Below are 60948 nucleotides of genomic sequence, written 5' to 3'. Positions count from 1 at the left end.
TTGTCATAATGTTAGATTGTAGGCTGGAAATTTGTAGGAGCTTGGGTTGGAGGCCTAGAAGAGGATCCTAGAGGGAAGCGCATGAGCAGAATTTTATTAAGTAACAAAGCTGTCCGGAAACTAATGTTTAAAACAGGGTAGGAGTCATGTTTTCATGAGGGGCTCGGGTTTGGAAATATTTTAGGATGATAGGAAAACGTCGGTTCAAGAGGGAATTAATTTGGTTAAGATTTGGTCGAGTTTTAAAATTTGATTTAATAAGGTGCAGAATAATTTTGAAGCCAAAGGGGTTGCTGCCCGGAAATCTTCCTTTCGAAAAATGATCGCTTAGGAAATAAATTCCGATGATGATTTCCCTACTTAGTTCTAAGTGTCATGGAGTCGTGGTTTCAAGCGGAACCCTTTTTGGTTAAGAAACGAGCAAGTTATTAATTTTAAGGGCAAACCGCTCGATTTTGTCGTAAGTGCAATTTATGGGTTAAGTTCTCCATCCTTTGGTTTAGTTCCTAAATCACCATCCCGATCATCCATGTGTGAGTCTTATGCATGATTATTTATTAACGTTTACATGTACGTCATATTTACATATGCATGCATTCAAGAAAGAAAGTATGAAAGAAAATATTTTTATGAACGAAGTGATATGGTTGTGACTATAGAAATGACGTGTATGTGTGGAGTTGGGAGACGTTCTGACCTACCTTACCAAATATAAAAATGACGTGTATGTGTGGGGTTAAGAGAAATCTTGACCTACCTTACCAAATACAGGGCAAGATCGAGTTGGGTGTTATCCTGACTTCCTTGCGGCATAGTGCACTGCAGCCATGATCATGATCGAAACCACAGGGTCACAAATCAAGGATCTAAGTTCACAGTTACAGATTCAGTTTCAGTTTATGCAGTTTAATTGATTATACATGACTTAGCCATGCATATGTTTCATTTCACGTTCTCTCTTTAATTTTGAAGTTTAATCACTTATTTAAAGTAAGGGCACAAAACAAAGGTATTTTTAGTATCAGTTATTTTTAATCTGCGTGTGCTTGTATTTATGTAGTACTCGTTATTCCCCCCAACATATTCTTGCTGGGTCTTGTAAACTCACCCCACTTCTTCCTACTTTCAGGTGAGTTGCTTTTCCTTGAGATCGAGGGGCAAGACTATCGAGTGGACTGCGATGCGGGCACGGCACATCCCTCCGACCTATGATCGCCTTCCGCATAGTTATTGCAAATTTCTATGTTATGGATAATTTATTTTGCTCAGTTGTCAAATGCATATGTAATGTTTCGATAGCTTTGTTTTCGAGCATGCAAATATTAGATTTTTAATCTTGTAAATATTTGATATGTCGAACCTCTCTTTTGGGTCTCGTTCTTGTCTCGGCCTAGTTTCTGGTGTCGTCAGTCGTCTATTTCTTTCATTTTATTTTGGTTGTTGTCTGAGACAAGTTGGTTGTATTATAAACAGAGCGATCGTACCGAAATTTTTAATAAAATTTTTCTTAAATCCGCGTTTTATTTAATTAATAGTTATAGTTGAGTCAGGGTCGTTTCACAGACATTCGACAGAACTTTGATTCACAATTCACAAAGACATCAACTTGGAAATCAATGTGATTTTCTCTTATGTATTAGCCATAAGATCCCATGTTTTCTTCTTTTCTTTGCGTAATGTTTCTAGAAATTGGAGATGTCACTAGGGATGGAGAAGGCGGGAATCCCCATCCTCCCTCAGCCCATTCTCGTTGTCATTCCTAGTTTCAATTAATCTCTTGCAATTCTCATGTATATGTGTTTTTAGGTTGTTTTAATGATTAAGTTTTAGGTCATTTTTTTAAGTAGGGATGCAAACGAATTGAATCGAGCCGAATAATGGTAGAATTTTAAGGCTCGAATTCAGTTCGATAAGAGTATATTCGAGTTCGAACTCGATTCGAAACTCGATAATTTCAAATATTTTGGCTCGAATTCGGCTCGAAATGAACTTCGAGTTCGAGTTCGGTTCAAAACATTCGAAAACCTATTCGTGAACTATTGCTCGGGTATTGTGTTTCGAAATGTTCGAAAAGATTCGAAATATATATATTTATTATATAATTATATTATATTACTTAAATATTAAGACTCGCGAACTATCGAACATAATAATCTTGGCTCGAGCTCAACTTGAAAAAAAGTTTGAACATTTCGAATTGGCTCGAGTTCGATAAACTCGAATACAAATCAAATATTTATCGAGCGGGCTCGTAAAGCTCAAGAACCGACTCGGTTCGCTTGCACCCGGCCCTAATTTTAAGGATAAGCATTGGAGATTCAAAACACTATTATGAATCAAAATGAAACTTTAGTCGTTGCCCTCTTGTATCCGTGAACGTCAAATCTTGCTTAATGAATCAAGGCTTTAAGAGAAAATGAGGACCGACTCATAAAAGGAATAGAGAAATTGTGCTCGAAGAATGCAGGCGTTGTGTATGGCTCTGTATGAGGAATTAAGGAAAAAATCACACTTAAGACAATTTCTTGTTGAATTACATACTTAATTAAAATTAAATATTTTTTTTATTTTCAATCTCTAGAATGGTAACTGAATCACTGATTGTTAACAATTGTGAGAATGTAAAGATGCACACGCTTTTTAACAAGTTAAAGTCCACATTGATGAGTAATTTTTTTCAGATTTCTGCTGAATTTGGGGAGCTACAAAAACAAATGGCCTACGCAGAGCTAAATTTCTCGAAGCAGAAAATATAAGAAGAAAAAATGCTTTAAAATATTTGGTATTGAATTAAATTGTCAATTTATTTTCTGTTAAGATTATCTTAACACGTAGTTTTTGTTATGGAGTGATTTAAAAATTAAAAGGAAACACCCGAAGCTTTTGCCGGGTAAGACCAAGGTTGGTAGAGGAAGCAGTAAACAAAATTACATTCCCAACGGCAAATGCCTTGCAAGTTAAGAACAATGCTTCCCTTACATTTTCTCTTAAGAAATATAATAAATTTCTCCTAAAACCAATTTATTGTATATGCAAACATATTTAGCGCCCAAATCGTCTCTGTTTCCGAAATAATGGTTACTGCACTTGTATTAATTTTTAGATCTACTTTCTTATTGTTTTCGAAAGATTTCACAAGTTCTTAAAGATAATTGTCTCGTTGGATGTGATTTCCCTCCAACTTCAGTGTGGTTTTCTCTTATGTGTGAGCCACAACAATGGCGGAACCAGGATCTGAAATTCATTCGGGCTAGAATTTTTAGCGAAAAAAAAATAATGCATAAGAATTAAAACGATGAATATAATACTTAAAATAGAAATTTGAGCGGAACAAATAATTAAACGTTTTTATGAAATCAAAAATTTCAATTCTAAAAAAAATCCTTTCATTGCAATGCGATCACTTTTAAAATAAAGCAATACCACAAAGCAGAAAAATTAAAAAAAAACCGACAAGAAGAAATCTACCTTATAGTTATAGAAGTAGAAATATTATTTAAAAGACGGAGATTGATGGAGATAAAAATTAAATACTTAAATTGAATCTAATCTAATCAAGAAGTCAAGGACAAAAAAAACTCAATTTTAAAACATATGAGCTACTTAATTTTTTTAAAATGGATTATATATGGGCTATTTTTTTTTAATTTGACTATCCTGATTAATATAGAATTAGTTTAAAAATAATTAAAAAAATATTTCTAAAAATATATATAACACATAAAAAATAAAAATGGACTACTTGGTTGCACGTAATGTGCCTCCGCCCTTGGCCATAAGATCTCACACTTTCTTCCCGTCTTTGTGGAATGTTCCTAAAAATTAGGGATTAGTCACCCGGTATTAATTTTTAGATCTACTATTTTAAGGTTTGTGAAAGATTCCACAAGTTCTTGAAGATCATTGAGACTGATCCGTTCTATATTGTCATCAGTTTATTTTTCAAAAAAACTTAGATAAAATTGATCATTTTCTTGTCATAGGTTAAAGATTTTTGCACCACTTTGACTTTTCTTTTTTGTAACAAGGGTTAAGTACCAAAAGATAGTGGTAGCCTTCTTTCCGTAATCCTTTGTCTATAACCGAGTTTTTGTTCTTGGCCTTGGATCCTTGTTTGAATATCATTTAAAGTTTCAAGAATTTCTTATTGATTTTTAAGAATATCTTTAGTTGTTGGTGTACATAATATAGCCGATTGTCATAATTTTGTATTGTCTTTTGTATTTTTCTAAAATCTCCTCGTATCTTAGATGAATCTGAAACAATGTATAAGAATTTGTGATTTTAAATCATAATATACCTTAGTATCTTGATTATCTTTCAATTTCTTTTGGTATCTTGCCTTTGTTTTAAACATTCCAAAATATTAAAATAAATCTTGTTAATAAAAAATCTCGAACATATATTCGGATTCATAATTTAAGGAGAAATCTCTTACTCCTCAAAGTAGCATACAAGTTAATAATAAGTTAATATGTCTAAAAAAGGCTACCGGTCATATTTTCTTCATACTAATATACTGACGCACGTGTTACGTGGTTATATAATATTTTATATATTTATTTGATATATATTCAAATAAAAATAATATCATTGTTGTAAAAATTATTTATCACTTTAATTTGAAATATCAAAATTAAAAAAACAAAAACAATAGTATAATATTTATATAAAGGTAATTTTGGCAAAATAAAATATGTTGTCTACGAAGAGATTATTTATATAGAAAGAAATAAGGGCAATTTTGAAAAAAATAAAAGATGATGTCTAAAAGGCAAATTCTTTATATATAGAAAAATATATATAATTTTTAAATATCAAGAGTATTTAGTAAAATTTTGAATGGTTTAAAGGTCTGAATTGCTCAAAATCTTTAAACATTATATTTGTGATGGAACTGGGCTTTTATCCACATAAACAAATATGGATTGACTTATGTGCATGTGTTCCATTCACATTTTCCACGAGTGACTTCCTTGAACGACATGAGAAAAAAATCAACAGATTACTTTCCCAAGCATAACACTAGAATTTGCAATGTGCAAAACAACAAATTATCGTTTGCACAAGAAAAGGTGAAATCACATTCTACAGGGTGCACGAGTGCTAAACTATGGAGAACCTCAAGTGCATTATATGCCAAGAACTTTCCGCGGATCCAGCTGACCGCTGCAATAACTTGACAATACAGTTGACAGCTCTTGTCGACCCTTCCATTCTTCGAAAGGTTTCAAAACTATAGGAGCTTCTATGGCCGCAGAATTCACACACAACATTGTGTTATAATCCTCGTCACCAAAATCAGGGAGAGCCTTTGCTTTTTTGTCCCAAGGGTTCCATACAACTGTACATAATTAACATCTTTTACAATGGTGTCGACACAAAATCTTCAAAGTATATATGACAATTGAAGTACAAATAAAATTAATCACAGATGGACGGAACCTGCATCTGGCATGCCATCTTTGCGAAGGACAAGGGTTCTTTTCTTCTCGTGATCTATTACGGCTATCTTAGTTGGTGTGCTCAAATACACCCTGTCAATCTATAAAATAACACAAAACATGCAAACAGATAAGCGGAAAAATTTCCTTTTTGTAAGTTTGAAATTCAAGTTCAAAAATGGTTTGCATTAAAAAAAATTTACGAACAGCGAGTTACCTCGCCATCAAAGGTAATTGCATCTGCCTGCTCAGTGAATCTCTCTTTCTGTAATAAATTGTCGAAGTAGTCGAGCGTCTCCAAGCCCTCGATGCGCACTTCACTGCAAATCAAACAGCATCATGCAACCTATCTGAAAGGATAGTTAAGTATTTATGCAAATTAAGTTTTAATGAGGAAATTGACGACAATAACATTGCTCACCGACATGATAAAAATGAATGTGCGCGACTGAGACACGGACCCACCAGACCACAAATTAACAAGATAAATAAAATAGCAAGAAGACAGCTACCTAAGGCACGAGGCAAACCTGATATCAGATACCGACAGGTAATTGCACAACACAAACGAAAAGGAGAAGGGCTTGTTATCAGTATTACGAACGCGAGGTATCAAGGAGAGCTTCCCGGTAGTTAGAGAGATGCGCAAACGCAACTCAAATCTGTAAAAAGAAACAGAACTAGATTGAAATCTTTTAATGTTGTAGTATAACACAGAAAACTGTAATGATCTGGGCCTCCTTGATATGTTACACTACCAACTACAGGTTAGAAACAGCCTATCCACTTATGTGTCTTACTTGTCATCAATTCTAATTTCTATAGATTCTATAATTCATTTATGCCAAGCAGCAACCCATGCATGATCCAAATCTAATATTCAAATTCTCAACCATCTCATAATTTAAATCGACTTTACAAACACTCAAAGAACTCAAACTTTTAAACTCCATAAACAGAACAAATATATAATGGAGTTAGTCGTAATATTTTCAATCTTACATGCATTAGGTGGGATTATTTACAAATAGACGCGTCACGTCATTTGCATCTTTACCTGTGCGGCCAGATCTTCAGATCATCTTCTGTGGATTCCAGCATAAGATCCACCGTTGAGTGATTGCTGGCTGGGGGCAAAGGTGAAGGAGAACTATCCAATGACCATAATCGAGTGCTTGTAAATCCATGTTGCTCCAGTGAAGTAGAGTTGGTAAACTAAAAAGTCCACACACAACATAAGAATACAAAACAACACAAGATGATCCCGTCAATTTTTACAAGGTTGTTGAGGTTCACCTGTGGAAAGTTGATGTGTATGCCACTCCTGGTTGCTTTAGAAGACCTCCGCGCAGCCTGCAAAGCAGAATAAAATCAGATGTGTCATAGAAATTAGACATTTTCGGTTTTTAATTCATGATCACAAAAAAATATATCTTGCTCACTAAGATCACATAAAGATGATAGATTTACCTTACTGCTCATGAAGATCATCTCTTCCCTTCGTTCATTCTTCCAAGATACAACCTGGGCCCCATGCAAAAGCACCTGCAGCAATAGATTATTTAGATTCCTTCCTAATTCTCATCTAGAATTCTGTACAGTGATCAAATAAGAAGTAAGGTGAGCCGTGTGACCAGGACAATTCCACGGTGAAATGTTCCAAAACAGCGAGCAAACTGCAGGGAAACCGTAAAACAGCCACAAAATTGAAAGATTGCAAACCTCGGCAGTCGAACCAGAGGGCTCCGACAAAATAACCCTCGGCGATCCATCACTCTCCTGAACAATATTCACCGGCATCTTACTTTTTTCTCAATTTCTCTCTCAAATTGCTCACAATTGGGCGTGATTTTACTTTCCTCCACTCCAGCTACACGAACAAACGAAAATCAAACCAGAAATGCCAAACACATAAATCAACTCGTTGACAGGGTACACCAATCACCAAAAACAAAATGCCGTAAACGCAATGTAAGCAAATAATATATGCAAATTGTACGACAAATACTACATCGTTCATTAAAGGAAGAAAAAAAAAACAAATGACAAACGAAATCAATCATACTTTTGGCGTTAAGGAAAAAAAAAGATTATTCTATAACATCCGCTTCGATAGTCATTAACATGCCACGATCGATCGTCAAAATCATGCCAGGTTGCGATTTATACAGTATCACAGCATGCATTCCAAATATTCAAATTAAAAAAAAAAAAGAGAAAAAAAGGAAATTCTTACAACAATGGAATCGGAGTCGATTTCATCCCAAGCAGAGCGAATCGAAACGCTTCTTCCCTTTTGAAGTCATTGGATTCTGATGGGAAAAAGAATGGTGTCGTTTTCTGTTAGAGATTGGGCCTACGGGTGTCGCAATTCTTGAATTTATTTTGGATTTGGGCCTCTACTTGTCGTCCTTCAATGGGGGCCGCACACGTAAGCGAATTAAATATAAACGGCAACACGTCATCGTGTATATATATATATATATTATATTATTTATGTTTGTGAAGAAAAAATTGAGAAATATTTTTAAACATTATTTTAATAAAATTGAAGCAAATATATATATATATATATAATTGACCAATATATACAAAATATTTAAAATTGTCGTCCTAATTTTGAACAAATATATACAATGAATTTAAATCGTAGATTTACAATCAAATATATTAGTATTTCGCTGCACGCGTTGCGTGTTCATACATTTCGTTTTTTTTTAAAAAGACAATAAATAATAAATTGTAAAATTAAAAAATAATTAAACAATAGATAATAAATTGTAAAATTAAAAAATAATAAAAATACAACGTTTTCCTAAACAAATATTCACAAAAAATATATATATCTTATAAAGTAAGTGTCATATTTGTAAATAAAATAATATCAAATGGCAAAAAGTGAGCTTTTAATGGCTATAAAAGAGAAAACTGTATAAAATGACTATTTTGCTCAATAATTTTGGTTTTATTGAAAATTAAGTTGAGATAATGATAATTTCAAATCAAACTTCACCAATTAATTGAAAGTTTGTTAATCAAAGGATCTCATCTTTAATAATATAGTAAGATAACTCAAACAATTACTTAAAATGTATTTTTTTTTTCTTTTCCGTATTTTGAGGATATATATATATATATATATGTTAACATATTAATATGAAAAAAGGAATTATTCACAGCGTTGTACGCTTTGCATGCAATTATTCTTTTTTTTTAATTAATATTAATAATAATTAGGAATCCAAATCGTTCCATTTTCTGTCCATTTGTCGGATGTCTACTTGGTGAGAAAATATGGGCGACTAGAAGTATCCTCGGAATAAAATAAACAAATAGCACCGAATTCGATTTTAACCATATTAAACTAAACTAGGTTATTCAATGGAATTGAGTCAATTGACGCACATTAAGTGTTGTGTCCCCAAAGACCACCAAAGCGAAGCAATACTACCACTGAATCTCCTGAGAGTCAAAAGCAAGACGAACAAAGCGACGTAAAGGTCTGTTTACGTTGATACTCGCATTTTCGGCTCTAAGCATCGATAAGTTAGATCCTACTTATACAGGCATTATCTTGACATACATTTAACGGTTTTCATTCATCAATAAATATGAGGTCCATTATTTTTTAGTAAACCCCGCATGTATTGTTAAATTATGATTCTTACATCTATCATAAGAATAATGTCTATAAAGATAGGTTAAAATGAACCCCCAAACATCTACCCTCTGCATTTGCATTCACACTAATAAAAGTATCAAAACTTTCTCCAACAATTATTCCCTTGTCGAAAATCATCCTAATAGATGGAATATTGAAGGCTTGAGAACCTAGAATTTTGTGGTTTGGAAGAGTCCAACATCACCCATATCAAAACCTTGATATAATTTTAGCATAAGTAAATCTCAATTATAGGACCATGGCTCCTTGGTCAATGGATCTACTAGGAATGTTAATTCAGGGGGTCATGTGCATTCGGGTTGGGTTGACGAAAAAATTATCCAAATTTTTTTTAACTCACCCGAGCCTAACTCGGACCAACCCGACTTTATTATTATTTTGTTATTATTTTAAAAAAATAATTAAATAAAAACTCTAAACATACCATAATAATAATATTTACTTTAATTACATGATAACAAAATCTAAGTTTATACATAATTTAAATTTTAAAATATAGTTATAAACGATTTAAAATATACTTGCTACCAAAAAAAATCAAAAATCAAAAATAAAAATTGTACAAAATCAAAATTAAATCATGAAAATATATTTCATAAATATACAATAATTTTTTTTTCAAATATACAACATATGAAAATGTAAAAAAAAATTTCTTATTTTATATAAAAAAAACAAATAAATAAAGAATTTGGATCATCTATCCAAACCCGGTTAATTTTTTCGAATTAACTTTCATGTCAACCCGAATCCAAAAACCCCAAAACCGAACCTAATATTTTTCGGATTGAATCATATCAAGTTGACGGGTTAGTTTCTGACACCCCTAGATCAATAAGCTTGATCTTTGAGAGGAAAAAAGAAAGTATTTGATGAAATCACTTTAACATCCAAAATGTAAGATGGTTGTTTGAGTGATTCACCAAATTTTTTCTGTTTTATCTTAGAAGTCAATAGTCTACCGACTAAACCGATCGGAGTTAGTTTATGACCCTTGGCCACGATTACGTAGCTACTGGTACAAGTTTGTCTTCATCTACTGTGATTGCTATGGATTTACAATTATCAGTAAGTGAATCCATGGCCGAAACCACCGTGGTGTGAGCCATCCCCGATATGGTAAAACAAGTGAGTAAAGTAAAAGATGAAAGAGACGAGAGACGCGACAGACTATTTTTTAGAAAGGAGTACACGAAAAGAAAATGATAACAGACAAAGCTCTTACAAAAGAAACTAGAGAGAAGAAATATCCAAAAAGGCCGCTTTGGGAAGCATCACTTGGTCTAAGGAATTAATACAACAGATTTCAGAAAACAATTGAAGCCTTGACCACTACCGACCCAAGAAACCCCCTTTCATTAGCACAAGTTAACTTTGCTGGCAATGCTATTTCATATTGCCATCTTCATTTCTATCTTCTGGTGAGGCTCATAATTTAGAAGCTCAAAATCAGCCGCCCCAAATGAATCGATGTCTGTTCTCTGTGTGTTTATATTCAGAATCTGTAGGGCGACGAAGCAAATATCAATTTGAGAATGCTGGAGAAGAGTATTGGAAAATGAAAACCAAGTAATGACGATAAACTGTAACATAGAAGTGCATAAAGCTTGCAGCAAAGCCAGATGATGCCCTTTTCATGCCGGACTCGATATTTAAGATGAGGGGTAAATCTTAAACTTCAAGAAAAGTTACAAATGAAATTCAGAGAGCTCAACTATTCTAAATTCCCCTTAGGGGGGCCATCGAAGATGGAAGTTGAATCCATGAAGGGCGTAAGTTCATAACACTGTCATTTAACGAAATCCATGTAAACCAAAATCACATGAAGTAACCTGTACTTACTGGAAAAGGCCTCGGAAGTTTCTTAAGTTGCTCCTGCAGAGGGTGTACATGAGTTTTATAAACATGAGCATCCCCAATCACATGAATAAAATCGCCAGGAACAAGACCTGATAATGGTTCACAAATTGGAAGTAGAATTATCATTGAAGTGCCCATAAATAAAGTACTAACAACTGCTCATTTGGTTTCGATAGGCATAGTTCGTAAAGCATCATGTACCCCAGCAGGGGTGCCAGAAATTTGTCGTAGAGGGGCAACATTAAAACTGACTTAAGGTGGGAAAGATCATATTTTGCATATATTTAATATATAAAATAAGTTTGTAAGGATTTAAAATAGAGGCGAGATGGTGCTGCCAGCACTCATCTGGCTCCATCGCTCATGTACTATTTGCAATAGGAACTCAAAACTCCAAAATTTGATGAAATAGATAGGTACCACAAGCATGGGCGATCATGCAAGTCAATAGAGCATATGAAGCAATGTTAAATGGCACCCCAAGACCCATATCACCAGAGCGTTGATACATCTGGCAAGATAGTTCACCATTGGCCACATAAAACTGCATCAAATCATGGTGTTATATCCGTAATTTGTTGAGAACGTAAGGCGAACCAGGCACCAAGGGGCATGGTGAGGCACATTGCAAAAAAGTGTCGTATATCAAACAATTTCAATTCGAATTCAAACATAACCAACTGATCTAAATGAAGCCAAGCAAACTAAGAACTTATTAGTATATTAATCTGAAACTATAGCGTTATAAAATCCCAAATTAAGTGTTTAGGTCACCAACCTGCGCAAACATGTGGCAAGGAGGTAATGCCATCAACTTAAGGTCCGAAGGATTCCAAGCAGAAAGAACAATCCGCCTGTCATCTGGTTTATTATTTATCTTGTAAATAATATCTAACAACTGATCAAACCCTTGACCGGTATAATCTGCGTGCATGTTGGTGTATCTGTTGACACAGATCATCAGATAATGTTTGAGAAGCAAAAGATCAAGGCTTTCTTTAATATCAAGTGGAAGAATTATGTTAACCTGGCACCAAAATGTCTCCACTGAAACCCATATACAGGGCCCAAATCTCCTTGTTCCCTCTCTGCCAATCCCAAACTGAAAAATGACAAACACAATATCTCATCAAATCTGGTCATTGAATCAACCAAGAATAGCCAACATCTAAACTTTGTCATTGCCTGTTTAGATATTCTCTGGATGCGTTGCCATCCCATATATGAATTCCCTTTTCTTGCAGAATCTGCATCAAGGCGGTTGATTAACATCAATGGTTCTATCCTTCAAGAAGTGCGACAAAATCTCATAAACACATAAACTGAGTGTACACAAAGTAATGATGGAATATCGGTCGAAATCCCAGGCTTAGAAACAAAACTGAAGGAATTTAAGTGCTAACATTTGTCAACTAATGTGATGCACATGAGAATCATTACAATTCACAGCTTAAAAGATGAAAAACATTGAAAAACTGACATTGAATTATCTTCTGATATGATGATCATTAGTCTTTTTCATTTGTTCATGAAAGGATTGTTCACCTGAGCCAAGAGATCAAACGCAAATGCAAGTTTGTGCAGAAAGTAACTCAAACACGAAACCTAAATATGGAATTATCAATCGGTTAGAACCGAACCGAAATTGGCAAAACCGAACCGACTGAAACTAAATTTCGAATAATCGAACCGACCGATTTTTAACATAGAAACTGACTAAACCGAACCGAATAAACATCGATTATTTCGGATTCCGACTGAAATAACCGATGTTTTTTTTAAAAAAAATTATCAAAGTAATTCTCAGATCCATCGTCTTCCTGCAGATTCTAATATGGTTTAACTTTCTCAAAATTAAGAAAGCACTCCACATCAGTAATCTTACTGATAGAAGATACCGTTGGTTCGAAGACTAGAAAAATTTACTCTTTTCAAGAATAAAAAGAAGATTTACCTCTCACTTTTCTAGTTCATTGGTTTGAAGATAAAGAAATTGAGGGACATAAGGCTAGACTTGGTTCGAACTTCGAAGACGCACAGACAGCAGCCGAGGAAGAGAAATCCAATTCATGGAAAGAGACGATGTCAAGCTGAAGATGGGCGAGGGCAAAAGAAAATATCGGTTTCTTGTTGGGCTTTTGACATGTTTTTTAAAGCCCAACACCAACATAATTTGGAAAAATGGCAAAATCGGACCCAGTAATAATTTTTTAGATATATATTATTCGGTTTAACCGATTTTTTAAAATTCAAAACCGAAACCGAACCGAATAAACCGATATTTTTGAAAAAAAAAACCGATGTACCGACTAAACCGAACCGAATTTCCGATTTAATTCGGTTCGGTCGGTATGTTTTGCTCACCCCTAGCGGATATTGGGCTTCTTATATTTATTAAGGCCCAGTTCATCTAGACCTGTATCAGTTCACTTCAGTGATTACAAAATCGAAAGTTGGGAAAAAAATACCCAAGAGAAATATCTAAAGAATGGTGCCCCATCCACTTGGTATACTTAGATCATAAAGTAAGAAGGTTACAAATATGCAGTCATCCATGTCAAAGTCATAAAAAATTATAAAATGCATAGCTCTACTCATTTTCTTTAAAGGTTCAAAGCTAAATTCAGAAAATCCAACACCTTTTGCATGGCAATTTAAAGGATACAAGTATGTGCGTGAGTGAGTGAGAATGTACTCATGGTTCATGATACAGGGTTATTTCGCACCGTCATCTTAATAAAGCAAAAAAAATTTCCCTGTGTTGCAACCACGATTTATCTATAATATTAGTTGAACTAACTGAAAATAAACCCAGAGATAATCTCCATACCCTATTCAAAGTTATTCTCTAACACGAGCTAGTTAAAATTCAGCAAATAACAGAATGAACATTAATTCCCCTCCCTCACATATTTATTTATTGCCCTCTTTCTAGACTTCTCAGGGTTTATGACTCTTGGGCTGCTTGAATCTAGGCCCACCAATAACAGGTCCGTAACAAGCTCCATCGCGTATACGTTGCAAAAGTAGATAGATGCAAAATCAATATAAACAACAGATTGTCCATACAGGTAAAGCAAATTTTAAAATATTAAATAATAGCAAAATAAACATAACAGACATCACTTTGTATAAAAATTTGCTCCATGAATTTTTATTATCAAGCAAAGGAAAAAGTCGTACTTAGTATTTTATCAATCAAACCCAAGATCCACAGTCATAAGTTACACATCTCTAGTTGCAGTACATTTTGGAGTTGCAAGTTCACTTGCAAGGGTTACTTCGATCCTACCCCATGGGCATTACCCCATGGGGTAGGTGGAACTCTTTCATTGGTCTAAATCATGGGGGGCCCCACATCATTCACATCAATGATGTGGGGCCCCCATAATTTGACCAATCATGTGCTTCCACCTATCACATGGGGTAAAACCCATGGGGTAGGATGAAATTTTCCACTTGCAAGTATGTTTGGGATTCCATGTAAGCAAAACATTAAATAGTTACTTCAAATTAAGGAAATTAACTCAAACATATCATGAGTACCCTTCCAAAATTCCATGATATTTACTACTTCAGACCTTCCATATTTTCACAATGGTAATTTACAAGCAGGGTTTAGCCCTAAAACATATTTTTCACGGTCAATTATTGAATAGACAAAGAAACATAATTAGTAGACAATTACCTTGGCATTTGTGGAACCACTGATGAACCACAAAAGTTCTTCAACCACTCCTCGCCAAAAAACCCTCTGTAATATAAACAAAAAATTACACTATCAATGGCCCACAACAAACAATGCCAATTAAGTCAGATGACCTACACGCAAAAAATTTAAGCAGAGACATGGAAACTGTTGATTTTACCACAGATGCATATATTTCCATGTTGAGCTTGAGCATAAACAGAGAACCATGAAAGTCATGGGAGAGAAATTCATTGTTGAGTCTATCAAAACACAAGGATCATTACCTTTGTCGTCAGAAGAGGAAATGATTTCCGCAGATTAAAGCGCATCTGGGGAACAAACGGTAGAATAATCAAATGTGCAACACAAGGATTAATGAAGTTGAAGGGAGGCCCACAAAACATATTTTCTCTGTAATCCATAATATACCTGGCATCCAAACTTTGAAAAAGTACCAGTCCCTGTCCTATCATCTTTTCCGTTTCCATTTGCAATAATATCTTGCACCAATCTAAGATATAAAAACTCTTCATGCTTCTCAAATACCATCTTCGGCAAGAAAGTGAAATTTGAGACTTTTAAATGTTGGTCGTGTGATATGCTGCCATTGCAGCTTGTCTCGTTCATTGAATTGCCAGGTCCCGAGGTGGAGGTTCTCAAACGGACATATGTCACAAAACAGTACTGTATACCAAGCTCCTCGAAAGGTGACGAAGAGTACCATGGCTGGTAGACAGACATGTTAATAGGTGGAATAAAGGTGTCACATTCAATGGAAGTGCTAATTTCAGTAATGTGGATTGCCTCACATTCCGGAGCATTAAGTGCCTCCCTACACGCGCCAATAAGATGTTATTGTTCACTTCACATCGAGTACACTATTATACCTTCAAAGGAAACTACATATGAGAAAACAATATGCATACCTCAATATTTGGCCACCTCCTATGAAAAACACCTTCTCTATCAAAGAACAATATGGGGTTTTGGCTAACACTTCCAAAGATGATGATACACTGTCACATGTAATGACACTCTCGGTTGTGGCAACTCCAGAATTTGCGGAATGTGTCAGTACAATGTTAAGGCGACCAGGCAATGGCCGAAACTAAGAGGGAATGCTTTCCCAAGTTTTTCTTCCCATCACCACAGCATTCTTCCTTCCAGGATCTGATGTTTTCATAGTGATCTCCTTGAAAAATTTAAGGTCTCCAGGCAATCTCCATGGCAACTTACCATCTTTCCCGATACCCATATCACGAGTTGCAGCCACCACAACTTGGTAAGTCCTCCGGGTAGGTAGCTGAGTATCTGCCTTGCCATTAGACGAGCATATTACTGAATCGGTGCCCATTACTATATTTCTCCTGCAAAATCTGTGTCTAGCAAACGCGCTAGAAATTCCAAAAGAATGCGAGAATGATGAGACTGAAGCTACAGTGAAGAAATTGATACAAATCGAGCCTAAGCTAACCTGAAAATTTTAAAAGATACACAAATTGTCATTCAGTTGTACCAACCAGGAACACACATCAGATATTGCCAAGAAAATACTATAGTCGAGACAACATTACTTGGTGCGGAAAAAGTAAAATTGGAAAACCAAAAACTTTCCTTTCTGTTAGAAATGCCAATAAGAATTTGCCTCACGGACATTTTAAAGTTTATTAAACACCACGACAATAGCATTCACTGGACAAAATTCCGCATTTATATCAAGACCGCCTAGATATAGAGGGATATTTCGCCTGTGCCAACAAAGTTCATTCATTACGAAGGAGAACATTGTAAAATCATAAATAAAAGTTAACTGATTACAAAAAAAAGTGCAAAGCTCATACTTAACACGTCGGTGAAGGAACACTTTCCGGCCACAGGACTCCAAAAGTAATATACAAATTCGAGCGTTGAAGTAAAAATTAAAGTAAATATTTATACATTACAATCAAAAATAAATCAAATCACCCAATACAATCAGAGCAGTATATCAAACATGTTACGCGTATGCAATACATGGCTACTGGTGCAATAGAAACCCAAAGCAAATGGCATTTAAGCACTAATATCGCTTGCAAAAAAATCAAAATCTCAACCATCAAATGAAGATTTCCTGAGAAAAGTAACTAGAAGTCGGCTGGAATTTTTTCCAGCATTTCACTTCTTGTTTGATGAATTACTTGAAAGAAGTAGCCGACTCGCGTTTGATATAGGAGAAAAACCCGCCAACACACAGATTGAGCTTTTGCCGACGATTCCGCAAGATTTTTAGAGCTCTCCTTATGTAGATTACGCTCTTCAGTTTATTGGGAATGCAAAATGATCAGTTGCCCCTTTGTTTATCACGAGTTTTCAAGTTAAACCCGCCAAACGCGTATGGGAGAAGAAAAAATTTGAAAATTAAGGTTACGTTTGGACACTTACTTTAAAAATATTTTGTGTTCTATAAGTGAAAAAAATTTAAATTATACGTTTGGATAAAAGTTTTGTAAAATGTTTTTGAAAATTAATTTTAAAAAAATGTTCTTCAAGTATAGTTTTTAATGAACAATTGAAAGGTTTTTTTTAGAAGTTTAGCATGGAACCATGGAAAGCAAAGATGATCAACGTGACTTTTAAAATGTTAAATGTTTTTATAAATAATTGTCCAAACACATTTATTCTTAAAAAAATTTAAAAAAAAATTATAAAAAGTTTATAAAAGAAACTAAAACGTTTTCTAAGTACACATCCTTGTATTATATATCTCACATTTATCCTATCACCAAACTATGTCATAGGGTATTTAGATATCATTGGATTGATAATAATTGAAACATTAAAAAAGACTATTTGCATATAGATGTTTTAACGAATAACACACGTCAAAAAATATTTCTAAACTTATATTTATTATTTTAGAAGGATATTGTCTAACTTCTTAAATTTTTCAATTTCTTTTGATAATACTAGTGAATTCTAGAATTAGTGAGCTTGTTGAAATATCTAAATCATCACTAGAATTAGTGAGCTTATTGAAATATGTAAATCATCACTAGGTGTCAATTTTTTTCATATTAGTTGCACATGTCATATTCAGTGGACTAAAAACTTTACGGACACATATTCAACTAATTAAGAAAACAATTCATTATTTATGGACATATGATATCCTCAAGTTATGAAACAATGTAAAAAATCTTTCAGAGTAAATGGTATGAAATCTAAACGATTTCGACAAGACGTTTCAACTCATTAGAATTCAACATACAAATTGTTGTTATCGTCTTTTGAATATAAATATTCATTATGTATATTTGTTCATCAACATGTTCAATCTCGTGATATTTATTTTTTTGCAAATAAATGGATCACATGCATTGTGAATTTTATTTTTTTTTTGCGTACAATTACAATATGAAATCAGAGTACAATAATATAAAGAAATTGTCCGAACAACCGACAGGACTTGAGCATAGACTCGAGACTTGCTTATCTCAAGCAAAAAAATTGCAAATAAAATACTAAATCTACCTAAATAAATTAAAAATCTACCCGCAAGCGGCGGAAATCGAACCTGAGACCATATGGTTTCAGCTTTAGCCAACAAGCAAATGTCTTTTTTAAAATTTTAGTTATGTTAATGACCAATTTTATCTGATGTTTATCATCCTACTTCACATTTACTTTTAACATATTGTTGCAACGTTGCATGTAGTTTTAATGAGCATATTAAATCTAATGATGTTGTTTTATCACAATGTATTCATGTCATGAAACCAAATGAGAAATATCTCACCTTAGACCATATGGCCTCAGCTTTAGCCAGAAAGTAATGCCTTTTTTAAAGTTTTTAATGATGTTAATGACAAGTTATCTCATGTTTATTATCCTGCTTCACATTTACTTTTAACAGATTGTTGCATGCGCGTAACGTGTTTGATATACCGCTCTGATTGTATTGGGTGATTTGTTTTTTATTGTAATGTGTAAATTTTTACTTTAATTCTGACTTCAACGCTGGAATTTGTGTATTACTTTTGGGAGTGCTTTGGCCGGAAAGCGTTCATTCACAGACGTGTTAAGTACTGGTTTTGTACTTTTTTTGTAACCAGTTAACTTTTCTTTAAGATTTTGCAATGTTTTCCTTCGTAATGAATGAACTTTTTGGCACAGGCAAAATATCCCTCAATATATGGGCGGTTTTGATATAAATGCGAATTTTGTCCAGCGAAAAGAGCAGTCAGATCTAGCATTGGATTAAGCCGTCAGATCTAACATTGCAGTAAGCCACAAAATCTCGTAAAATTTGATGTAGAAAGCGAGGACGACAAAACACGCAAATCTCACCTCTCCCGAGTCAAGTTCTTCGCGTGATTTCTCTTTCGCGTCGTCAACAGAGGGATTCTGAGAGATGAAAAATGAGTTTCTTTAGGGTTTCAGCGGTTTACCTCATTTAGAGACAATAATGTCATTTCAATTAGGTAAACCGCCAAAACCCTAAACACGCTCAATTTTCATCTCTCTCAGAATCACGCTTGGCGGCGCGAGAGATCACGCGAAGAACTTAACTCAAGCAAGAGATGTGATATTTAAGTCTCCACTTTTGTTAATAGCATGTTGTGAGCACTTTTTCTTTTTTTTTTGTAGTAATTTTTTTATGTTTTCGTGAATATTTTAAGTTCTGCTAAGTAATGTGGCTTTTGCAGGTTCTATACCCTATCATTAGAGCCATGTTCGTTTCGTTCATCATTGCGTTATGTGCCCGATAGTTTTTTGATTTTCCACACTTGACAGGCTTCGAAATGGTGTAAGAATCAAGGTTTTTTTGCCTCTGGTGCTAGTTCTATTTTCTTCAAGGGTTAATTATCTTCCGATTTTTTTTGAGTTTCGAATTTTGGCTGGATGCTGCCTCAACTCTTTAGGTTCAAGTAGATAAAAAGTTGCATATTTTAGTGCGGAGTCTTGAATTTTTACGTTTTAATTTTGTGTTGCATGAGTTGCATATGTTTTGGTAGTGTTTCTCTATGGATCAGTTCTCTGAGGAATAATTATGACTAAAACTTGGATAAGGGATGATCTTGAATGCTTATGTTAACGGGAAAATTTGTATCGCTTAATCTTTGTCAAAGTTACAGAATTTCGTGTAACAGTTGAAAAGAAAAGAAGGAAACCAGAGAAATTGGAAGTAAGCAGTAAGAAATTATTAAGTACAAGTTGACCGGCACCAAATTTCTTCTGATTAACAGCACTAGAGTTTAAGGGAGAATTTGTTTTTGCTTTTTAGTCCGCTCCGTAAGCTCCTATATCTTTTGATTGGTGCTACTTATGTTTATTTATGGTTTCTTGTGGCTTAAATCAATGCTAGATCTGACGGCTCCTTTCAACCAAAAAAAAAAGAGTCGTTGGATCCACATTCAAGCAGTGCAAGTGCCCGAATGGGACACCAACGACAAATATGATTTGTTGATATGTGATATCAGATTAGCCGAGGAAACCGAAACTGAATTGCAACCTTTTATGCCGGTTTATTTTGTAGTAGTTGTGTAGGGTATAGAACCTACAAAGACACGTTAACAGAGGTTTTATTGTTATTATTGGCAGATTGCTTTTAAAAATACTGATGCATTATATTGTTTTTTATTTGATATGATGTTTTGTTTTATTAGTTTTGCTTATAAACACATATATTGATCATGCTACTATCATACCTTCAAAGGAAACTATAACTTGGAATAACCTTGGTTTTGTGTGTGTTTGGAGGAGTTTGTAGTTATGGAACTTTGGATGTCGTGAATACTTTCATCATCGCATGTTGGTTTAGGAGTCTTTTTTTTGCCTTTCATTTAATCTTTTAATTTTTCGATGCCACCCAAATTCACCATTAGGAAAAATAAGAAGATATTGCATAGGATCGTAACAAGTAAATACGGTGTGCATCACAAAATTTACATCTCCTAGTGAGCAGCAAAATGTTGGTGGTTCCAAGTAAATACGGTGTGCATCACAAAATTTACAGTTTGGAACATTAGGGAGTAAATCTGGACTACTCACTATGCATCTTAATGGGTCAACGTCAAGATTTTGTATCAACTGCATTTGGACTTAGAAAATGTGTTTGTTCTCTTCGTCGAATATTTTTAGCCAATCCACGATTTTCTAAGCTAATGTATTTCCTTTTATGAGATTTTGTTGCCTTGTTAACTTGTGAAATGCTTTCATTTCTACGTGGAGGCATTATCGCAAATTTAAAGTAGTGAACAAGGTATAACAATGTAACTAAAGTAAGCTGGAACTTAATCTTTTCTGAAACTAAGAAGTAAATCGCAATGCTGTACAAAACAAAGATTGTTAGTCACGTGGTGGTTAACTTTTAGCAGTGTGGTACAAGGTAGAATTTAATAAATCTAAATATTGTTACATGTAACCTCGGTTGAAGCTACTAACTAAAACACAATGTCACACAAAAATGGAAAACATTGTAATATATTTCTAATTTCTTTTCTCAAGCGGTAATTAAAGTTCAAGAGGAGAATACATCATTAAACAACAGATGCCTAATTATTTGTAATTGTAATCACGACAAAAACTACGAAGTACAATAAAATGTGATGGAGAAATATGTTTGTTGGTTGGGTACTTTTAAAGTTAACAGCAGAATATAGATCAGAATAGATATTTCCCAGTTCAGTTTTGTCTAAAATGTAGAGTAAAACACACTGAAATACGGAACAAAGACGGGTAGTTAAACACTTAATTAAATAGGGAGCTGATAAAAGATAAGACATATATACAAAGCATCTACCGGTAATAAAATTGAAACCAGAACTTGAACCTGTAGACTGGTCGAGTGGAAGAACACAACAATTCTTTTGATGTTCACATTATGTTTGTGTGACGCGCAGGATTTCAAGCAGTAAGTGTTCCTAGTACAACAGTGGTGCAAATCGTCAGAGAAAGTGAGAAACAGTTGGTAGTTGTAAACTGGCAGATAATGAAAGTAATAAGCAACTTTGTACAGAAATAGATGGTAGAAAATCAGTTCATATTTCATTATTTAACAATCCCTTTAATTTCAGAGTGCATATTTGGAAAATGGAGTAGAGAATTAAATGCTAAGTGGATATATCATATTCGTGTGTTCATACAGCATTGAAATGTGCATTATCAAATCAGTTTCAATCCCAAGCTTAAAATAAGATTCATTAATTCTTCATCCTGTTTTGCATCTAAAAACTGAAGCAAATAATTTTAAAAATTTAACAGGGAGACGAAAGAAGCAGAGCAATAGAAATCAGAAGGTCAAAATATCAACTAAGAATCCATCAATTGAAATATTTTTGAAGCAGTAAAGCAAAAATCCACGTTAAAAAAAACAGTTGAAGTTAAAAACGACATTTATCCAATCACATCTCTAATATATAGTTTCGTTCTACTGGATTTATACATATTTAAAACTGATGTTACATTTAAAAAAATAATGAATTTTATAGAAAATGGAAATAACAATTAAAAACTTACTGGATAGTAGCGTTTATGTGTGTTTAGACAATAAAGAAATGTGTAATTCTGCTTTATGTAGTTACGAAGTCATCATGTGTACATATCTTCATGTCTCAAACATGTATCCACCCCAAATCATAAGTTGTGATGGGGAAAATCAGCCAACATGTAAGTGTGTTATCGGAACCAAGAGAACAATAAGAACGCTGGGTTGAAGCTACATTATGCACAAGCAATCATCAATCGGAGATGGGAAGATTTTGTTCTTACATTTGAGCAAATATTTTATTCAAAAGTAAACTACTAAAAGTATTATTTAATCAATATTTTAAAAGTAGCTGTGGTTGAAGCGTAAAGGGTTGAAATTTTCCATCAAAGAACTAACAATATTAAAATTGAGTACTTTGAGAAGGGAAAAAACCCAGATGAAATAATTAATTCTAACTGACAGCAAGAGGAAAATAATATAAATATTGCCACGGCAAAACACTAAGTATTTGAGATTGAATTGATGGACTGCTAAAATCCCAAAAAAATATCGTAGTAGGATAACAGAATAGTGAAATGAGAATCAATAAAAATCTTAAACTTCACAGCAAAAAGAACCAACGAATCTTTTAAAAATCTTAAAATCGACAACAAAACGTTAAAGAATCCTTTGTGTTTAGCCATTTGCATCAACTCTGATGTGTGGTATAGCAAATATAAAGCACCAAAACTGAACAAATTCTTGCTATCGCTGAAAGTGAGTCCACAGAGTTTTCCATACAATGATTTGAAACAATAAATCTATGGGTCACTAACAGGCTTGCAAATCCTCAAACCTTATACAAATAAACTCTAGATTTCCTCGGTAATAATTAATATTTGTTTTCACATTTGAACTCCAAAACATAACGCAAGCTTGAGAATCAGTATTAGTAAAAGCACGGGTTTAAGTTTGGAGAACGTAAAAATTCGAAGCCAAACCTTCTTCGGGATGAACTCCAGATCACGCAGAAGTACAAAAGCAACTACAAATTCAACGCAACAACCACAATTGAATTCCAAATTAACTTCGAATCGTAAAACTTCAGAGAGATTAGGGAACCATCGTCATTTGAAACCTCAGAACGAGTAGTACAACGTTTATGAAAGGAGGAAAAAAAAAAAGAACCGTCACCTGAAGAAGATCAGATCTATACAGCAAAAAGGTTGTCGGCAAGGTTCCGGCAAATTTCCTTGCAGTATTTCTAAAAAACTTTTAAAATTATAGATATTTTTTTATAAATACTTTCTCAATTTAGGGGTGTTCATTAGGTTCAAATAAACCGAAATTTTGGTTCTCCGAAAAGCCAACCGAACCGAATGGAGAGTCAAAAAATTTCTACTATGAACTAATTTTTTAATACGTGAACAATCGATTTTAATTTGAGTCAAATACATGTTATTAACATGTAACTGCTTTGGAAAATGTATTTGTACATAAACCTTATTGAGATTTGAGAACAAAGATTCACAATTCACAAAGCATACCACTGCCGTCCTACTCGGCCACTCCCATATTACATTTCACAATTCACAAAGCATACCACTGCCGTCCCACTCCCATATTAAATCTCACAATTCAACAAAACCCAAAATTTCAAATTTACATCTCACAAAAACCCAAAAAATAAAAGTATACAAATTCAATCAGTGAACTATAAACCATGAAAGAATTGCAAAATACCTTCGAAATTTCTCTTCATTGTGTTCCGATGGACAAGAAGAAGAGGCTATCAGGGAAGCCAAAAGAGGAGGCGTGGGGGCAGCAGACTGGAACGACAGCGACGGGTTCAAGGGTTCAAGACTCAAGAGACAGATCTGGACTTTGGTTGAAGAGCAGAAGTCGAAGATCTGCAAAAGCGACTCGCTTGCGAGGGGTTTTGAGATTTGGGAGATGGGAGAAAGCGTGAGTTAAAGTTTAAGTCATAAGAATAAAGAGTTAGACACGTTTCGCGCTTTCAAGTTTCAAATATAAATGAAATATAAATAAAATAAATGCTAGGCTTAAAAAATAATAATAAAATAAATGCTAAGTCAAATTAAAAAAAAAAAAAAAAAAAAGGTCCACCAGTTCTATTCGATTTATTTCAATAAAAATCCAAATCGAATCGAACCGAACCAAAAACCAAAATTTTAGAAAATCCGAAAATCGAACCGAATTTTTTGTTTCAATTCGATTCGACCGGTTGACCAAACTGTAAACACTCCTAATATTAATGAATTCTACACATATTAACATTGTCTTTTTAATCGTGAGATATTTTCAGACAAACAAAAATGCTATTTTAAAAATCAAAATAAAAAAATCTAGGTACAACATGTGAAAATATCAACGTAAAATATTCTGTAAGAATCAGTTTGCTTTTCATAAAACTTTTTTAAAACAAGTCATTTTCTAAGTTTTTATTTTGGGATTTTGAAAAAGCTTTATTTTAAGTTAAACTATCACAAATGCACACACGTTGCGTATGAAATATAATGTATAGAAAATAAAGGGTAGTGGAAAAAATGGAAAGAACGGGGCTTGAGATGAGAAGTTGTATTTAAAATGGGTCATGTAAATTATCATATTGTAATTCAATTATTTTATCAATAAATAACTTTGAAGGGTATTTTAGTCTACACACATAAATTATCAAATCAATTACTATAAGGGTTTGGGGCTTATGGTAAGATAAGTAATTTTAAGCACTAAAAAGCCAATCCAAACTCATCAATGACAACATGCATAGATTCCTCAACATTTAGTGTTTTTTGTTGAATACTCTATAAGTCTTGCTACTGGAGGAATGACCCAGAAAAATACCTTCATCGGGCTTGACATCAATAGTCAATTTATTTTTACCATTATTGTGGATAAAATATTTGCAACCGAACAACTTAAAATAAGAAATGATAGGTTGCTTGCCATTCCAGATCTCACGTGAGGTTTTTGTATATTTTTTACATATCATCGATCTATTTTGACGGTAGCATGCAGTGTTCGCAGCTTCTGCCCAAAATCTTTGAGACATCTCAGAATCAGCCAACATTGTTCTGGAAACTTCTTTTAGAGTTTGATTTTTTTCTTTTTGCAACACCATTTTTCTGTGGTGTTTTAGTTGCTGAGAACTCGTGTATGATTACATGATACTCTAAAAATTAAGACAAAGTTTTATTAACAAATTCAGTTCTCGTGTCACTCCTGATTTTTCAATCTTGTTTGATTATTCGTTACAAAAATATTTTGAAAATCTTGATCGGTTGAAGAGTAGTTTGGTCTTTAGTTTTTAGAAAGATGATCCAGGTGAATCGAAAGTAGTCATCAACTATCACAAGGGTATACCTCATTTCCCCTAAGCTTGTTACAGGCATGAGACCAAACAGGTCCATATGCAACAATTCCAAGCAGCGAGTTGAAGAGTTACACCCTTTGTTTTTAAATGACGACATTACTTGCTTTCCAAACTGACAAGCTGAGCATACTCTGTCTTTAGAGACTCGATTTTAGACAGACCTGTTACGAACTCAATCTTACTCAGACTAGCAATAGCCTTGAAGTTAAGGTGATTGAGTCTTTTGTGTCATAACCAGTTGTGATTAAGATTGGATGTCACGAGGCAAACTTGTTTGCTAGACTGAACATTCCATCATTCTTTATAAGTATTTACACACCCGTTTTTTGTCAAATAATGTTATCAAAAAAATATTTGACAATACATGAATGTTTCTGAAATTTAACAAAATGCTCGTAGTCGCACAATTGATTGATGCTTATAAGAGTATGTTTAAAATTTTCAACCAGCAATACATCTTTAACGATGATGTTACCATGAATAATCTTACACTTACCCACAATTCTTCCTTGTGAATTATCGCCAAATCTGATCTTGGTTCCAGTGCATTTAGTCAGTTCATAAAGTAATTTGGCATTTTCTGTCATGTACTCATGTGTCTTGAACACCCACTATCGAGATACCAGACTTCATCCATTAGCTCTTCTACTCATGTTACATGTCATCACAGAGTTGAATAATTTTGATACCCACACTATTTGGGTCCACGAGGGATTAATCTTTTAGAAACTCAAATTTGGATCAGTTTTACTAACTTACTAGTTTCAGTGTTCCTAAAAGTTTGTGCATAGTTATGTGCTCGAGGTCATGGTGTGTGATGTGCTACTGAAACATAAGGTTGTTTTCCCTTACCCAAGTTGTTAAGCTGTTTGCGTCGCTTTTGAACAGGTCGTTGGTTATAATATTGGTTCGATTTCCTCTCACTCGTCTTGATTGAGCCCTACTAATCATATTAGGACTTTTGGTTGTCTCAATTTTGATCTTCAATGGGGCAAACCTGATACCAAACTTATTCTCATTCGTTTGCTCAACTAACTTCCCAACTTTTAGGATTGATTTGTCATAGATTTCTCCATGTTCATTGCACATACATGACTTTACAAAGTGTATGTATTTACCTTTGCACATGTTTAGTTTTGGCAGATTATTTGATTGATTAATGCAACTAGTTTTTATTAAACCCTATATGTGTCTTGTCTCATATAGGTTTTTGCAAACTTTGCATATTTGTTACCCACACTATTTGGGTCCACGAGGGATTAATCTTTTAGAAACACAAATCTGGATCAGTTTTACTAACTTACTAGTTTCAGTGTTCCTAAAAGTTTGTGCATAGTTATGTGCTCGAGGTCATGGTGTGTGATGTGCTACTGAAACATAATGTTGTTTTCCCTTACCCAAGTTGTTAAACTGCTTGCGTCGCTTTTGAACAGGTCGTTGGTTATAGTATTGGTTTCGATTTCCTCTCACTCGTCTTGATTGAGCCCTGCTAATCAGATTAGGACTTTTGGCTGTCTCAATTTTGATCTTCAATGAGGCAAACCTGATACCAAACTTATTCTTGTTCGTTTGCTCAACTAACTTCCCAACTTTTAGGATTGATTTGTCATAGATTTCTCCATGTTCATTGCACATACATGACTTTACAAAGTGTATGTATTTTACCTTTGCACATGTTTAGTTTTGGCAGATTATTTGATTGATTAATGCAATTAGTTTTTATTAAACCCTATACGTGTCTTGTCTCATATAGGTTTTTTCAAACTTTGCATATTTGTTACCCACACTATTTGGGTCCACGAGGGATTAATCTTTTAGAAACCCAAATCTGGATCAGTTTTACTAACTTACTAGTTTCAGTGTTCCTAAAAGTGTATGCATAGTTATGTGCTCGAGGTCATGGTGTGTGATGTGCTACTGAAACATAATGTTGTTTTCCCTTACCCAAGTTGTTAAACTGCTTGCGTCGCTTTTGAACAGGTCGTTGGTTATAGTATTGGTTTCGTTCCTCTCACTCGTCTTGATTGAGCCCTGCTAATCATATTATGACTTTTGGCTGTCTCAATTTTTATCTTCAATGGGGCAAACCTGATACCAAACTTATTCTTGTTCGTTTGCTCAACTAACTTCCCAACTTTTAGGATTGATTTGTCATAGATTTCTCCATGTTCATTGCACATACATGACTTTACAAAGTGTATGTATTTACCTTTGCACATGTTTAGTTTTGGCAGATTATTTGATTGATTAATGCAATTAGTTTTTATTAAACCCTATACGTGTCTTGTCTCATATAGGTTTTTGCAAAATTTGCATATTTGTTAGCATACTTGAATATTTGCTCCATGATCTCATTAAATAATTTAATATTTGATTTTCAACTGTGAGATTCATGCAGTTTATCCTAATTTTCTTATTCTCAGTTTTAAGTTGAGTTATCTCTGCCACAAGATTGAATTCTCAACTGATTGTTCCTAGTTGGGTTCAGTCAAGGTAATTTGTAAATCATTTTGCTTTGACTTCATCGAAAGCTAAGGACAGTTTGTGGTACTCATCTTCCATTTCATGAAATGCAGTGATCAACTCATCTCATGTAAACTCTTCAGAGCTAAAATCAAATACATGTTCGCTAGTAGATCTAGATCCATGAACATTGGCCATTAAACATGTGACTTATTCTTCATCATTGCTTGAACTTGAGTAGCAATCGAACTCGTAAGAGTCCCTGTCAGTATCTTCCCATTTGGTGTTGCTTTCTTCAGCGACTTGAGCTTCATGCTTTTTCTGGGATGAACGCTTGTCATCCTTAGAGTTTCTTTTCCTTTCATAGGGTTTTTCCTTTATCAGACGATCCCCGTTATTCTTTCTTTGGTTTTGGACAATCTGCTATAAAATGTCATGTTTTTCCATAGTTGAAGCATGTTATTGGTTCCTCGACTGATTCACTTTCTGAAATTTTTTTCTGTAAGGCCCTCCTTGATTTTTCCTCATAAATTTTCCAAACTTCTTAAAAATAGTGACATAACAACACTAGTTAACTTTTCGGCTGTTACTTCAACTGAAACTAGAGATTCTACTTTGCGATTAAAGCTTTGGTAAACTGAGATGTAGACTGATTTTCTTCTCTGGTTTTAAGTTAAACTCATATGCCTTGAGATCAACGAATAAATCATGGAGTTTCAGTTTGTTCAAGTCATTTGACTGTCTCATAGCAATGGTCTTCACATCTCATTCTTTTGGAATACCTCGAATAATTTTCAATATGACTTCTCGGTTTGGATAAGATTTCCCAAGTGCGTTTAGCTTAATCACAATGCTACTAACCTTTTCGTCAAATTGTGACATGGATTCACCTTTCTTCATTTTGATGTTATCAAACTTTTGTGTTGACATTGATAGCTTATTTTTCTCAGTGTGCTCATGTGGGGACCTCGGGTGCTAATCTCATCTTATAGGACGATTAATAACAAGAAATATTCAATCAGAATATTAATCTGCTTAAGAAGTAAATAAATACTACAGGACAATTTGCGACGCAAAACCTTTTATTTGGCGACGCAAAATCACGTCGCAAAAGATCAACAATTTTTTTTTTAACCCACCTTGACGCGCGGGCGCGCATAGGGCTCGGGCCAAGGCACCCAAAGTGCCTTGGTTAGGTGCGGCCGCGCCTCTAGGCTGGGCGGGTGGGCGGGCCTGGCCCTCTGATTTGGCTTCCAAAGAGCTGAAAAATGGTTCCTTTACCCCTGTTTTGAATCTCAAACAACATCTAACTTATAAAGCATGAATTCAACATCAAAATCTAGAAAAAAACATGCAAATCCATGAACTAATCAAGCAACTAAACATGGAACTTGACATACAACCCACAAGATCTTACATACTCTTGTTCTTGACAAACATACATATCTATATGTTCAAATGTTCTTATTCTTGCCATACATACAAGTCTTTATGTGCAAATATTTATAACAAAACATACACAATATCTAGATACAAAGGTTGACAACAACTCTACTTCTTATACCCGAAATCACCACATGCTAATCTTGATCTCGTTCTTCTTACAACCTTCTTTGTCCTGTGCTCGCCCCATCTATTCCCATGCACACATACAAACATAGAAATAGCCGGATATCTCCGGTGAGAATTGAATCCCAGTATAAAACAACTAGATCATGCATAACATATAGTTCAAAGAAATACTCATATAAACATCTCAACAAGCATTAAACCAATCTATTGCAATGCATGATTTTAAAAATCTGCTATCAAGTTCTATATCAATTCTTGGGATCCCGGGGAAGAAGAACACAACAAATATCCCACCTACTCTCCCTTTCGGGGTGGCGTTGAGCTCTTTTCCCGGAATTTAGCATACTATATCAAGTTTCTAACAATAGGAGTTGATCTATCTCCTAAAGTCCTTGATATATATCCAAACGTCCGTATTCTTTTGGCGAATCTTCCATTTCAAATCTCAAAGGGTTGTTGGCTCAAGATGAATGCATCAAAATCTAGAAGCATAAGAGTAAAAACCAACTAATAACAAGCTAAGTCAAACAAGCAAGTAAATGTGCAAATACAAGATATATAAGCACATAGTATGTGGTTTTGGAAGGGCATTCAAACAAAGTCTCTTGAATGTACAAGCCCTTATTCTAAGGTTGTCTTATACCTTTCAAAATTGGTTTCAAGTCTCTTCAAATCTGATCTAGCTGAACAACAAGAACACAATCAAAATATGCTCATACTCTTCTCAATCTTCAAGGCTAACAATCCACAAACCTTGTTCTTCCGTCGATCGGTTTCGAAGTCGTGATTCTTAACTTGAAGTCCCCTATTTTCAATCTAAAAATACATCAAACATGTCTAAGAACATCAGCAAGAACTCACATAATACTCAACTCAAACAATCTAGACTCAAACTTGATCATTTTTCAAACCGACGGCGTAACGGTATGAAATCGGTAACCGAAACTGAAATCCAACCAATCTATCATTCATATCTACTTCAAATACATGATATAACAGCCAAATACATCAATATAACAGCATATCAGCAGCTACCATTTCGAAATACATGCTGAAAAATTCATAAGAAATAGAAACGGCATCCAATCTTCGACCCGATTGCGATAATACAACACATAGAATCTCAAGAACACATATTCATACTCAAATTCTGAGTTCTTTATCATATCAATTTCGAAATATTCTGAATCATAAAGATACTTACACCAAATCGAAGCTCGTCTTTCAAGGATCGCATAACTATGCCCGGAATTTAATTCAATCGGACGGATCTTGAGATATTGAAGATTTAAGATGAAATTTGCAAGGAAGAAGATAGCTCTCGGTTTCTTGACTGAATAATCTGATAAATCTGATGCAAAATGGTGGTAATACACGTGAATATGCATGTGTAGACAAGTGTCCCACTCAAAAATCTATAATTGCACTTTAGCCCTTCAACTCTTCACTATTTGCAAATTGACCCTTGAAACTTCTATTTAATTCAATTTCAATCCTAAATAATTTAAGAATATTAGAATTTAAATCTAAACTCCAAAAATTTTCAAATTAAATATTCTCGGATTAAAATTAAATAATCTCGGGCCTTACAACTCATTTCTTTCACAAAGTTGAATGAGATTTTCCCATATGTATTTCCCTGTTTTACATATCTTGATCTTACTGAATGTGTTTTTGTCAAGTGTTTTGTATAGGATATCTTTAGCTAAATTGTCCATATTGGATTTCTTATTCTCCCCTGCAGTCCATTCAATCATTGGTTTTTCAATATATTGTGGTCCTCCACTTGTATTGTTGCAGCATAATTGATTTTGGAAATAGTAATGTGACCATAAGTCATGACATACCACATGTAGTCATCTAATGCTGAAAGATGAGCTTGCATACGTATTTTTCAATCATCAAAGCCTTCTTTAGAGAACATAGGGATTTTAGTGAATGAATACATTGATATAGTGTTCAGAAAAAATATAAAAACCTTGCTCTGATACCTCTTGATGAGATCGGTTTGAGTGTAGAGGGGGGGGGGGGGGGATGAATACACTTAAATTTTTTATGAACTTCGGTTCGAATTAAATCAGTTTAGAGATTGAATTCTTAGTTTATCTTGGTGTCTATGCAAATCTACAAACAAATTAGATGTGCCGTATTATGTCAAAATGTAGATTATGCACACTAATTGTGAATGAGTGCAAAACCGATTAAATGTGCAAAACTAGTGAAACGACATGGAGAGATGTTTCTAGTTGTTCGGAAATTTCAATAACTCATACGTCACACCTTCTTTTTCATCGAAATGATAGTACTAGAAGATTTTGAATTTTACAATCAACTTGAAAAATCATACTCCAAGATTTAAGATTAAACACAATTGTCTATCTTAGAACTCCTAGTTACAACAATATCAGTCCTCGACTGAATGAAGTATAACTGTGATAAGAATTCGATTTCGAGCGCACAATATTGATCCTCAAGTGACCAGAACAAATAACTTATGACAGTGTGCTTCGAGTTTTCTTGATCAGTTTTATTTGTGAGGTTTTACACTTGGAGAAAATGCGATATTGTTCTATAAATGATCAAGAGCTTCCTCAACTGACCGAGTTGCCTATTTATAGGCTTGGATTCCAACGATAATAAAGTTTGAATGTCACTAGAGATTTTAAATTATTGTTGTTGTCTTGTCTGCTTCTGAAATTCCAACATTCTCTACAAAAAGTACACATTGAGATCGCGGAGTAATATGGCAGACTTCGTCAGTGTACGGAAAGCTTTATCAACTCATGTAGAGTCTAAGCAACATTTGATGGTAAATTGATGTGCTGTAAAGACGAGTAGTTCTATGATCAGTTTAGCGGTTTTCTTTTTATAGACTGGATATCAATTGACTAAACGTTCTTTTAACCCATTTTCGCGAGATTGATCAGTTCAATAGTGTTGGGTCTTCGGGTAGTGAAGTAATAAGTGAGCGCGATCTTCTCACCCACTTACGTTATCAATTTTGGCATTTGAATATTGATCAGTTTAGCGAATTGGGTCTTCGAGCAGTTTAATTTGCAAACACCAAAATTTAAAGTTTCCAACACCCTATTATATAATGAATAAAATATATAATAAATATTATATATGATTATATACCAATTTTTAGTTCAAAGTTTTATAAAATTTATATTTTTGAAAAGTTTTCAATTATTTTTTGTTTTTCAAAATATATGTGAAAAGTAAATGCTATATATATAATGTTGTCTCAAATTTCAGTTATTTTTTTATATCTGAAAATCATCATAAATATAATATATGATAATTTGTCAATTTTTGGTTAAAAATTTGAAATTTAATTGGATATTATCAATATTTTTAATTTTAGTTAAAGTAGGTCTATATATGTGTGAAATTTTCATAAACACTACATATAATAATATTAAAATATTTTGTTCTACTTTTTAAATTTGATATTGTGTTATCACCATTTTTAATATTAGTTATTTTTAATGGTATTTTAGTTAATATTTTTTTCCATATATTTGTGAAATTAATATAAAAATAAATTTAAAATTTATGTATCAATTTATCTTATCTTATCTATAATGTTTTAGTTAAGAAAAATATGAAAATTTGAAATATCAAAATTTAAAAAAAACAAATAAAAATAAATTGTAATATTTATATCAATGAGGGTAATTTTGGCAAATAAAAAGATGGTGTCTAACTCAGTATAAGGAAGAGATTCTTTATATAAAAGGATAGATATATCGTACAAAAATACTAATTCCAGATTTTTTTGCTTAAGATAAATTTGATTTGCAAAAAATTAATAATAAAAATAGATAATAATTAATATTGTAAATATAATAATATATCAATTTTCGATTAAAAAATTGATGTGTCTTTGACATAATTTAGAAAGTATATTTTTTAAAAAAATAATCATGTTATAAAAGATAAATATATGAATATTAACTATATACACATTTTATTTTGACCAATAATTGCCTAAAAGTTTGTTTTGATTCAAATTTATTAGATTTACTATATATAAATAAAAATTACTATTTCAAATTGAACACAATCAAAATATATAAACAATGCATAGAATATAAAACCATAAAATAACAATTCAATAAAATAATATTATATATATATGTATACGTGCATGTGAACATATTAGGTGGACACAATAGGTGGACTTACCATACATATGTGTGTGAAATATTCAATAATTTTTATGTGTGTGTTGCTCATATCACAATTTACCGTTTTGAATGATGAAAATTTAAAAACTCTACCATATATATAAGAAAAATATCATTTGATTTCAACACACACGAAATATATAAATTGGGTTAAAAAACAAAACCATGATACAATAATTCAATCATACATAGATGACTCATTTATTTTGATAATATTAGAGTTATCATTGATTGACACTTCAATCTTGCATTGGGTATTTAAGTTATGATTAGTTTATTATTACAATCTACCTTCGTATGAAATAAGATAGATTATACGTTATAATGCATATTTAATAATGTCGGTGTGTACATATATTTTTTATTATTAATATTTATCTATTTATAAATGTGAGTGTAATTCACATTTTATTTTATTTTATTGACGCATACGTAAAATAATAAAAAAAATGTGTAACACCCGGTATTTTTAATACGTAAATTCGCATGCATAATTAGGAAATTTATTTATTTAAAATTTTAGATTTATGGGTTAAATTATTATGTGAATTAATTGTGCAAGTTTTAATATTTATTTTCAAGCATTTAATCCATAATTTGAGATTTTTATGATTTTTGGCAATTAAATCATTTTATCGCGTAGACGGGATCGTGGACGGACGAGATGACAACTTTCTATCCAATTTATTTCATGAGCATTTTTAGAGTCCAAAATTATTATTTTGAGTTTTATTTCCTCAAAATTATCAGTATTTAATTTTATATACTTTTAGGAGTCCGTTTTTATTCAAAATAAGCCAAAATAATGACTTTTTACTATCTTTAAAATTCCCTTAATTATATATTTCGGGATTTTATTAAAGTTATCAGATTTTAAATATTATTTAGAGCTTTTAAGTTATATATTTCATATTTAAAACCCTTATTAATATTTTAATTATCCTAAACCTTATTTTATTCTAATTACCCTAAACCTACCCCAAAATCCTACGCTCAAAGCTCCCAGCCGCCAAACCCACATCTCCTTCATCTTCTTCAGTCGGTTTTAGCTCCAAGCCTCCATTGTTGAACGGTTTTTCAAGCTCCAAGTTGGTTGTCATCGCCCCGTCGTTCCGGAATCGTCATATACGTCTCCTTCTTTCCATTCAATGGTGCAAGGCATGATTTTCTTCCCTATTTTTCGTACTATATCAGATATTATAGTGTGTGTATTGTGTATGCATCAAAATTTCAATGTTTTCAAAAAAAAGGTTTGTTTTTATGATTGAAGGCGCACGGTTCTTGTTGTGTTTGGTTGTTCATGCTCATGTTTTCCTCCATGGTTGCGTCTAGGCTGCTGGTCAGGGTTCCTAGGCGGTGTGGGGGTGGCCTGGACTCGAATGGCTCGAGTGGTTCGAGCCAAACGAGCCCAGGAAACCACAATGTTCAGACGGCTTCCATGGGAGACGCAGACTAAGGTTCACGGGAAGAAGGGTTCGGCTAAGGGTTCTAGGGTGCATGGGGCTGGGTTAGTGGCTAGGTTCGAACCGCCCAGACGTGGCTACGTCTGGGCGGTGGCGCTCCGGCCAGGGGCGGCCGGAGCAGGCCGGCAGTAGCCAAGGAGTGGCTTCTGCTCACAGCCGCAGCAGAAACGAGAGTAGGGGGCGATCGGGTTAGGGTTCCAGGTGGATTTCCGGGTCGGGTTGGTGGTCCGGGTCAAGTCAGTGGGTCATGGGTTATGTTAGTTGGGTCCGGGTCCGGGTTAAGTTAGTTGGGCTCGGATATTTTATTTTGAAGTTAATTAATAAGTTTAAGTGGTTAATTGGGCTAATTAGTTTAATTAAATTAATGGGCTATATTAAATTTTCTTAGTGGGCTTAAATAATTAATTTAAGTTAGTCCACTAATTTTTATGGGCTTTAGAGCCCATGGAAATTATTGAGCCAGTCTTTGAGCTTTTGGGCTCATTGGGCCAGATTAGAGTGTTATTGGGCCAGGAAATTTTATTGGGCTTAGAAATGTGTTAATGGGCCAGCAGTTCAGTACAACCCATGAAAAATTGCATGTGTCCTGAATATATATTTAATTATTTTTATGCATGAAAGTTATTTTTAATATTTATATGTTAGTATGAAATTAAATTAAATATATATGAAGAACACACATTTTATTTAAGTACATGCATTCATGAAATAATTTTTACGCATGATTTAATGTTTAAGGTTGAGCAAAAGAAAATAATTTTTATGTTGGAAGTTGAAGTAGTGTGACAATTTAAGGGGGATTCGTCCCCATATGTGAACTATTGAAGGGCAGTTTACTGCCAATTTAAGAGGTGATTCGTCACCGCCACATACGTTGGTTTACCACATTGATCAGTATTTAATGTATGTATGGTTACACTATGGATTCGACCTTTCGTGTTAGAAAATACTTTGCTCAACAATGTTTATGTATTATTATGATATTCAAGTTTAATTTAAGTTTATGTTATGTTATGTTCATGATATTTTTAAGCATGCTCATTCATGTATATGTTATGTATTAGTATTAAAGTGATTTAAATTATTTTAAACCCTTGTTATGTTAGCATGTTGGGCCTCTAGGCTCACTACACTGATATGGTGCAGGTGAGTACGTAGAGGAGGATGTAGTACGCACCGGCGGCGAGGACCTATGAGCGGACATGCAGTGACCCTGTGACCGTTGTCTGAGTCTATATGCATGTTTCGAATATTTTATCATGTTATACATTTTTATTTATTTTCAGTAATTGACACTATTGTATATTTTTATTTAAATATTTTCAGTGCATGTAAACTTTAATTTATTTTGTTGTTGTCAGTATTTTATTAAATGCATGACTCAGATATTTAATTTATGCAATATTAAATTTTCGAATTGTTGCATTATTTTATTCAAGTTATTTATTTTTAAAAAACTACTTATTTTGTGCATATATGTATGGGCATGTATGTACATATTTTTACATAGTAAGTAAATAAAAAAAAAATTCCGCATATTTATTTACATTTAGAGAGACATGGTCGTTTCAGTTGGTATCAGAGCACGGTCCTTGGAGGGGTCATTACTGCTATGCGAGCTCAGAAATCCACGCTACCGGTCTGTAAGTTTTAAGTGTTTATAGCATGATTTACTTTTAAGAATTTAAGTTAGCATTAATGTTAAAGAACTTAGCTATGCATGGCGATTTACGTAGAGATATATGTGGTGGTGCAGAATGCCTCCCAGACCTGTGAACAGACATGAGGGATCTCCACCTCCACCCCAGGATCCACTTGCAGCATTGGAGCAGGCCAATGCTAATATGATGGCAGGGATTACTGCTCTGTTGGAGCAGCAGGCTGCACGTCCTAGACTGTCCCACGAGGAGGACGTAGCTGAGCGGTTCCAGAAGAAGGGACCGAAGGAGTTCACTGGTACCACCGATCCATTGGTGGCTGAGGGGTGGATTCGCTCTTTGGAGTCCATCTTTGCATACATGGGGATTACTGACGCCGACAGGGTGAACTGTGCGACTTATATGATGAAGGGAGATGCAGCTCTTTGGTGGGAGGGTGCTGCCAGGGGAGTACATCTTCCTACATTGACTTGGGCGAAGTTTAGGCGTATCTTATACGCCAAGTATTTCACGGAGGATGTGCGCAGTCGCATGATCCGGGAGTTTATGAGTCTCCGGCAGGGGGACATGTCAGTGATTGAGTATGTAAGACAGTTCGAGAGGGGCTGTCATTTTGTGCCTCTGATTTCAGACAGTCCACCGGAGAAGATGAGGAAGTTTGTGGAGGGACTGAAGGCGGATATCAAGCATGACGTACGTATGATGGACGTCGCTACATATGAGGCGGCAGTTAGTAGAGCACTGAGGTCAGAGGAGGGTAGGAGAGAGATACAGCGAGAGCAGCAGGGAAAGAGACAGATTCAGTCTGGATTTCAGCGACCATCTTCGCAGCCTCCTGCGAAGAAGCAGTATACTGGGCCGTCTAAGGGCCCGAACCAGCAGCAGAGGCCACAGCAGCCGAGGGGCGGGGCCCCTAATACTGGAGGTTTTTCTACTTGCCCGAAGTGTCAGAAGATGCATTCGGGACCTTGTCTTCTGGGAGCAGGAGTTTGTTTCCACTGTAGAGAGCCAGGGCACGAGATAGCTAATTGCCCGAGGAAGAAGAACACCACTGGTAGAGTGTTCGTTATGCAAGCAGAGGAGGCAGACCCAGACACCTCCTTGATCACCGGTATATCTTACCCCTAGTATTTTATAATTTCTTCCTTTGGTTAAGAATTTCGATTTTTCTTTGTGAAATAATTTGTATTTGGGATTTTTCTATCTGCATGTTAGAATAAGAAGCATGTTTTACTTGTGATTAGAATTAAGGGTTATTAGTGACTTATCTTTGGGGGAAAGTTTAGTAGTGGTAAGAAATTGTTGGAATTCTTCTGCGTGCAGGGAGAATTCTAGTTGGAGGCAACTCCACATTTGCGTTGCTAGATTTAGGGGCTACGCATTCGTTTATCTCCCTGGAGTTTATCAGACGGATAGGCATCACACCTGAGATTGTTGACAGTGGTTATGATGTCACTATGCCGTCAGGACAGATTATTTCTACCTCTAGTGTCATTCGAGAACTGGAGTTGGAGCTTCAGGGGCACTCCATTCACGCAAATGTGGTGGTTTTGCCGTTGAGTGGATTTGATTTGATATTGGGTATGGACTGGTTGACAGTCAATGGATCTTCGATTGACTTTCGTCGGAGATCAGTGTCAGTGAAACCATCAGAAGGCGACACGTTTACCTTCCATGCATCTCAGAGCAGTGATATTCCTCAGGTGATATCTCTTATTCAGGCGAGGAAGCTGTTGAAACGGGGTTTCCAAGGTTTTCTAGCAAGTATTGTCACGGCCTCAGGACCATCTAGCAGATCATTATCAGAGATAGAGGTGGTTCGTGACTTTCCGGACGTCTTTCCGGAGGATGTTGCAGGAACTCCACCAGTGAGAGATGTGGAGTTTAGCATCAACTTAGTGCCAGACACCGTGCCTATCTCTAAGGCACCATACAGACTTGCTCCTACCGAGATGAAAGAGTTGAAGGAGCAGATACAGGAGTTATTAGAGAAAGGCTTTGTTCGTCCTAGCTTTTCTCCATGGGGAGCTCCAGTATTATTTGTGAAGAAGAAGGATGGCAGTATGAGATTGTGCATCGATTATCGAGAGCTCAACAGGGACACAGTGAAGAATAAGTACCCACTGCCGAGAATAGAGGACCTATTTGATCAGTTATAGGGAGCTTCGGTGTTCTCCAAGACCGACCTGCGATCTAGTTATCATCAGTTGCGAGTTAGAGATGCAGATGTGTCCAAGACTGCTTTTCGGACACGTTATGGGCATTACGAGTTCTTAGTGATGCCATTTGGGATGACCAATGCTCCAGCATTTTTCATGGATCTCATGAACCGGGTTTTTCAGCCGTATCTTGATCAGTTCATCATAGTCTTCATTGATGATATCTTGATCTACTCTAGGAGCGTTGAGGAGCATAGACAGCATCTACAGACAGCCTTGCAGACTTTGAGGGAGCATCTTTTGTATGCCAAGTTCAGCAAGTGCGAGTTTTGGCTCGAGCAGGTGGCATTTCTTGGCCACATTATTTCGAGAGATGGGATTGCAGTGGATCAGTCGAAGGTTGAGGCAGTGCAGAAATGGTGTATTCCGAGGAATGCTTCGAAGATTCGCAGTTTCTTGGGTTTGGCAGGATATTATAGGAAGTTCATCAAGGATTTTTCCTCTATTGCAGTACCCTTGACTTCCTTAACCAAGAAGAACGCGAAGTTTATTTGGAGTTCAGACTGTCAGAGGAGCTTCGATCAGCTGAAGGAAGCACTCACTACTGCACCGGTTTTAGCGATGACAGTACCACACGAGGAGTTAGTGGTGTACACCGACGCGTCTAAGCTAGGTTTAGGCGCAGTACTTATGCAGTGTGGTAAGGTTATTGCTTATGCATCGAGGCAGTTGAAGATTCATGAGCAGAACTACCCGACACATGACTTGGAGTTAGCAGCAGTGGTCTTCGCTTTGAAAATCTGGAGGCACTATCTGTATGGCGAGAAGTGCAAGATTTTCACTGATCACAAGAGCCTCAAGTACTTCTTCACTCAGAAGGAGTTGAACATGAGGCAATGGAGATGGTTGGAGTTGGTTAAGGATTATGACTGTGACATTAGCTACCATTCGGGCAAAACTAATGTAGTGGCCGATGCTTTGAGTCAGAAGTCGTCAGTGGTATCGTGTTTGTCAGTGCAGTTACCACTGCAGAGTGAGATTCAGAGGTTTGATTTGGAGTTTTACTCGAGTGGTCATGCACCGAGCTTATCAGTGTTGACGGTGCAGCCGATTTTACGGGATCGGATCAGAGAGGGACAGTCTACAGATGAGGAGTTGCAGCATTGGAGACAGAGAGATGAGGCCAAGGGTGGTCTTCTGTATGCAGTTGTGGATGACATTGTTCAATACCGTGGTAGGATGTGGGTATCGAACGTCGATCAGTTGAGAGCTGAGATTCTAGCAGAGGCTCACACATCTCCGTACTCCATTCACCCCGAAAGTACGAAGATGTACCGAGATTTGCAGCTATTGTATTGGTGGCCCGGGATGAAGAGAGACATCGGGAGAGTTGTGTCAGAATGCTTAACATGTCAGCAGGTCAAGGCTGAGCATCAGCGTCCAGCAGGACTTCTTAGACCTCTTCCTATTCCGGAATGGAAATGGGAGAACATTACGATGGACTTTGTAGTTGGGTTACCGAGGAGTGCCAGAGGTTGCACAGCTATTTGGGTGATCGTGGATAGACTCACCAAGTCAGCTCATTTCTTACCGGTGAGGACTACTTACTCGTTGACACAGTATGCAGAGCTTTACATCAAGGAGATTGTTAGACTGCATGGCATACCAGTGTCGATAGTATCGGACAGAGATCCGAGATTTACGTCTGCGTTTTGGAAGAGTTTGCACACTGCATTGGGGACTAAACTTTTGTTCAGTACAGCGTTCCATCCCCAGACAGATGGTCAGTCTGAGAGAGTAATCCAGGTTCTCGAGGATCTACTGAGAGCATGTGTCATCGACTTTCATGGCTCGTGGGAGACTAGACTGCCATTAGTGGAGTTTACCTATAACAACAGTTTTTAGTCGTCTATAGGTATGGCTCCTTATGCAGCATTGTACGGGAGGAGATGCAGATCTCCTGTGCATTGGGATGAGGTTGGTGAGAGGATTTTACTTGGTCCTGAGATCGTGCAGCAGACAGCTGACATTGTGACTCAGATTCGGGTTCGAATGAGGAATGCTCAGAGTCGTCAGAAGAGTTACGCAGATACTCGACGACGAGATTTGGAGTTCGCGGCAGGTGATCACGTGTTTCTGAGAGTGTCACCTATGAAGGGAGTGGTACGATTTGTCCGGAGAGGAAAGCTTAATCCGAGGTATATTGGGTCATTCGAGATCTTGGAGAGAATTGGCACGTTGGCCTACCGTTTAGCTCTACCACCAGGACTAGCGGCAGTGCACAACGTTTTCCATGTATCCATGCTTCGGAGATATGTCTCTAACCCGTCGCATGTGTTGGATTTCGAGCCCTTGCAGTTGCCACCTGATCTAGTTTATGAGGAGAGACCAGCGCGGATCTTGGCTAGGGAGGAGCGGAGACTTAGGACGCGTGTCATACCGATGGTCAGAGTTCAGTGGCTGAATCACTCGGAGGAGGAAGCTACTTGGGAGACCGAGGCAGACATGAGAACTCGCTACCCGGAGTTGTTCGGGTAAGTACTTTAATTTCAAGGACGAAATCCAATTTAAGGGGGGGAGAATTGTAACACCCGGTATTTTTAATACGTAAATTCGCATGCATAATTAGGAAATTTATTTATTTGAAATTTTAGATTTATGTGTTAAATTATTATGTGAATTAATTGTGCAAGTTTTAATATTTATTTTCAAGCATTTAATCCATAATTTGAGATTTTTATGATTTTTGGCATTTAAATCATTTTATCGCGTAGACGGGATCGTGGACGGACGAGATGACAACTTTCTATCCAATTTATTTCATGAGCATTTTTAGAGCCCAAAAATATTATTTTGAGTTTTATTTCCTCAAAATTATCAGTATTTAATTTTATATACTTTTAGGAGTCCGTTTTTATTCAAAATAAGCCAAAATAATGACTTTTTACTATCTTTAAAACTCCCTTAATTATATATTTCGGGATTTTATTAAAGTTATCAGATTTTAAATATTATTTAGAGCTTTTAAGTTATATATTTCATATTTAAAACCCTTATTAATATTTTAATTATCCTAAACCTTATTTTATTCTAATTACCCTAAACCTACCCCAAAATCCTACGCTCAAAGCTCCCAGCCGCCAACCCCACCTCTCCTTCATCTTCTTCAGTCGGTTTTAGCTCCAAGCCTCCATTGTTGAACGGTTTTTCAAGCTCCAAGTTGGTTGTCATCGCCCCGTCGTCCCGGAATCGTCATATACTTCTCCTTCTTTCCATTCAACAGTGCAAGGCATGATTTTCTTCCCTATTTTTTGTACTATATCAGATATTATAGTGTGTGTATTGTGTATGCATCGAAATTTCAAAGTTTTCAAAAAAAGGGTTCATTTTTATGATTGAAGGCGCACGGTTCTTGTTGTGTTTGGTTGTTCATGCTCATGTTTTCCTCCATGGTTGCGTCTAGGTTGCTGGTCAGGGTTCCTAGGCGGTGTGGGGGTGGCCTGGATTCGAATGGCTCGAGTGGTTCGAGCCAAACGAGCCCAGGAGACCACAATGTTCAGACGGCTTCCATGGGAGACGCAGACTAGGGTTCACGGGAAGAAGGGTTCGGCTAAGGGTTCTAGGGTGCATGGGGCTGGGTTAGTGGCTAGGTTCGAACCGCCCAGACGTGGGCTACGTCTGGGCGGTGGCGCTCCGGCCAGGGGCAGCCGGAGCAGGCCGGCAGCAGCCAAGGAGTGGCTGCTGCTCACGGCCGCAGCAGAAACGAGAGTAGGGGGCGATCGGGTTAGGGTTCCAGGTGGATTTTCGGGTCGGGTTGGTGGTCCGGGTCAAGTCAGTGGGTCATGGGTTATGTTAGTTGGGTTCGGGTCCGGGTCCGAGTTAAGTTAGTTGGGCTCGGGTATTTTATTTTGAAGTTAATTAATAAGTTTAAGTGGTTAATTGGGCTAATTAGTTTAATTAAATTAATGGGCTATATTAAATTTTCTTAGTGGGCTTAAATAATTAATTTAAGTTAGTCCACTAATTTTTATGGGCTTTAGAGCCCATGGAAATTATTGGGCCAGTCTTTGGGCTTTTGGGCTCATTGGGCCAGATTAGAGTGTTATTGGGCCAGGAAATTTTATTGGGCTTAGAAATGTGTTAATGGGCCAGCAGTTCAGTACAACCCATGAGAAATTGCATGTGTCCTGAATATATATTTAATTATTTTTATGCATGGAAGTTATTTTTAATATTTATATGTTAGTATGAAATTAAATTAAATATATATGAAAGACACACATTTTATTTAAGTACATGCATTCATGAAATAATTTTTATGCATGATTTAATGTTTAAGGTTGAGCAAAAGAAAATAATTTTTATGTTGGAAGTTGAAGTAGTGTGACAATTTAAGGGGGATTCGTCCCCATATGTGAACTATTGAAGGGCAGTTTACTGCCAATTTAAGAGGTGATTCGTCAACGCCACGTACGTTGGTTTACCATGCTGATCAGTATTTAATGTATGTATGGTTACACTATGGATACGACCTTTCGATGTTAGAAAATACTTTGCTCAATAATGTTTATGTATTATTATGATATTCAAGTTTAATTTAAGTTTATGTTATGTTATGTTCATGATATTTTTAAGCATGCTCATTCATGTATATGTTATGTATTAGTATTAAAGTGATTTAAATTATTTTAAACTCTTGTTATGTTAGCATGTTGGGCCTCTAGGCTCACTATACTGATATGGTGCAGGTGAGTACGTAGAGGAGGATGTAGTACGCACCGGCGGCGATGACCTATGAGCGGACATGCAGTGACCCCGTGACCGTTGTCTGAGTCTATATGCATATTTCGAATATTTTATCATGTTATACATTTTTATTTATTTTCAGTAATTGACACTATTGTATGTTTTTATTTAAATATTTTCAGTGCATGTAAACTTTAATTTATTTTGCTGTTGTCAGTATTTTATTAAATGCATGACTCAGATATTTAATTTATGCAATATTAAAATTTTGAATTGTTGCATTATTTTATTCAAGTTATTTATTTTTAAAAAACTACTTATTTTGTGCATATATGTATGGGCATGTATGTACATATTTTTACATAGTAAGTAAAAAAAAAAAAAAAATTCGCATATTTATTTACATTTAGAGAGACAGGGTCGTTTCAAAATGACTATATTATAGAGTTCAAGTACATACAATAATAAAATATGGTTTCATACAGAAGTGAATCCAATCATAAAAAAGTCATCATTTTGTTATTAAAAACATAATTATTGCATAATATATTGAAATATAAAATCAAATTTATAATTAAAGCAAATATATGCGAGGTTTTCAATTATACTTTTTCTTTCGAAAATATTTGAATTCAAGAACTTTAGTTATCTGAAAAATGTGAATGTTATTAATTCAACAAAAAAATTTGCTAAGTTTATTTCTTTTCTTCTTGCTTTATGAATATATATCATTTTATATCTTTTTTTTACTTATTAATTTTTATTACCCGTAATTTTTTACTTATGTTTTATTAATCTAACATATTTTTTTTTATCATTTTAATTTTTTAGATGTCATTGACAAAATGGTATCAAGATATTTCCACTAAAATAGATAAATTAATATCGTGTTATGAAACTTATTAATTTTGTCATTGAAAATTTAGAGTTAATTTCATTTTTTCTTCAATTTCTCATTTAATTTATGGTGAGCTTTTTTTTTAAAAAAAAATCTATATTTATCTTTTGTCTGGAACAATAAGTTACCATGTACTTTACGTGAACAATTTTTTTTCTTCTAATTATACAAGATCTACTCCATTTAATAATTGTTCAAAATACTTATTAATTTCAATAGTTAATTATATAAAATAATATTTCGTGCATTGCACGGGCTAAAATACTAATTAAACTTAAAAGTAATGTTTTCATAATCAAACCAATGATCGAATCGGTTTGTCTTAAAAAAACAGTCTAATAGGTCGGACCATTTTAATTGGACAGTTGGACCAAAAAACCATTTATATATTATAATATAATTAATAATATATTTAAAAATTTTAAAAACCTAAAAAATGTATATAATAAATAAATAAATATATATATTTATCATAGTTTTAAAACTAAATAACCATATAAATATATTCAAAATATTGATTATAGTTATATATTTTTTAAAAAATACTTAAATTAATTTAAAAAACTCTAATATTACTAAAATAATATTTTTATTGAAATACAAATTTCAAATAATCTTGCATATATATAATAAAAAATGTTTTAAAATTTTTAAAAATATTTTTTTTAAAAAATAAAAAACCAGTTGAACCGGTTCTTGACCGATTTTTAACCGTTTCAACCGGTTCTTGAGCCATTCTCGATCAATGTTGACCGGTTTTGACCATCAGAACAGTTTTTAGGAGTGATTTGGACTGGTTCAGTGACCGATTCCTAGTCAAACCGGTCGATCCGTTCGGTTCAATTTAAACATGACTTAAAACTATTTTTAGATTTTTTGATATATATAATATACAAAAATTGTGAGATTGATCTCCAACCTTATTTGATTCGTAATAAATTTTTAGTTTTTATATCAAAAATATTATTTTTAGTAATGAGTACATATAAGGTCGACGTATGACATCATGTCCCATGAGACCAACTCTGCTCTATGCCCTAAAATTTAAACACCATGTCGAATAATCAAATCTATTTAGTTCTTTGGCAAATAATCTTGTTGTGTTATTTTCACAAAAAACTCGAATAGGATAATATCACGAGTCTATATCTAGAAGGAAAATATTTTATTCTACTCAAGTCATAAAAATATATCCTTACTATCCTTACTATTTTTTCTATTTAATAATAGCTAAACACATTAGAAAAACTGTTATGATCTAATTAATGTATAGAATAAATTATCCTCATTAAAAATTCATAATTACATCCAATTTTAAAGGCAAAAAAAACAAAATTGCGTTACAAAACCTAAACCCAAATTTGTCTCCAACTCAAGGCCCATTCCACAACTACTACACGACTTCAACCCACGTTCGCGTCTTCCTCAAATTTCCGATTTCTCATTTCATCTGTACACTGCCATAAAGCAGTTTTCTAACCCAAAAATATATAAACTTCCATTCCTTCACACATTGTTTCATAATTTCATTCTTCACACATTGTATAGATCTAGGTATGTGTTCAATTTCCTTATAAATTAATGGGATAATTTTGATGTTTCGATTTTTGTGTTTTCTTTTCTCAGTTATGTGATTTAATTTATTTTCTTAATCTATGTTCTTTTTTTTTTCAGTTAAAGGATGGTGATATATTGATAGTGATCTCTATTTTTGCATATCGCTGCTACTCAAGTAAATTGCTTTGAACCCGTTTGATTATATGTGCAAAAGAAAACGTCATGCAACAAATTTTTCGTCAATCGTGTAGCTCTTTTTTCGTCAATCGTGTTGGTCCACTCTTTTCTTTTCATCTTACAGGGAGGATTCAAGCCTCTATATTCATAAACTTTTAATTTCCTCCTCAAGTTTATATACGTTGGTTGTATTGCTACACTTTTTCGTTCTCATCGTCCATGGTGCCAGTGATGGAGGATTCAAGCCAAGGAAACCTCGCCTCACGCACCCCTAATCGCTTCTTTTAAAATGTTATCATTTTCTTTTTCATCTTTCTTGCTAATAGATTCAGTGCATTTTTGTGAATTAGGTTGCAAGTATTACGAAATATGGCCATTTTTTAATTTGTTAGAGTTAAACATGTGAATAACTAATTTAATTCTGAACTTTTTGTTGCTAAGTTTTTTTAATTTGGTCTTATGTTGATATCTTCAGTATTTGTGCTAATTCTCACTCATACTTTTACGTAAGATTTAGTTTGTACCTTAAATTTAAGAGTTTTTCTATATATGAATATGTACACTTCCGCGTGCATTTTCCTGTTTCTCTACATGATGATTTTTGCAGTTAACTATAGTCTATAGATTATTTTCCAGATAATAATTCTCAGATATTGAAACATGTTTTTCAGATAATTATTCTTACTTTTTAAGTACCATTTTACAGTTTAAAGTACACATTCTGATTGGTTAAGTTGTACGTATATATTTGTTCTTCTCATTGGTAACATATTTGATTTTTAATGTTTGATGGCTACTTTTATTTATTGTAATTTTAATAATATTTATTGATTTCCATGTAAATAATATTTTAACATATATATTTATAGATTCATACAGAAACAAAAGCGAAGCATGTAAGTTCTCTTATTAAATGCCTTTTTTTTTTTTTTTTTTTCCTAATTTACTTAAGATATTGTTTTTTTTAAAATATATATTGCAAAGCGAATTGATTTGGTTGAATGATGAGATTTAAACATAAAATAACAAAAAAAGTACATGTCTTCATTATTATATATTTTTTATTTATATTTATTTATTATATTATTTTTCAATGTTGCAAAAAGACAATAGCAAGAAATACATTAACGCTGTGTTTGGTGTACTGGATTTGGAGTGGATTTGGTGGAATTTGGATTTGCAAATACGGTTTTGATGTTTGGCAAAATGAAATTTTAAAACGGGATTCGTATTTGATGTGATTTCATGGGATTTCATTTAACTAACTGAAATCCTTACAAAATTGATCGAATTTCATGGGATTTCATGGGATTTGGGTTTTTAAAATAATAAAATTATTTGTAATAATAAATTTATAAACTTTAGTTACAAATTTAAGTTTTCCTAACACTTTTTTTTTTACAAAATATCATTTTCTTAAAATTTATGCTATTAAATTCCAATATGTATTTTAAATTTTTTTCAAACACCAAAATGGAATTTGAATTCCATGAATTTAAAATCCAAATCAAATTTCAATTTCAAATCCAATTCCAAATTCCATTTTTAGACATCCAAACATACTGTAAGGAAATACATTATTTAGGTTAAAATATTAGTACAAAAGTTTGGAGTATGATTTATTTTAATAATTATTATATTTTTTGACAGTTTACTATGTAAGTAGTGAAATGTCATGATTAAATTGTGTTACATTGTTAAATTTTTATTCTTGACAATTTTTCTAATTTAAGTTCTTCTAATTTTATAAAGTAGAACAAATATCGTGCGTGAATGAATTTGTTTTTGTTTTGACCAAAAATAATTTTTTCAGTATATCATTGATTTCATATAATAAGGCAACAAAAAAACAAGTATTTATATTTGTCTATTATGTGGCACAGTCAATCGTGTGCCGTGGCTAATATTTTTAAATGGGAAAACGTCCACGTCTAAATTCCAATCATCTCACATATTTGAGCCATTTTTTTTTTATTTTAAATTTATATTTTCTATAGAAAGCGGGCTGCGTGGGCTTGTTAGTGTGACCCGAACAAATAACGGGTAGCTCCATCGAAATTCGAAACCCTCCAAGCTGAGCTGAAGATTCTGAACGATTTTTCTGGTATTAATGGATTTTGTTCTATCCAATATTCAGCAATTGCTCTTCCAGTTCAGTTTTCGCTTTTGTACTGAAGAAATTGCTGGTTTTGATCAGTGTCTTATTTATTCGTAATTCAACAACAATTCGAGCCGAGATTCGGTCGAGTTTGTATGTAACAGCCGCAATCACTGTCTTACGGAGTCACCGGGAGCTCGTCCACTATCTCGAGAGCTGAAATGGCTGGAAATGAGCCTCTCGTCGAACAAAAGCCCCGACCGATTATCCGCATTGGCATTTTTCTCATATCGCACAGTGTTTTATTTAGGTAATTCAGCTGTTTGTTCACAAATTGACGGAATCACGAACCCTTTCAAGTCTTTCTTATTCAGCGAAATGCAAATTAATGATGTTAATTACAGTGTGTTGTGCTGCTCTGCTGGAATTTTAGCTTTCCTTCTTTTGCCAGTTCTCGCCATAAACACCCATGTGTCGGAAAATGCCCTGATGCCTGGTTAGTTTCATCTCTCCTTACTTTTTTTTTTGCTGCCACGGTCTAGTGATCTGCTTTAGCGGGTTGATCATAGTAGGAGAGTATTATTTTTTTGGTGAATTTGCCGACCTTTCAGTATTTGTTATGTGTTATTTTGCTATTTGATTACTAGACCACAAGGGCTCTCTCTTTGCTGGTGTGATTAGTTTCTTGCTGAGTGGACACAAGTCTGTGAACCTTGTTTTAACTTTTACAGTGTGTTTTAAAGTTTTCTCATATTTTCTTCTTCTAGCGACAGGCTCTTCTATGTCTGGCATGCAGAACTCTTGATTTGTCATCTTGCATCATTCGGTATCATGTTCTGAATTATTTTAAATTGACAAAAAGCAGACACAGTGATCGTGTTGGTCTAGATGCAATATACCATGGGAGTGTGGACCATAGTGTGAAATTACACAATAAGTACGAAATCTTTCAGTTGAGGAAGACCCCTCCCATTTTCCTGTTGGGTTTGTTGTGTTCAATGTATCTCGAAGGTCCATGCATCGAAAGGGACTATGAAAAACCGAAAATCAATTTGCCTTTTTTGATTTGATACTTTCTAGTTGCTGCTTAATGTTAGAAAATTGGGGTTTGGGTAGGGTGCGAGAGTCGATGAAGTTATCGAAGGTTAATATTTTATATTGAAGGATCATATCTTACTGTTCATCATATTATTTTGGTAGCAGAATAATACGATTGACTATCTAACCACATTTTGAATTTCACTTTGCAGGTTCTGGCAGTCCTATGCTCTCTAATGATGACGCTGCAGAAGGGGAGATATTTTTCAACAAGCTTTTAAGTTTTAATTCAAAGACTGTCAGCACAGGCATGTAGGTATCTATCGTTGTATTAAATCTCCTTGAACAGGCTTAAGTTATTACTCCATTTAAATTAATAGAGTTCACTTCCACTGGCCTACTTAACATTTTATGTTCTATTTGAGTTTATTTGCAGTCTTAACACTACTGACTAGGAACCACTACCGACTTCAGAGATTATTTTGCATCATTCCCCTTCTGCTGTAGAAACGTTGACTATTTAGATTTTTTCTTATGCCACCTCCTGAATCCATCGTTCTCTATCCATTATCTATTGATGGATTTCAAGCATCGAGTTTTGATCTCCTGAGCACCTATCGTGGGCAGCTCTGTGAACACCGGCTGATGTGGCATTGACCTATTGGATGCTCAAGATGTCACATCAGGTGCTCATTTAGGTGCCCACGACGGTTGCCCAGAAGATCAAACCTTATCAAGCATCAGGGCATTCATACATCATTTAACCAACCATAATGGTTTCTTTTAAAATTACACTTACAAGTTTGAGCAAACACGTGTGATATTAGAACACAGCTTGAAGGACTCTTGTGGCTGCTTCAGTTTATCTTTCATCAGCATTTACCTAGTTGCGTTATCTCTAGTCTTGATGAAAAATGCTTTATGTAATTATGTTACATGTTGTAACGAACAAAAGGCATATGGTCCTTCTTCCCTCTCATCGTTTAACATTGCTGCAATCGTGTTTTCACCCAAACTACTTCTCTTCTGTTTCTTTATACATGGATGCAGTGAAATTCCAGAGTTGATAGCAGAGCATATCTTGGAATTGGGTGGTGAAGCTAACTACCACAAGTTTCATCCCTTACTTAACAAATTTCATCCACTACAGTTCTTCCTTGGTCCTGATGCAGGCATTGTAGAAGGGAACCACAGTTGTTCATCTTATGGGGTCAACACAATTGGAATAATAAGGGCCCCACGTGGTGATGGGAAGGAAGCTATCGTATTAGTCACACCTTATAATTCTGTGAAGATCACTACCGGCGAAGCCTTATCGCTTGGAGTTGCATATTCGGTATTTTCTCTGCTTTCTCGTGTTACTTGGCTTGCTAAGGATATTATATGGCTTGCCGCAGATTCAAAACACGATGAGTATTCTGCTGTTGCTACGTGGCTGAGAGACTATAACACACTTTCGTTTGGCGATTTGAAGCTGTACTCAGAAATGTGTGATGCCTGTATTCTGCCTTCTCAGAAAAAAAGTCAAACTGCAGGAGAAGTAACATCTAAGGGCTTTCAACGTGCTGGCACAATGGCAGCTGCACTTGTGATTAAGGTTGCTGATAGCAGCAAAGAATTTGAGAAGGATGTTCTCAAAATATATGCTGAAGCGTCCAATGGGCAGATGCCAAATCTAGACCTCATTAATATTGTTAACTACTTGGCTGTTCATGGACAAGGTTTACATGTAAGGGTGGAGAAGATTTGGTCATTGCTTGATTCTTGGTGGCTAAACAGTATCGGGGAACTATTTGCTTTGCTAGGAAAGGTGGCTAGAAACTTAAATCCCCAGTGGAAATTTGGGATCCCTGCTGCAGAGTACGTTGAAGGTGCTGCAACTTTAACGAGTTCCCTCTATAACCAGGTAATCATGTCAATGTTTCCTGGGCAAATTATTCCGTCGAATGTCCAGCCAGTAGATTTTAACACCAAAAAAAACAAAAAACTAAGGAACAACCACCATTTCTTATTTGTTCCATAAGAGCCGCTAAATAATGGGTTGGGTCTCTGATTTGCACACAAGAAACCATCTTCATGTTTTTACTCTGAAAGCATATATCAATGATTTGCGGCATTTCAATATTCTTCTTGCTTTGACATGTGTTATAATCGTTTTTTATTCTCTTTTTGCAGGCATTAGGTGTTCCCACTGGTCCTCACGGTGCTTTTCGTGATTTTCAAGTTGATGCAATTACTATGGAAATCTCACCCAAGTTTTCTTCGACTCAGAGAGTTATGTTCCTTTTGCGTGTAGGCAGGTCAGTGAAAATTGCTGGAAAAATGTTATTTTCTTGAACTGAACAAGGCACAAGTTTCTTAGTCACAGTTTTCTGTATAGCAGTATAGGAACCTGATGTGTGTCAATTTAATAATCCGTACAGTTGCTTTTGAATGGTCAATTCTTATTGCTTTATCATCACATACTTATAGTTTTCATATTGCAGGTTAGTCGAGGGGGTTATACGATCTGTAAATAATCTCCTTGAGAAGTTCCACCATTCCTGTTTTCTATATCTCTTAACTTCTCCAAATAGGTTCGTCTCAGTGGGCGTCTACATGATTGCCTTTGCATTGCTTATCTCTCCCTTTCCACTGGTTGCTGCATCTCTTTTCTCTGATGCCAGCATGCCGAAGCTTGGAGAATATGATGCTCCATTAAAACCAGATCCTGGTGGTGAACATGCCTCAACTTTCACATCATGGAAATGGCTATATGCTGCTAAAACAGTTCTTATCGTCCACCTGTGGAGTACCATCGTAACATTGTCCCCTTATTTTCTCTACCAAATTCCTAATTCCTCATCATCAATCAACCTTCTAATATGGATCATTCTCTCCATACTCAGCCTCTTCTTCATATATGCCATATCCGATTCTTTTACATTTCTCAGTACGAGTCAACCCCAAAGAGCAGAATGGGCTCTGCTTAAATCAGTTACCATTGCAGCTGCTTTCATTGGACTTTGTCTTATGTCAGTTGTAAATTTTGCAACAGCAGAAATAGGAGCGCTGCTATTGGCTCCCTTGTGTTTGACCATTGCACCCTTGAAGCTTGACTTTAAGGCAAATACCATAAAGGCTTTAGCTCGGGGATCTTGTAACATACTGTTGTTGTTTGTTGGGTTTCCTCCAACGATGTTTCTATTGTCAAAAGGTGCATTAGCAGGTTTTGATCATGTAAAATTTGGCGATTTCTGGGATTGGGCAGTCTCCATTTGGGCATGGAACAGTGCTACATATATCTACATATGCATGGTTCATCTTCCCTGCTGGGTTCTATGTATTCACACTTTCATGCATCAGTGTTAGTAATCTTCAAACTTTAGGAACTTTGTTATGTTGTTTAAAATGATATTGGGAACAGTTGGCATTTATTCTGCTTCAGGCTCTGCCTTCACTTTGGCTTGTAAACTTATTTACTGCAGTTCTTAGATACAGTTGTTCCACTTTTCTGCTCTTTCTAACCTTGCTAATGGGGATTTCTGAAGTAGCAACAGTTGATCCTTTTACTCATCGTCAAATGAATATGCGCATCTTAACGTTTGGGTTTAACCAATCTCCTCCTCCATTTATGGACATTATGGAGAAAAACATTACCCCACAGGTTAGATTTATAGATTATTTTTGTTGCATGACGATTGCTTTGTACAACATAGTTTATTGGTAGTTAGTTCATGATTTAGAGACAATTATTATTTAGTCATGCTTTTACTCAAAACACAATTTCTGCATTTCTTCAGTTGAATCTTTTGCTCTTCATTGTTGTTTATGGCACAAATGCCAGAATCTACTCTTTTATGACTTTCAGACTGTCAGCTATTTGAGCAAGTTGTGCTCAACGTTTTCCTCTTGTCTAATTTTACTTCCAAGATAGTACACGGGCATGTTTGGTGCCTTTTCTTGTTCAAATTCTGGTTGCGTACCGGTGCTTCTCATTCTCAGAATTCTCATTCTCTTTCCCTTGTTCAGCAATCAGAGGTACCCAGAATTCGCATGATCTTCGGTGGTATGTTATTATGCTATATGATGTTTTTTTTAACCATGTAATCTTGTATATGTACACATGCGTAATTCCCTTGACACATTCACTTGAAAAATTGGAGCAGTCAGTCCGTAATTCGGATGATCACGTCCCCAGTTCCAGTTCTCAACATCCCAAATGGTTCCCTTGATTTGGATGTATTTATTACCTGGTTTTGCACCTATCCTATCTTTTGACCTCCTCTTGCATTCATGGAAAAATTTGCATTTCTGCATCATGTCTTTTTTTCGAAATGCATGATTTTCAACTGAGAATCCTTCGTGTGTCATATAAATATATTTCGTATCAGATTATATTAGACCATAAAAAAAGGTGTCGGTCCAAATCCCCGATCTTAAATAAGATAAATGACCAGTTTCATCAAACAGTGCACTTTTGCTATTATCCGCATGTCGTAGGAGTGAAAGACGAGCAGATAAATGATGAGAAGATGCGATGCGCAAATTATCTGAATAAACGAGAAAGTAGCTCTCCCTCTGGCCTCTCTTACCATAAATTATAAATCAGCAAACGCATTCAAAGTTTTCAATCAATCAAATGTTTGAAAATTGTACATAGAAATTGACAACCATTGAAAATAAATTATTGCAAACATCACTTGAATATAATCGATTCTATTCCGAGTACCTCTTAAATTTTAATTTATTTTCATATAATCACAGTTAATTATCCTTGAAATCATAACTCTTAATAATAAATATGTTCAGATAAATTCAACCACTTGAAATTATTATGACACGTGCAAGAACATATGCATGAACTTGAGTATATAAAATTTAATGATCCATGTAATTAATTCTCCATCCGTGTAATCTACCTCGATTGTCACAACCGCTGATGGTTATCATGAAGCAACGCATGTCCAAACCTGACCTTCAATATCTCAACTAACTTGCAAATTATAATGTTTGCTAAATAAAAGTGATATTTATAAGCACCATGTATAACTCCTAGTAGGCAATTCTTTCTCACTAAAACCACACCTTAGGTAAGAGAACATCAACCATATATCATGTTAGGGCATCATCCTGATTGATTATTAGATAAAAATTCTCCTACGCTCAAATCGAGTCAAGTGTGATTAAGAAAAGAAAAATGAGACTTCAAATAGTATACGTGATTATATGGTTAGATTCTGTTGGAATATAATCTTTAGGGTGCGCTTGGTAGGTGTGATGGGATAATTAATGGATATTGACTTTGTGTGATTGTTTGATTTGTATGTAGTGATAGTTAGTAATGATGATAAAATTTGATTTTGTTTGGTGTGATTTTTGTTTCAAGGATAAAAGTGTGTACAATTTTTTATGACATAAATACCCCTCATCAATATTACCAAATATTGAGGTGAGAGGGTAAGGTGAGACTGTGTGAGGTGAGATGGTGAAATGGTCAATGTAACACCTAATCCCAAGTACTGTGCATTTCGGGTTTCTCAATACCTTGCCCCACAAAAGATTTGTTTTTCCACCTTTTCCAGCTTAGAAGGTAATTAATCACGGGCCAAAGGATTTCCATGAAATGCTAAAAAACGAGTCAAACAACATATTAAATTATAGTCCTACCCTAATCCACCGTACCAAATTAGGGTTATTTCCATATCCATTCAGATTCATGTACACCAAACCACATTAGTTACAAATATTGTCGGAGTCCGACGCCCATATATCGAGCTATAGGTGTGAAGCCTTGGCATTTGGAAATATATAGCTTGGGATCTCCGACCCTCGGTGAAACGACCCTAACTCTCTAATTATAAATAAATATGCTGAAATTTTTTTTTTATTACTTACTAAATAAAAATATGTACATATATGCCCATACATATATGCACAGAATAAAAATATTTAAAAATAAATAAATAAATAAATAACTCAAATAAAATGCATTCTTTAATAAAATAAATATCTGAGTCAAATATTGAATTAAGATACTGCATAAATAAAATGATTAAAGTTTGCATGCACTGAAAATATTTAAATAAAATATTCCAAACCACAACCACTGAAAAATAATTAAAATGTAACATACTAAAAATATTCAAAACATGCGTAACGACTCAGACACCTATCACGGTCACGGGGATCACTGCCAGTCCGCTCATACGTCCTCGCCTCCGGTGGGTACTACATCCTCTACGTACTCACCTGCACCATACCAGTGTAGTGAGCCTAGAAGCCCAACATGCTAACATAACAAGGATTTAAAATAATTTAAATCAATTTACTACTAATACATAACATATACATGAATGAGCATGCTTACAAATGTCATAACATATCATAACTTAAATTAACTTAAATAACATAATACATAAATATTGTTGAGCAAATTATTTTCTAACATCGCATGGTTGTATCAGTAGTGTAACCTTAAATCATACATTAAATACTGATCAGCGTGGAAACCAACGTACGTGGCGATGACGAATCACCTCTTAAATTGGCAGTAAACTGCCCTTCAATAGTTCACATATGGGGACGAATCCCCCTCAAATCTCAAATTGTCACACTACTTCAACTTCCAACATAAAATATTTTCTTATTGCTCAACCTTAAACATTTAATCATACATAAAATTATTTCATGAATGCAGGTACTTAAATAAAATGTGTATCCTTCATATATATTTAATTTAATTTCATACTAACATATACATATTAAAATAACTTCAATGCATAAAAATAATTAAATATATAATCAGGACACATGCAATTTTCTCATGGACTGTACTGGACTGCTGGCCCTAACACTCAAGACCATTTACTTAAATCTGGCCCATTAACACTGAGACTCGCCCAATAACATACTTAAGCCCAATAAAAATTATTCTAAGCCCAATTAAATAATTAAAGCCCATTAAAACATTCTAGGTCCAATAACAACTTAATCTGGCCCAATGGGCCCAAAAGCCCAAAGACTGGCCCGATAATTTTCATGGGCCCTAAAGCCCATAAAAATTAGTGGACTAACTTAATTAAATTAATTAAGCCCAAATAATAACTTAAGTGAAGCCCATTAATTAAATTAATCTAATTAGCCCAATTAAACTCTTAAATTCATTAATTAACTTAAAAATAAAAATACCCGAGCCCAACTAACTTAACCCGGACCCGGACCCAACTAACTTAACCCAATTACTACCAGACCCGACTCGGACCCACGACCCGACCCGGAACCACCCTGAAAGCCCTAACCCGATCGCCACTCCCTATCTTCCCTCGGCCGCGAGCAGCAGCCCTTCTAGGGCTGCTGCCGCCTTGCTCCGGCCGCCCCTGGCCGGAGCCCCGCTGCCCAGACGTAGCCCACGCCTGGGCGGTTCGAACCTAACCCCTGACCCCGGCCCATGCACCCTACAGACCCTCAGCCGAGCCCCCTTCCCCGAAACCCTAGCTGTGCTCTCTTCTTGGCCGATCCCTCTTGACTCCAAGTCTGGGCTCGTTTGGCTCGAGCCACTCGAGTCTAGACCCATCCTAGACCCCTTACCAACCGTAACCAGCAGCTAGAACCCACCATGTCCTTAAAAACGTGAGATGAATGAGTATACATGTAAACAAGCTTCAACCACAAATAATTCGATCCTCTTTTCTGAAAATTTTTTGAAGAAAAATGATGCTCACGCACACACACACGTATAAACACTGATATAGTACGTAAAAATAAAAATAATCATGCCTTTCACCGAAATTGAAGAGAAAAACGTGCGTGAGACGATTCCGGGACGACGAGACGACGAGCAACCTTGAAACTTCGAAGAAATTCGGCTATGGAACCTCCTTGGCTGTGGTTCGAGGAAGAAGATGATGAATAGTAGGGAGGGAGGCGGTTGATGGGAAAATAACGTGGGGTTTGGATAGATTAGGTTTAGGTTTTTAATTTAATTAAAATAGGTTTTAGGATAATTAAAAGTTTTAAATATAAAATATAAAATTTTAAAACTCCAAATAAAAGTTAAAATCTGATAACTTAAGTTAAAAATATAAAAATCCAGAAATTACAAATTTAGGGAATTTTAAAAATAATTAAAAGTCATTAAAATGGCTAAATTTGGATAAAAATGGACTCCTAAAATTATATAAAATTAAATACTAAAAATTTTGAGGTAATAAAACTCAAAATAATATTCTTGGGCTCTAAAAATGCTCATGAAATAAATTGGCTAGAAAGTTGTCATCTCGTCCGTCCACGGTCCCGTCTACGCGATCAAAACAATTAAAATACTAAAAATCGTAAAATCACTAATTATGGGTTAAATGCTTAAAAATAAATTAAATCATGCACAAATAATTCACATAATTATTTAACCCATAAATCACAAATTTAAATAATTAAATTCCCTAATTATGCATGCAGATTTACGTATTTAAAAATACCGGGTGTTACACTCGGTCAATGTACTGCGCGTGTTGTCGCCGGAAGGACAATATCCATGACTCATGAGATGTCGGCTATAAAAAGTTAGGTAGTATTTGGAAGAGCTTTAATTTTAGGAATCATCAGACAAATATATAATTGTTTGAGTTTCTAATGATCTCGATAGGTGAATGCAAGCAAATATAGATAGACTAGCCGAATAATAATAATAATAATAATAATAATAATAATAATAATAATAATAATAATAATAATAATAATGATGATGATGATGATGATGATCCCCTGCACACCGGTGTGCAAGAATTTTGTGTGCACCGCGTGATGTCCGCGCAAACATCTGAGATGTTCATGCGAATATCTGAAAATAAAAATTCGATGTTCGCGCGAACATCATGCGGAGCACACAAAATCCCTGCAAACCGATGTGCAGGGGATTATTACGCTATATATACATAATATATATGATGCGATTATCACAAAATGACTATCCGGGGATGGGTAAATTGAAACGACCCTAACTCTATAATTAATAAATAAATATGCGAAATTTTTTTTTTCTTACTAAATTAAAATATGTACATACATGCCCATACATATATGCACAGAATAAATAGATTTAAAAATAAATAAGTTAAATAAAAAAAAGCAACCTTTAATAAATTAAATATCTGAGTCAAACATTTAATAAAATACTGTCATAAGCAAAATAAATAAATTTTGCATGCACTGAAAATTGTTAAATAAAATGAGTAATACTTTCAACCACTGGAAATAAATAAAATGTATAATATGCAAAAATGTTCGAAACATGCAAAACAGACTCAGACGTCTATCACGGTCACGGGGTCACTGCATGTCCGGTCATATGTCCTCGCCGCCGGTGGGTACTACGTCATCCTCTACGTACTCACCTGCACCATATCAGTGTAGTGAGCCTAGAGGCCCAACATGCTAACATAACAAGGGTTTAAAATAATTTAAATCACTTTAATACTAATACATAACATGTACATGAATGAGCATGCTTAAAATAATATCATGACATAACATAACTTAAATTAACTTAAATATCATAATCATACATAATACATAAACATTGTTGAGCAAAGTATTTTCTAACATCGCATGGTTGTATCCATAGTGTAACCTTAAATCATACATCAAATACTGATCAGCGTGGAAACCAACGTACGTGGCGGTGACGAATCACTCTTAAATTGGCAGTAAACTGCCCTTCAATAGTTCACATATGGGGACGAGTCCCCCTTAAATTGTCACACTACTTCAACTTCCAACATAAAATATTTTCTTTTGCTCAACCTTAAACATTAAATCATGCATAAAGATTATTTCATGAATGCATGTACTTAAATAAAATGTGTGTCCTTCATATATATTTAATTTAATTTTATACTAACATATAAATATAAAAATAACTTCCATGCATAAAAATAATTAAATATATATTCAGGACACATGCAATTTTTCATGGGTTGTACTGAACTGCTGGCCCTAATCTCTCAAGCCCATTACTTAAATCTGGCCCAATAACACTGAGACTGACCCATTAACATACTTAAGCCCAACATTGCATTTCTAAGCCCAATTAATTAATTAAAGCCCATTAGAACATTCATGACCCAATGACAACCTATTCTGGCCCAATGAGCCCAAAAGCCCAAAGACTGGCCCAATAACTTCCATGGGCCCCCAAGGCCCATAAAAATTAGTGGACTCACTTAATTAATTTAATTAAGCCCAATAATAATTAAATTTAACCCAAATAATTAAATGAAACCCAAATCATTTTATTTCTAATTAATTAGCCCAAAAATCAATTAAATCATAAAATACTTTAAAATTAAAAAGACTCGAGCCCGGCCCACCTTACCCGGACCCAGACCAACTTAACCCGACCCACTACACTACTGACCCGACCCGGCCCACCCAGACCCGGCCCAGACCCCGAATCCAGCCCAACCCGTGACCCCCTCCCTTGCTTCCTCTCGGCCGCGAGCAGCATGCCTTCTTGGCCTGCTGCCGGCCAGCTTCGGCCGCCCCTGGCCGGAGCCATGTTGCCCAGACGTAGCCCACATCTGGGCGGTCCAGAACTGCCCCTAGCCCTAACCCCATGCATCTCCTAAACCAAGCCCGAACCCCACTTCCCTCGAACCCTAGCTGCGCATCCATGGAGGCCGATCTGAACATTGTGGTTTCCTGGGCTCGTTTGGCTCGAACCACTCGAGCCACTCGAGTCCAGGCCACTCACACACACCCTCTGAACACCTACCAGCAGTCGTACAAGGCATGTAGGAAGAAAAACGTGAGCATGATAGAAGGAATACATGAACAAAGTGCATATCAATCAAAAGCCAACGTTTTTCTGAAAATTTCTTGGAACAATCTGATGTCTACACATTCACACATATAATCCCTGATATGGCACGAAAATAAAGAGAAGGAATCATGCCTTGCACCGAAGTTTGATTGAAAATATGATACGTGATGCGTATACGATGTCCGAGACGAACAAATCTTTAAACCAAGCCAAGAACTTCAAGGTTTCGGGTATGAAGGCTGCTACAATCTGTTGGAACGTGAATATGGTGATGGAGAAAGGTTGGAGGCGGCTAAGGGAGAGGGAGACGTGAGTTTAGGGTAGATAGGATATATTTTTGGTTAATTAGAATTTAATTAGGATAATAAATTATTTAGGAAGATAATATACCATAAAAAAAATATTTAAAAACCCCTAATAATAATAATAATCTTATGGGAAAAGCTAAATCCCGAAATATTAAAATAGAGAATTTTTAAAATTTAATAAAAGTCATTAAAAGGACTTATTTTGGCTAAAAATAAACTCCTAAATAAATATATAATTAAATACTAAAATTTTCTTGACAAAATACCTTAAAATATTATTTTAAGGCTCATAAAATCATAAA

General features: G+C 34.9%; 2 protein-coding genes and 1 pseudogene across 3 annotated transcripts; 1 reads left to right on the top strand and 2 right to left on the bottom strand.

Annotated features, from left to right (window-relative positions):
- Nucleotides 1–4919: 4919 nt before the first annotated feature.
- LOC140890691 (putative glucose-6-phosphate 1-epimerase) lies at nt 4920–7809 on the bottom strand. 2 transcript variants are annotated; one of them, XM_073298670.1, is made up of 9 exons: nt 7681–7809; nt 7079–7314; nt 6915–6989; nt 6741–6797; nt 6502–6659; nt 5975–6106; nt 5662–5764; nt 5446–5545; nt 4920–5344 (listed from the first exon to the last, which is right to left on the bottom strand). In XM_073298670.1, the coding sequence occupies exons 2-9, from the start codon at nt 7214–7216 to the stop codon at nt 5133–5135; spliced, it is 975 nt and encodes a 324-aa protein (XP_073154771.1). In that variant the 5' UTR covers nt 7217–7314; nt 7681–7809; the 3' UTR covers nt 4920–5132. The 2 variants fall into 2 exon arrangements, with proteins under 2 accessions (XP_073154771.1, XP_073154772.1); XM_073298671.1 differs by having other exon boundaries at nt 4923–5344; nt 7167–7314.
- Nucleotides 7810–10314: 2505 nt separating this feature from the next.
- Nucleotides 10315–24093, bottom strand: LOC140890690 (putative bifunctional dihydrofolate reductase-thymidylate synthase; annotated as a pseudogene).
- Nucleotides 24094–48368: 24275 nt separating this feature from the next.
- On the top strand, nt 48369–53028 carry LOC140887792 (GPI transamidase component gaa1). Its single transcript, XM_073295279.1, has 7 exons — nt 48369–48508; nt 48602–48812; nt 48907–48998; nt 49753–49852; nt 50591–51446; nt 51716–51840; nt 52027–53028. Exons 2-7 carry the CDS (start codon nt 48724–48726, stop codon nt 52889–52891), a joined length of 2127 nt encoding a protein of 708 aa, XP_073151380.1. The 5' UTR covers nt 48369–48508; nt 48602–48723; the 3' UTR covers nt 52892–53028.
- The last annotated feature ends 7920 nt before the right edge of the window (nt 53029–60948 follow it).

The sequence above is a fragment of the Henckelia pumila genome, chromosome 3 (genome assembly GCF_033568475.1).
Source record: "Henckelia pumila isolate YLH828 chromosome 3, ASM3356847v2, whole genome shotgun sequence".
NCBI classification, from domain to species: Eukaryota; Viridiplantae; Streptophyta; class Magnoliopsida; order Lamiales; family Gesneriaceae; genus Henckelia; species Henckelia pumila.
This window is presented reverse-complemented; position numbering and strand designations above follow the sequence as displayed.

Coding starts and splice junctions, on each gene's coding strand:
- LOC140890691 (XM_073298670.1), bottom strand. CDS start 7,216: ATGGATCGCCGAGGGTTATTTTGTCGGAGCCCTCTGGTTCGACTGCCG. Junction 6,107..6,501: donor CTGAAGATCTGGCCGCACAG/GTAAAGATGCAA, acceptor TTCTTTTTACAG/ATTTGAGTTGCGTTTGCGCA. Junction 5,546..5,661: donor CAATTACCTTTGATGGCGAG/GTAACTCGCTGT, acceptor GTTATTTTATAG/ATTGACAGGGTGTATTTGAG.
- LOC140887792 (XM_073295279.1), top strand. CDS start 48,724: ATGGCTGGAAATGAGCCTCTCGTCGAACAAAAGCCCCGACCGATTATC. Junction 49,853..50,590: donor AAGACTGTCAGCACAGGCAT/GTAGGTATCTAT, acceptor ACATGGATGCAG/TGAAATTCCAGAGTTGATAG. Junction 51,447..51,715: donor CGAGTTCCCTCTATAACCAG/GTAATCATGTCA, acceptor CTCTTTTTGCAG/GCATTAGGTGTTCCCACTGG.